The 70,736-nt window shown below is 40.1% G+C and overlaps 1 protein-coding gene and 1 pseudogene across 1 annotated transcript; one reads left to right on the plus strand and one right to left on the minus strand.

The window, feature by feature from the left end:
* Positions 1-42,620: 42,620 nt before the first annotated feature.
* Positions 42,621-43,453, minus strand: LOC113261921 (vomeronasal type-1 receptor 90-like). The gene has a single exon (XM_026508231.2). It carries the CDS (start codon positions 43,380-43,382, stop codon positions 42,621-42,623), a length of 762 nt encoding a protein of 253 aa, XP_026364016.2. The 5' UTR covers positions 43,383-43,453.
* An 18,677-nt stretch (positions 43,454-62,130) lies between these two features.
* On the plus strand, positions 62,131-62,429 carry LOC113261460 (U6 snRNA-associated Sm-like protein LSm3; annotated as a pseudogene).
* The last annotated feature ends 8,307 nt before the right edge of the window (positions 62,430-70,736 follow it).

A 70,736-nucleotide genomic window follows, 5' to 3' on the forward strand; every position in this document is an offset into this window, starting at 1 on the left:
AAGATCTTTTGTTCCAGCTCTGTGAAAAATGTCATTGGTATTTTGATAGGGATTGCACTGAATGTGTAGATTGCTTTGGGCAGCTTAGACATTTTAATAATGGTTATTCTTCTAATCCATGAGCATGGAATGTTTTTCCATCTCTGTATCTTCCTCGATTTCTTTCATAAGTGTTCTGTAGGTTCTAGAGTAAGATACTTTCCTCTTTAGTTAGGTTTCTTCCTAGTTATCTTACGGGTTTTGGTGCAATTATGAATGGGATCGATTCCTTAACTTCTCTTTCTTCCATCACGGTGTCAGTGAATAGAAATGCAATTGATTTCTGTGCATTGATTTTGTATCCTACCATGCGCTGAATTGCTTTATGAGTTCTAGTAATTTGGGGGTGGAGTCTTTTGGGTTTTCCACATAAAGAATCATATCATGTGCAAAGAGAGAGAGTTTGACTTCTTTGCCAGTTGCAATGCCATTTATTTATTTTTGCTGTCTGATTGTTAAGTCTAGGACTTCTAGTACTATGTTGAACAATAATGGTGAGTGTGGGCGTTCCTGTCATGTTCCTGAACTTACGGGGAAAGTTCTCAGTTTTTCCCCCATTGAGAATGTTATTAGCTGTGGGCTTTTCATAGATAGATTTTATGATATTGAGGTATGTTCCCTCTAGCTCTATAACTAGAAGAGTTTAAATCAAGAAAGGATGTTTTATTTTGTCAAATGCTTTCTCTGCATCAATTGAGAGGATCATACGGTTCTTGTCTTTTCCTTTATTAATGTGATCTATCATGTTGATGGATTTGCAAATGTTGAACCACACTTGCATCCCAGGAATAAGTCCCACCTGCCATGATGAATAATCCTTTTAATGTACTGTTGAATTCTTTTGGCTAGTATCTTGGTGAGAATTTTGGCATCCATGTTCATCAGGGATATCAGTCTGTAAGTCTCCTTTTCGGTCGGGTCTTTGTCTGGTTTTGGGATCAAGGTAATGCTGACCTCACAGAACAAGTTTGGAAGTTTTCCTCCCATTTCTGTTTTTTGAAACAGCTTCAGTAGAATAGTAATTGTTTGTGATCTTCTTTAAATGTTTGGTAGAATTCCCCTGGGAAGCCATCTGGCTCTGGATTCTTGTTATTTGGGAGGTTTTTAATTACTCTTTCAAATTCTTGGTATTGGTCTGTTCAAATTGTCTATTTCTTCCTGTTTCAGTCTTGGTAGTTTATAAGTGTCCAGGAAGGCATCCATTTCTTCCAGATTGCTTAATTCGTTGGCATATAGTTGCTCATAATAATTTCTAACAATTGTCTCTATTTCCTTGGTGTTGGTTGTGATCTCTCTTTTATGCATGATTTTATTAATTTGGTTCCATTCTCTTTTCTTTTGGATAAGTCTGGCCAGAGATTTATTGATCTTATTACTTCTTTCAAAGAACCAACTTCTGGTTTTGTTGATCTGTTCTACTGTTTTTCTGGTTTCTATTTCATTGATTTCTGCTCTAATCTTAATTATTTCTCTTATCCTGCTTGGTTTAGGATTTATTTGCTGTTCTTTCTCCAGGTCCTTTAGGTGTAAGGTTAGCTTGTGCATTTGGAATTTTTCTAATTTCTTGAGAGAGGCTTTGATAGCTATGTACCTCCCCCTTAGGACCGTCTTTGCAGTAACTTGTAGGTTTTGAACCAATGCGTTTTTATTCTCATTAATTTCAATGAATTGTTTTCATTCTTCTTTACTTTCTTGGTTGACCTATTCATTCTTTACAGGATGCTCTTTAACCTCCAAGTATTTGAGTTTTTCCAAATTTGTTCTTGTGATTGAGTTCCAGTTTCAATGGATTGTGGTCTGAAAGTATGCAGGGGATAATCTCAGTCTTTCAGTATCGGTTGAGACCTGATATGTGATCTATTCTGGAGAACGTTCCATGTGCACTTGAGAAGAATGTGTATTCTGTTGCTTTAGGATGGAATGTTCTGTATATGTCTGTGAAGTCCATCTGGTCCAATGTGTCATTTAAACCTCTTGTTTCTTTGTTGATCTTCTGCTTAGATGATCTGTCTATTGCTGTGAGTGGAGTGTTGACATCTCCTACTACAAATGAATTATTACCCATATGTTTCTTTACTTTGGTTTCTTTACTTGGTTTATATAATTAGCCAATTATATAATTGGGGGCATGGATATTTACAATTGTTAGGTCTTCTTGTTGATAGACCCTTTAAGTATGATATAGTGTCCCTCTACATCTCTTCCTATGGTCTTTGGTTTAAAATCTAATTTGTTTGATAAGATTACTACCCCAGCTTTCTTTTGAGGTCCATTATCATGGTAAATGGTTCTCCATCCCCTCACTTTCAATCTGGAGGTGTCTTTAGGTTCAAAATGAATTGCTTGTAGACAGCATATGGATGAGTCCTGCTTTTTTATCCAATCTGATATCCTTTGTCTTTTTATTGGAGCATTCAGCTCATTTCCATTCAGATTAACTATTGAAAGATATGAATTTAGTGTCATTGTATTGCCTGTAAAGTCCCTGTTTCTGTAGATTGTCTATGTTACTTTTCTGGTCTATGTGATTCTTGGGCTCTCTCTTTGCTTACAGGATCCCCCTTAATATTTCTTGCAGGGCTGGCTTGGTAGTCACATATTCTTTCAGTTTCTGTCTCTCCTAGAAACTCTTTATCTCTCCTTCCATTCTGAATGATAGCCTTGCTGAATATTCTTGGCTGAATGTTTTTTCTCATTTAGTACCCTGCACATATCATGCCAGATTTTTCTGGCCTGCCACGTTTCTGTGGGTAGATGTGATAGTCTGATGTTCCTCCCTCCATATATAAGAAATTTCTTCTCTCTAGCTGCTGTTAGGATAACTTCTTTGGCTCTAAGCTTTGCAAGCTTCACTATTATATTTCAGGGTGTCGATGTATTTTTACTGATTTTGAGAGGATTCCTCCCTGCCTCTTGGACACAAATGCTTTTTCCTTCCCCAGATTAGGGAAGTTCTCAGCCACGATTTATTCAAATATACCTTCTAGCTCTCCCTCTCTTTCTCCACGCCCTCCTGGATCCCAATGATCCTGATATGGTTCTTTTCAATGTATCATTAAATTCTCTAAGAATCTCTTCATGTCCTATGAGTTGTTTTTCTCTCTTTTCTTCAATTTCCTTCCTTTCCATCAGCATGTCTTCTAGATCACTTATTCTCTTTGCCTCATTTACCCACGCAGTTAGAACAGCCTATTTAGACTGGATCTCATTCATAGCATTTCTAAGTTCAGCCTGCTTAGATCTCATTTCTGCCCTTAGAGAATCTGTATTGTCATGTATACGTTTTTCAAGCCTAGCTATTAGCTTAATAATTGCTATCCTGAATTCTATCTCTTATATCTTGTTTATATCCATATCCATTCGTTCTGTGGCAGAGGACATTATCTTTGGTTCTTTTCTTTGTTGAGAGTTCCTCCTCCTAGTCTTTATGTTGAGGGATGGTTGAGCAAATGAACAAAGTCCAAAATATCAACCAGGACCCAAGCAAAATGTACACTAGAGAAAATCCAACGTGGCTGGAAGCTACCACAGATATGCAAACAAAGCCAAGATGATTCAAAACAATAAAAATAGAGGGAGGGGTTAGGGATTGCAATCTCTCAGGGTGGACAAAGCAGGGTGATCTGCCTGTTCCTGATTAATTTTTTGGTCTCTGTGTTAGAAGACACTACATCCCAAAATTGCAAAGATATCGGAACTCATGTATATATCAAGATAATATTGAATAGAGTGAATAACGGACTCAAATGGGGCATAAATCTGTAAAACATAAATGTGAAAAAAATAAAAGTTAAAAAGCAACTTAAAAACTTAGGTTGGGAAATAAGAATCTATTTGAAATGGGAACAGTGTTTAAAAAAAAAGGAAGGAAGGAAAAGAATAAAGAAAAGAAGCAAAAAAGAAATGTAAAATTTTAGCCTGAAGTATAAACGAGTCTTGAGGGAACACCTGGAGCTCAATATATTATTTTCCCTTGGCACTGCAGTTTTACCGTCCTGTGGGAAATAAGTTTGTCATTCATCTGTTCTTCCGGTCTGTCTTCTGGGGGCGGGTCCTGCTGCATGGATTCTCAGGCATCTTTGCCTGGGTAGAGTTGCCCCACCCCATGTCAGGGGGAAGGGCTTGATGTGAGCTGGTCATTTGTGTGGGTTTTTTTCCCTGGCATCTTTCGGCTTCTCTGTAGAGGGTCAGAGCAAGTATGTCCTTGTGGGTATCTCTGGCTCAGAGCTGCTAGGTCTCCATCCACCCCCCTCAACAAATCCTCCAGGTCAATCCATCTCCACCCCTGATCATACCAAACTCCACAGACTGTCGCATCTTCTGGGGGAGGGTCCTGTTGCATTGATTCTCAAATATCTTTGCTCCAGCCAGAATTGCTCCACCTTTATCAGGAGCCAGGCTACGTGATCGCTCTGGTTTGCTCTATGTGGCTTTTGTTCCCTGAAGGCTTTCAGGGTAGCTTTAGAGGATGAGAATGAAAATGGCAGCCTTCCAATCTCTGGCCCCAGAGCTGAGGGCTCAGAGCCCCACTCCTCTGTGAGCTCTCAGAGAAAAGCAATCAATCACTACTCTCCCTCGTCTCCGGCCTCACCGTGCTCACCCAACCTATGACCGAGCATTTCTATCTCAGGCACACGACCCCATTTGGAGTCTCCAAAACCAGCCTGCTCCTGTGGTGCACCCTTAGGCTGCTCTTCCGGGGGGAGAATGGGGGTTTTCCTTGATTCTGCCACTTGTTGGGCCCCTGCTCAAATGGCAGTGGCCTGACTGTGCCACAGATCACAGTTTATGGCAACCCTGAGCTGCGAGCCCACTCCTGGGCTAACTCTTTGCAGCTGGCTTCCTGCTCTGATACCTGGGAGCTCTGCCACACTCAGGCACCCCTGGTCTTCCTGGGACCTCAAGGATCCTGAGACCACACTGTCCCAGGGAGGGGCCCACCTCCTGCTTAGCCTAGTGAGCAATTTCCCTCACCAGAGCAGGCTTCTAAAATTTCCAATTTTATGCTCTGCTGTTCTATTGCTTGTTGATAGCCAGCTGACAGAGGCTGCCTCCCCCCTTGGTCTATTTTCCCATATATTGCCTTCGATTCACTTCTCCACACCTCCTAATTGTGGAAAATGGTTGTATTCTATTTTCTATTATCTATTCATAGAGTTACAGCTATTCTTTTCTTTGACCGCTGTTTAGTTCACAGGTGTTCAGTATGGTTTGATACCTATCTAGCTGAATTCCTGGGACCACACAAAATTAAGATCTCTTACTCCACCATCTTGGATTCCTATCAATTTCAATTTCTTTTATCAATGTCTTATAGTTTTCAAAGTACAGGTCATTAACATTCTTGGTTAAATGTATTCTTTTTTTAATGTTTTTTCATTATATTATGTTAGTCACCATACAGTACATACCCAGTTTCTGATGTAAAGTTCGATGATTCATTAGTTGCGTATAACACCCAGTGCACCATGCAATACGTGCCCTCCTTACTACGCATCACCGGTCTATCCCATTCCGCCACCCTCCTCCCCTCTGAGGCCCTCAGTTTGTTTCTCATAGTCCATAGTCTCTCATGTTTCATTCCCCCTTCTGATTACCCCCCCTTTCTTTATCCCTTTCTTCCCCTACCGATCTTCCTAGTTCTTATGTTCCATAGATGAGAGAAATCATATGATAGTTGTCTTTCTCTGCTTGACTTATTTCACTTAGCATTATCTCCTCCAGTGCCGTCCATGTTGCAGCAAATGTTGAGAACTCGTTCTTTCTGATAGCTGAGTAATATTCCATTGTATATATGGACCACAGCTTCTTAGTCCAGTCATCTGTTGAAGGGCATCTCGGCTCCTTCCACAATTTAGCTATTGTGGACATTGCTGCTATGAACATTGGGGTGCATATGGCCCTTCTCTTCACTACCTCTGTATCTTTGGGGTAAACACACAGTAGTGCAATGGCTGGGTCATTGGTAGCTCAATTTTTACCTTTTTAAGGGACCTCCACACTGTTTTCCAAAGTGGCTGTACCAACTTGCATTCCCACCAACAGTGTAGGAGGGATCCCCTTTCTCCACATCCTCTCCAACAATTATTGTTTCTTGCCTTGTCTATTTCTGCCATTCTAACTGGCATAAGGTGGTATCTCAGTGTGGTTTTGATTTGAATTTCCTTGATGGCTAACGATTTTGAACAATTTTTCATGTGTCTGTTTGCCATTTGCATGTCTTCATTGGAAAAGTGTCTATTCATATCTTCTGCCCATTTTATGATTTGTTTATTTGTTTCTCATGTACTGAGTTTGAGAAGTTCTTTGTAGATCTTGGATACCAGTTTTTTACCTGTAGTATCATCTGCAAATATATTCTCCCATTCCGTGGGCTGCCTCTTAGTTTTTTTGACTGTTTCCTTGGCTGTGCAGAAGATTTTTATCTTGAAGAAGTCCCATAAGTTCATTTTATCTTTTGTTTCTCTTGCCTTTGGAGATGTGTCATGAAAAAGTTTGCTTTGGCCAATGTCATAGAGGTTGCTGCTTATGTTCTCCTCTAGAATTTTGATTCCTGTCTCACATCGAGGTCTTTCATCCATTTCGAGTTTCTCTTTGTGTATGGTGTGAGAGAGTGGTCAACTTTCGTTCTTTTGCATGTAGCTGTCCAATTTTCCCAGCACCATTTATTGAAGAGACTGTTTTTTTTCCACTGGATGTTTTTTCCTGCTTTATCAAATATTAGTTGCCCAAAGAGCCAAGGGTCCATTTCTGGGTTCTCTGTTCTGTTCCATTGGTCTATGTGTCTGTTTTTCTGCCAGTACCATGCTGTCTTGGTAATCACAGCTTTGTAGTACAGCTCGAAATCCGGCATTGTGATGCCCCCAGCCTTGTTTTTCCTTTTCAACAGTTCCTTGGAGATTCGGGGCCTTTTCTGTTTCCATACAAATTTAAGGACTATTTGTTCCAGTTCTTTGAAAAATGACCTCGGTATTAAGATTGGGATAGCACTGAAAGTGTAGATTGCTCTGGGTAGCATGGACATTTTAACTATGTTAATTCTTCTGATCTATGAGCATGGAATATCTTTCCATCTTTTTATGTCTTCCTCAATGTCTTTCAAGAGTGATTTATAGTTTCTAGAATATAGGTCCTTTACGTCTCTGGTTAAGTTAATTCCAAGGTAATGTATGGTTTTTGGTGCTATTGTAAATGGGATGGGTTCCCTAATTTCTATTTCTTCAGTCTCATTATTCGTGTATAGAAATGCAACTGATTTCTGAGCATTGATTTTGTATCCCGCCACGTTACTGAATTGCTCTATAACTTCTAATAGTTTGGAAGTGGATTCTTTTGGGTTTTCCATATAGAGTACCATGTCATCTGCGAAGAGAGACAGTTTGACTTCTTCTTTGCCAATTTGGATACCTTTTATCCCTTTTTGCTGTCTGATTGCTGTTGCAAGGACTCCTAGTACTATGTTGAATAATAGTGGCGAGAGTGGGCATCCTTGTCGTGTTCCTGATCTTAAGGGAAAGGCTTCCAGCTTTTCCCCATTGAGAATAATATTTGCAGTAGGCTTTTCATAGATGGCTTTTATGAGATTGAGAAATGTACCCTCTATTCCTACTCTCTGAAGGGTTTTAATTAGGAAAGGGTGCAGTATTTTGTCAAATGCTTTTTCTGCATCAATTGAGAGGATCATATGGTTCCTGAGTCTTTTCTTGCTGATATGATGTATTATGCTGATCGATTTGCGAATGTTGAACCACGCTTGCATCCCAGGTATGGATCCCAGTTGGTCATGATGGATAATCCTTAATGTACTGTTGGATTCTGTTAGCAAGTATCTTTTGAGGATTTTGGCGTCCATATTCATTAGGGAAATCGGTCTGTAATTCTCCTTTTTGATGGGGTCTTTGCCTTTTGGGGATCAAGGTTATATTGGCCTCATAGAATGAGTTTGGTAGCTTTCCTTCTGTTTCTATTTTTTGAAATAGCTTTAGGAGAATAGGTATTATTTCTTCTTTGAATGCTTGGTAGAATTCCCCAGGAAAACTGTCCGGGCCTGGAGTTTTGTTATTTGGAAGGTTGTTTATCACTGACTCAATCTTTTCATAATTAATTGTACTGTTTAAGAAATCAATTTCTTCCTGTTTCAGTCTTGGTAGTTTATAGGTTTCCCAGAAGGCCTCCATCTCTTCCAGATTATTTAATTTACTGGCATATAGCTGTTGATAAAAGTTTCTCATAATCCTTCCAAATCTTTGGTGTTGGTTGTGACCTCTCCTTTTTCATTCATAATTTTATTAATTTGGGTCTTTTCTCTTTTCTTTTGGATAAGTGTTGCCAGTGGTCTGTCAATTTTATTGATTCTCTCAAAGAACCAGCTTCTAGGCCTGTTGAGCTGTTCTACTGTACTTCTGGTTTCTAATTCATTGATTTCTGCTCTAATCTTGGTGTACTGCTTCCACATGAGTGGATTAGGCCTATCCCTCTGTTGCTGTTCCAGCTTTGAGGTGAGAATATAAAAACTGCATTTAAAATTTTTCTATTCTTTTGAGTGAGGCTTGGATGGCTATGTATTTCCCCCTTAGGACTGCCTTTGCAGTATCCCATAGGTTTTGGACCGTTGTGTTTTCATTCTTGTTGGTCTCCATAAATTGTTTAAATTGATTTTTGATTTCTGGTTTATTGAGTCATTCTTGAGCAGGATGGTTCTTAGTCTCCAAGTGTTTGAGTTTCTTCCAAATTTTTCCTTGTGATTGAGTTCCACATTCAAAGCGTTGTGGTCTGAGAATATGCCGGGGATAATTTCAGTCTTTTGGTATCAGCTGAGACCTGTTTTAGAACATGGTCTATTCTTGAGAATGTTCCATGGGTATTAGAATAGAATGAGTATTCTTTGTTTGTGGGGTGTAGTCTTCTGTATATATCTATGAGGTCCAACTCATTGAGTATGGCATTTAAAGCCTTTGATTCTTTGCTTAGTTTTTGCCAGGGTGGTCTATTTCTGATAATGGGGTGTTGAGGTCCCCTACTATTAATGTTTTTTTATCTATATGTCTCTTTATTGTGTTTAAGAGTTGGCTTGTGTATCTTGCTGTTCCCCTGTTGGGGGCATATATATTTATAATTGACATATCCTTTTGTTGGATACATCCTTTAAGAATAATATACTGCCCTTCTGTGTCTCTAACTATAGTCTTTAGTTTAAAATCCAATCTATCTGATATGAGAATTGCTACCCCAGATTTCTTTTGAGTTCCATATTTGCGTGAAAAATGGTACTCCATCCCTTTACTGACAGTCTGGAGTATCTTTGGGTTCAAAATGAGTCTCTTGTAGCCAGCAAATGGATGGGTTATTTTTTTTTTTATCCAATCTGCAACACTGTGGAGTTTTATGGGAGCATTTAAGCCATTCACGTTGAGACTGAATACTGAGAGATATGATTTTAATGATGCCATGTTGCCAGTAAAGTCTCTGTTTATATCGGTTGTGACTTTCTGTTCTGTATCACTCTTGGCGCCTTTTACCTTTATAGAACCCCCCTTAATATCTCCCTTAGGCTGGTTTTGTGGTTATGAAATTGGTTAATGACTAGCAATTCTGGAAGGTCTTTACTTCTCCATCAATTCTGAATGACAGCCTTGCTGGATAAAGGATCCTTGGCTGCATGTTTTTCTCTGAAAGGGTTTTAAAAATCCTCCCCCCCAGCCCTTTCTCTCATTCCAGGTCTGTGTAGACAGGTCTGATGTAATTCTGATACCTTTGCCTTGGTACGTGGGAAATTTCTTTGCCCTGGCTGCTTTCAATACTGTGTCCTTGGATCTAATATTTACGAATGCACTATGACGTGACATGGCATAGGTTTGTCATCGTTGAGCTTGGGAGGGGTCCTCTCTGCTCCTGGACATGAATGTTTGTTTCCCTCGCTAGATTAGGGAAGTTTTCAGCTACAATTTGTTCAAATATCTCTTCTAGACTTCTGTTTTTCTCCATCCCCTCAGGGATGCCGATGATTCTGACATTGGATCATTTCATTGAGTCAGTAATATCCCGTAACCTACATTCGTGGGCGTGGATTTTTTTAAGTCCGGCTATATTTTCGTTTTTGCTTCTACTAATCCATTCTACAATTAGCTAGTACATCCTCTGCCTCATTCACCGTGGCCGTCAGAGCCTCTAGTTTTGACTTCATTTGGCACATAGAATTTTTAATTTCTGCCAGATTCGCTCTCATTTCCACCCTTAGAGATTCTATATTCTCATTAACATTTTCGTTAATACTTTTTTCAAGTCTACACATCATCTTGACCATTGTTATTCTGAATTCCATTTCTGATAATTTGTTTACATCCATATCCATTAGTTCTGTGGCAGAGGCCACAGATTCATTGTCTTTTCTTTGCTGGGGGGGACTTCTCCTTCTCGTCATTCTGATGAGGAGAGGTTGTGGGGTTGTCCAGAGCCCAAATTATTGACCGGGACCCAGGCCGTGCCCCTTGTTTTATAGGGATCTTAGGGATGTGGGCTTCTTCTTTAAAGATTTTATTTTTTTATGTGGGAGAGAGACAACCAGCGAGAGAGGGAACACAAGCAGGGGAGTGGGAGAAGAAGAATCAGGCTCCCAGCAGAGGAGCCCAATGAGGGACTCCTTTCCAGAATGCCGGGATCACGCCCTGAGCCGAAGACAGGCGCTTAATGACTGCACCACCCAGGTGCCCTGGGATGTGGGCTTCTTGATTTTTCAGCCTGCTTTCTGGGGGAGGGGCCTGCCGTGCCAATACTCAGGCAACCCTATTGGGGTAGAGTCTCCGTGTCCCCTGCGAGGGGAGATGGGGTTGGGCACGCTGTGAGCCAGTATTTCCAGGCTTTTGTTCTCTGGCGGCTTTCCCTGGCGGTTTGCTGTGCCTCTTCTGAGAGTCAGAGCAGCAGCGGCTGAATCTCAGCCTTTGTCTCAGAACAGAGGGATTGTGGACTGTTCTCTACTGATGTTCTGGCCACTTTAACTCTGTTACTGTTGGTGCTACACAACCCTGCAGCATCCCGGGATGTGCGCCCCACACCCGGCATCCCAGCCCTCACTTCCAGGGCCGGCGCATCTCTGTCCTTTTTGTTTCTAACACCACCAGTTGCCAGCCACCCCCGCGCACTCCCGGAGCTCCCAGTCTCAGTCTGGATCCAGTGAACACACCGGAGTTCCGTGAGAAGTCTGGTGGCACGCATTCCCCACTCATGGTCACAGTCTGTTTTCTCGCAGGTGCCTGTTCGGGAGTCCGCCCGCTCCCCCGTGCAGGTGGCTACCACTTCCCAGCGCCTGAATGCAGCAGCTCCCTCCCCCTTCTGTTTATCTTCCAATATCTGTGCACGGTTTCACGGCTCCCCGCTTTGTACCTTAATACTCAGCGCTGGAGATGTTCATTTGTAGAGATCCAGATATATCTTCCTACGTCTCAGGCTGATTCTGTGGATGTTCAGGCTGGTCTGGTACCTATCCAGCTCGACTCAGGGTACCGGCTGATAAAGGGGTCCCCTACTCCTCCTCCATCTTAACTCCCTCTTGGTTAAATGTATTCTTACATTCTCTTTCTGTTACTTCATTATTAGTCTAGAGAATTGCAAGACTTGCTGCTACAGCCATGTCTCTAAAGGCAATGAAAACAAAAGCAAATATGAACTATTTGAATTTCCTCAAGATAAAAAGCTTCTGCACAGCAAACTTAAGTCAAGAAAAGTGAAAGGCGGTCCTGAAAACCCATGAAATCAGAATGACATAGGAAGATACATCTGGATCTCTACAAATGAACATCTCCAGCACTGAGTATTGAGGTACGAAGTGGGGAGCCTTGAATCCGTGCACAGATATTGGAAGATAAACAGAAGGGGGAGGGAGCCTCCGCACTTGGGGGCCGGCAAGCGGTAGTCACCTGCACTGGGGAGCATGCCAGACTTGCAGACCCGCACCCGCGAGAGAGCAGACTGAGACCGTGAGCCTGGGAACACGCGTGAAACCAGACTGAAAACCAGTGTTCCAGAGCACCCCCTAACCATACTGAAACAGGGAGCTCAGAAGCACGCGTGTGGGCAGCTGGCAGTGTTAGAAACACAAAGGACAGAGACCTGCCGGCCCTGGAAATAGGGCTGGGACGCCAGCTGTGGGGTGCACAACCCAGGACATTGCAGGGTTTTTAGCAGCACCAACAGAAACAGTTAAAGAGGCCAAGAGAGCTCAGTGGAGAGCGGACTGCGATCTCTCTGTTCTGAGACAGAGGCTGAGATTCGGCCACTGCGGCTCTGCCTCTCAGAAGAGCCAAGAAAACTACCAGGGAAAGCCACCAGAGAACAAAAGCCGAGAAATACCAGCTCACATTGTGCCAATCCCCATCCCCCCTCACAGGGAACAGGGAGACCTACCCAAACAGGGGTGCCTGAGTATCAGCACAGCAGGCCCCTCCCCCAGAAGGCAGGCTGAAAAATCAAGAAGCCCACATCCCTAAGGTCCCTATAAAACAAGAGTGCACTTCCTGGGTCCTGGTCAATAATTTGGGCTCTGGGCAACCCCACAACCTCTCCTCATCAGAATGACGAGAAGGAGAAATCCCCCCCCCCCAGCAAAGAAAAGATAATGAGTCTGGCCTCTGCCAAAGAACTGATGGATATGGATATAACCAAATTATCAGATATGGAGTTCCGAATAACAATGGTCAAGATGATGTGTAGACTTGAAAAAAATATTAACGAACATATTAACGAGAATATAGAATCTCTAAGGGTGGAAATGAGAGTGAATCTGGCAGAAATTAAAAATGCTATGAATCAAATGCAGTCAAAACTAGATGCTCTGATGGCCAGGGTAAATGAGGCAGAAGAACGAATTAGTGAATTGGTGGATGGGATGGTAGAAGAGAAAGCTAATGTGGTCCATATATACAATGGAATATTACTCAGCTATCAGAAAGAACGAGTTCTCAACATTTGCTGCAAGATGGACAGCACTGGAGGAGATAACGCTAAGTGAAATAAGTCAAGCAGAGAAAGACAATTATCATATGATTTCTCTCATCTATGGAACATAAGAACTAGGCAGATCAGTAGGGGAAGAAAGGGATAAAGAAAGGGGGTAATCAGAAGGGGGAATGAAGCATGAGAGACTATGGACTCTGAGAAACAAACTGAGGGCTTCAGAGGGAAGGGGGGTGGGGGAATGGGATAGGCAGGTGATGGGTAGTAAGGAGGGCACATAGTGAATGGTGCACTGGGTGTTATACGCAACTAATGAGTCATTGAACTTTACATCAGAAACGAGGGATGTACTGTATGGTGACTAACATAATATAATAAAAAAAAACAATAAAAAAATAAGAGAAAGCTAAAACAGAAACTTGGCCCAAAAAAATTCAATCTCAAGAATGCAGTTTATGGGAGATTAATGACTCAATGAAATGTTCCAATGTCAGAATCATTGGCATTCCCAAGGGGGTGGAGAAAAACAGAGGTCTAGAAAAGATATTTGAACAAATTGTAGCTGAAAACTTCCCTAATCTAGCAAAGGAAACAAGCATTCGTGTCCAAGAGGCAGAGAGGACTCCTCCCAAATTCGACTACAACAAACCTACACCACGTCACGTGATAGTACAATTCACAAATATCAGATCCAAGGATACAGTATTGAAAGCGGCCAGGCCAAAGAAATTTCTCACGTACAAAGGCAAAAATATCAGGATTACGTCAGACCTGTCAACACAGACCTGGAATGAGAGAAAGGATTTGGGGGGGCATTTTTAAAGCTCTTTCAGAGAAAAACATGCAGGCAAGGATCCTTTATCCAGCAAGTCTGTCATTCAGAATTGATGGAGAGATTAATCATATCTCTCAATAATCACTCTCAATGTGAATGGCCTAAATGCTCCTATAAAGCAGGGTTGCAGATTGCATAAAAAGACATGACTCATCCATTTGCTGTCTACAAGAAACTCATTTTGAACCGAAAGATACATCCAGACTGTAAGTGAAGGGATAGAAAACCATTTTTCATGCCAATAGACCTCAAAAGAAAGCTGAGGTAGCAATTGTCATATCAGACAGATTAGATTTTAAACCAAAGACTGTAATTAGAGCTAGAGAAGGACACTATATTATTCTTAAAGGATGTATCCAACAAGTTGATATGAAAATTATAAATATCTATGCCCCCAACACGGGAGCAGCTAGATACAAAAGCCAAGTCTTAACCAGAATAAAGAGGCATATAGATAATAATACGTTAATAGTAGGGGACCTCAACACTCCACTATCAGCAATAGACAGATCACCTAAACAGAAAATCAAGAAAGAAACAAGAGCTTTGAATGCCATACTAGACCAGATGGACCTCATAGATATATATAGGACACTACACCCAAAACAACAGAATACCCATTCTTTTTGAATGCACATGGAACTTTCTCCAGAATAGACGATGTTCTGGGTCACAAAACAGGTCTCAACCAAAACCAAAAGACTGAGATTATTCCCTCCATATTCTCAGACCACAATGCTTTGAAACTGGAACTCAATCACGAGGAAAAATTTGGAAGAAACTCAAACACTTGGTAACGAAGAACCATCCTGCTCAAGAATGATTTGGGCAAAACAGGAAATTAAAAATCAGTTTAAACAAATTTGGGAGACCAATGAGAATGAAAACACATTGGTCCAAAACCTATGGGACACTGCAAAGGCGACCCTAAGGGGAAAATACATAGCCACCCAAGCCTCACTCAAAAGAATAGAAAAATCTAAAATGCAGTTTTTATATTCTCACCTCAAGAAGCTGGAACATCAACAGAGGGACAGGCCTAATCCACACACGAGGAAGCAGTTGACCAAGATTAGAGCAGAAATCAATGAATTAGAAACCAGGAGCACAGTAGAGCAGATCAACAGATCTAGAAGCTGGTTCTTTGAAAGAATAAATAAGATCAATAAGCCACTGGACAGACTTATTCAAAAGAATAGAAGAAGATACCAAATTAATAAAATAATGAATGAAAGAGGAGAGATCACAATCAAAATCAATGAAATAGGAAGGATCATTAGAAACTTTTATCAAAAGCTTTATGCCAAAAAATTAAACAACCTGGAAGAAATGGATGCCTTCCTAGAAACCTGTAAGCTACCAAGACTGAAACAGGAAGAAATTGATTATTTAAACAGAATGATAATTATGAAGAGATTGAAGCACTGATCAAAACCCCCCAAAACAAGAGTCTAGGGCCTGACAGATTCCCTGGGGAATTCTTTCAAACATTCAAAGAAGAAATAATACCTATTCTTCTGAAGCTGTTTCAAAAATAGAAATAGAAGGAAAACTAACAAACTCATTCTATGGGGCCAGTATTACCTTGATCCTCAAACCAGGCAAAGACCCCATCGAAAAGGAGAATTACAGACCGATATCCCTGATGAATATGGATGCCAAAATTCTCAACAAGATCCTAGCTAATAGGATCTGACAGTGCATTAAAAGGATTATCCATCATGACCAAGTGGAATTCATCCCTGGGATGCAGAGGTGGTTCACCATTCACAAATTGATCAGTGTGATAGATCATATCAACAAGAAAAGAGTCAATAAACATATGATCCTCTCAATTGATGCAGAAAAAGCATTTGACAAAATAGAGCATCCTTTCCTGATTAAAAGACTTCAGAGTGTAGGGATAGAGGGTACATTCCTCAATCTCATAAAAACCATCTATGAAAAGCCTGCAGCCCAATGGGGAAAAGTTGAAAGCCTTTCCTTTAAGATCAGTAACATGAAAAGGATGCCCACTGTCGCCATTATTCAACATAGTACTAGAAGTCCTTGCAACAGCAATCAGATAGCAAAAAGGGATAAAAGGTATCCAAATTGGCAAAGAAGAAGTCAAGCTGTCTCTCTTCGCAAATGACATGATACTCTATATGGAAAACCCCAAAGAATCCACCCCCAAACTACTGGAAGCTATAGAGCAATTCAGTAATGTGGCGGGATACAAAATCAATGCTCAGAAATTAGTTGCATTTCTATACACGAACAATGAGACTGAAGAGAGAGAAATGAGGGAATCCATTCCATTTACAATAGCACCAAAATCATACGTTATCTCGGAATTAACTTAACCAGAGACGTAAAGGACCTATATCTAGAAACTATAAATCACTCTTGAAAGACATTGAGGAAGACACAAAAAGATGAAAAAATATTCCATGCTCATGGATCAGAAGAATTAACATAGTTAAAATGTCTATGCTACCCAGAGCAATCTACAGTTTCAATGCCATCCCGATCAAAATACCAATGACATATTTCAAAGAACTATAACAAACAGCCCTTCAATTTGTGTGGATCCAGAAAAGGCCCTGAATTGCCAAGGAATTGTTGAAAAGGAAGAACAAAGCTGGGGTCATCACGTTGCCAGATTTTAAGCTATACGGCAAAGCTGTGATCACAAAGATAGCATGGTACTGGCACAAAAACAGACACATAGACCAATGGAACAGAATAGAGAACCCAGAAATGGACCCTCGGTTCTTTGGGCAACTAATCTTTGACAAAGCAGGAAAAAACATCCAGTGGAAAAAAGACAGTCTCTTCAATAAATGGTGCTGGGAAAATTGGACAGCTACATACAAAAGAATGAAACTTGACCACTCTCTCACACCATACGCAAAGATAAACTCCAAATGGATGAAATACCTTGATGTGAGACAGGAATCCATCAAAATCCTAGAGGAGAACATAAGCAGCAACCTCTTGACATTGGCCACAGCAACTTTTTTCATGACACATCTCCAAAGGCAAGAGAAACAAAAGAAAAAATGATCTTGTGGGACTTCATCAAGATAAAAATCTTCTGCACAGCCAAAGAAACAGTCAGAAATTTTTTTTCAGCCCACGGAATGGGAGAAGATATTTGCAAATGACACTACAGATAAAGACTAGTATCCAAGACCTACAAAGAACTTCTCAAACTCAATACATGGGAAACAAATAGTCAAATCAAAAAATGGGCAGAAGATATGAACAGACACTTTTCCAATGAAGACATACAAATGGCTAACAGACACATGAAAAAATGTTCAAAATCATTAGCCATCAAGGAAATTCAAATCAAAACCACATTAAGATACCACCTTACGCCAGTTAGAATGGCAAAAATGGACAAGGCAGGAAACAACAAATGTTGGAGAGGATGTGGAGAAAGGGGATCCTGCTTACATTGTTGGTGGGAATGCAAGTTGGTACAGCCACTCTGGGAAACAGTGTGGAGGTCCCTTAAAATTTAAAATTTGAGCTACCCTGTGATCCAGCAATTGCACTACTGGGTATTTACCCCAAAGATAAGAGGTAGCGAAGAGATGGGCCATATGTACCCCAATGTTCATAGCAGCATTGTCCACAATAGCTAAATGTGGAAGGAGCTGAGATGCCCTTCAACAGATGACTGGATTAAGAAGATGTGGTCCATATGCACAATGGAATATTAGCCATCAGAAAGAATGATTACCCAACATTTGCAGCAACATGGACGGGACTGGAGTAGATTATGCTAAGCAAAATAAGTCAAGCAGAGAAAGACAATTATCATATGGTTTCACTCATTTATGGAACATAAGAAATAGATCAGTAGGAGAAGGAAGGAAAGAATGAAGGGGGGGGGACAGAAGGGGGAATGAACCATGACAGACTGTGAACTCTGGGATAGAAACTGAGGGCCTTAGAGGGGAGGGGTGTGGGGGACTGGGCTAGGCCAGTTGTGGGATTAAGGAGGGCACATATTGCATGGTGCACTGGGTGTTGTTTGCAAATAATGAATCATGGAACATCACATCAAAAACTAAGTATATACTGTATGGTGACTAACATAACAAATAAAAATTATAAAAAATAAAATAAAAATTAAAAGCACACAGCTATTGCATTATTTAATCATGAATAAACAGGTATTTTATTATATATTTTTAAAAAAATTTTATTTGAATATAGTTGACAGATAAAGTTACATCAGTTTCAGGTGTATAATATAGTTATTCAACAACTATATGTTATTATGCTATGCTCCACCACAAGTGTAGATACCATCTGTCACCATACAACACTATTAAAATACAATTGACTATATTCCTCATGCTGTAACTTTTCTTCTTATGACCTGAATTTTGTAGCTAGGAGTTTATTTCTCCCACTCCCCTTCACCTATTTTGCCCATCTCTCAACCATCTCCCTACTGGAAACTGTCACTTTTTTCTGTGTATCTATAGGTCTGATTCTGCTTTTTGATTGTTATTCATTTGTTGCTCTATAGATTACACATGTAAGTGAAATTATATGGTATTTGTCTGACTTATTACACTTAGCATAATACCATCTTGGTCCATGCATGTTGTCACAAACGAAAAAATTTCATCTTTTTTTATGACTGAGTGATTTGTATTTGATGTGATATGAAGATACATATTACACCTTCTTTATTCATTCCTCTATTGATGGATGCTCACGTTATTTCCATTAAAAAGATCCCTCACTATTATCAATCTATTATTTCACAGATCCAAGGATAACACAACATTCACAAATCAATCATGTAATAGAGCACATTAACAAAACAAAGCATAAAAATCATATCAATAGATGCAGGAAAAGCCCTTGATGAAATTCAGCATCTATTTATGATAAAGCAGAAACTCTCAACAAAGTAGGTTTGGAGGGAACATACCTCAAAATAATAAAGGCCATATACAAAAAATCCACAGCAAACATTATCTTCAAAGAGGAAAGATTGAGACCTTTCTCTCTAAGGTTAGACATAAGACGAGGAAGTCCAAACTCACCATTTTTATTCGACATAGTATAGAAAGTTCTAGACACAGCAATAACAATTAAAAGAAATAAAAGCCACACAAATTGGAAAGGAAGTGGTCAAACTGTCACTATTTTCAGATGACATGATACGATAAAATCATTAAAAGTAATGAATGCAAGCAAAGGAAAGTCAACAAAACTAAATGGCAACCTATGGAATGAGAGAAGATGCTTGCAAATGACATATCAGATAAAGGGCTAGTATCCAAGATCTACAAAGAGCTTATCAAACTCAACACCCAAAACTCAAATAATCCAGTCAAGAAATGGGCAGAAGACATGAACACACATTTTTTCCCAAGAAGACATACAAAAGGGTCAACAGAAACATGAAAAAATGATCCACTTCAGTTAGCATCAGGGAAATACAAATCAAAAGCACAATGCAAGCAATACAATGGCACTAAATTAATATCTTTCAACAGTTCCTTTGAATGTAAATGGTCTGAATGCTCCAATCAAAAGACACAGGGTATCAGATTGGATAAAAAAGCAAGACCCATCCATATGCTGTCTAAAACAGAATCATTTTGAACCTAAAGATACATCCAGACTGAAATTGAGGGGATGGAGAACAATTTATCATGATAATGGACCTCAAAAGAAAGCTGGGGTTGTAATCCTCATATCAGAAAAATTAGATTTTAAACCAAAGACTATAGTAAGAGATGTAAACAAACACTATATCATACTTAAAGGGTCTATCCAATAAAAGATCAAATATTTGTAAATATCAATGTCCCCAACATGGGAGCAGCCACTTATATAAACAAATTAATAACCAAAGTAAAGAAACATATTGAAAATAATACATTAATTGTAGGAGATTTCAACACTCCACTCACAGCAATAAGCAGATCATCTAGGCAGAATATCAACAGAGAAACAAAAGCTTTGAATGATACACTGGACAACATGGATTTCATAGATATATACAGAGCATTCTATCCTAAAGCAACAGAAGATTGACTCTTCTCCCGTGTACACAGAACTTTCTCCAGAATAGATGACATACTGGGTCACTATCACGTCTCAATGGATACCAAGAGATTGAGATTATTCTCTGCATATTTTCAGACCACAATGCATTGAAACTGGAACTCAACCACAAGAAGAAATTTGGAAGGAACGTGAACACTTGGAGGTTAAGCAGCATTCTGCTAAGGAATGAATAAGTCAACAAGGAAATTAAAGAACTTTAACGATTCATTGAAACCAATGAGAATGAACACACATCATTTCAAAATCTACAGGATACTCCAGAGGTGGTCCTAATAGGGAAGTACATAGCCATCCAAGCCTCTCTCAAAAATTAGAAAAATCCCAAATGCACAAACTAACTTTACACCTAAAGGACCAGGAGAAAGAACAGCAAATAAAGCCTAAACCAAGCAGGAGAAGAGAATTCATAAAGATTAGAGCACAAATCAATGAAATAGAAACCAGAACAGCACAAAAGATCAACAAGTTTAGAAGCTGGTTCTTTGGAAGAATGAATAAGATCAATAAACCTCTAGCCAGACTTATCCAAAAGAAAAGGGAAAGACTCAAATTAATAAAATCATGAATGAAAGGGGAGAGATCCTGACTACTACCAAGGAAATAGAAACAATCGTTAGAAATTATTATCAGCAACTATGTGCTAACAAATTAAGCAATCTGGAAGAAATGGATGCCTTCCTGGAAACAGAAACCACCAAGACCAAGACTGAAACAGGAAGAGGTAGAAAATTTGAACAGACCAATGACAAGCAAGGAAATTGAAGCAATAATCAAAAACCTCCCAAAAAACAGGTGTTCAGGGCCAGATGGCTTCCCCGGGGGAATTCTACCATTTATATTTTATATTTATTTTTTGAAAAGTCAATATTTTTTTTCTTTTTAATGTTCAACTAGCCAACATATAATAATCCTTAGTTTTTGATGTAGTGTTCAACAATTCATTAGTTGCTATAATACTCAGTGTCCACCACAACACATGTCCTCCTTAATACCCATCACCTGGTTACCTCAGCACCACATCCACATCCCTTCTGTAAATCTCAGTTTGTTTCCCAGAGTCCAGAGTCTTCATGGTTTGTCTCCCTCTCTAATTTCTTCCCATTCAGGTTTCCCTCCCTTCTCCTGTGGTCCTCAGGACTATTCCTTATGTTCCACATTATGAGTGAAACCAGATGATAATTCTCTTTCTCTGCTTGACTTATTTCATTTAGCATAATACCCTCCAGTTCCATCCATGTCAATGAAAATGATAGGTATTCATCCTTTCTAATGGCTGAATAATATTCCACTGCATATACGAACCACATCTTCTTTATCCATTCATCTGTTGAAGAACATCTTGGTTCTTTCCACGATTTGGCTATTGTGGACATTGCTGCTTTGAACATGCATGTGTCCCTTCTTTTCACTACATCTATACCTTTCGGGGTAAATACCTAGTAATGCAGTTGTTGGGTCATAAGGTATATCTATTTTTAACGTCTTGAGAAACCTCCTTCCTGTTTTGCAGAGTGCTTGTACCAACTTCATTCCCATCAACAGTGGAAGAGGGTTCCCCTTTCTTCACACCCTTGCCAACCTTTGTTGTTCCTTGTCTTGTTAACTTTAGCCTTTCTCACTGATGTAAGGTGGTACCTCATTGTGGTTTTGATTTGTATTTCCCTGATGCCAAAGTGCTGTGGAGCATTTTTTCATATGTCTGTTGACCATTTGTATGTCTTCTTTGGAGAAGTGTCTGTTCATGTCTTCTACTCATTTATTGACTGGATTCTTTGTTTTTTGGGTGTTGAGTTTGAGAAATTCATTATATATCTTGGATACTAGCCCTTTATCTGTAATGTCATTTGCAAATATCTTCTCCCATTCCAGGGGTTGTCTCTTGGTTTTGTTGACTGTTTTATCCTGTGCAGAAGATTTTATCTTGATGAAGTCCCAATCATTCATTTTTGCTTTTGTTTCCCTTGCCTTTAGAGACATGTCTTGAAAGAAGTCACTGTGGCCAGTGTCGAAGATGTTACTGCCTATATTTTCCTCTAGGATTTTGATGGATTCTGGTCTCACACTTAGATCTTTCATACAGTTTTGAATTTATCTCTGTGTATGGTGTAAGAGAATGGTCCAGCTTCATTCTTTTGCATGTGGCTGTTCAATTTTTCTGGCACAATTTACGGAAGAGACTGTGGTTTTTCCACTGGATATTCTTTCCTGCTTTGTCAAGGATTAGGTGACCATAGAATTGAGGGTCCATTTCTGAGCTCTCTATTCTGTTCTATTGACTTGTCTGTTTTTGTGCCAATAACATGCTGTCTTGATGATCACAGCTTTTTAATATAGCTTGAAGTCAGGCATTGTAATGCCCCCAATTTTTGTTTTCTTTTTCAACATTCCCTGGCAATTAGGGGTCTCTTCTGATTCCATACAAATGTCAGGATTGTTTGTTCCAGCTCTGTGAAAAATGTCAATGGTATTTTGATAAGGATTGTATTGAAAGTATAGATTGCTCTGGGCAGCATAGATGGTTTTCTTCCGATCCATGAGCACGGAAAGATTTTTCCATTTCTTTATGTCCTCCTCAATTGCTTTCATAAGTGTTCTGTAATTTCCAGAGTAAACATCCTTTCCTGTTTCGTTAGGTTTCTTCCTAAGTAGCTTATAGTTTTTGGTGCAATTGTAAATGAGATTGATTCCTTAATTTCTGTCTTCAGTTACATTGTTAGTGAATAGAAATGCAACTGGTTACTGTGCATTGATTTTGTATCCTGCCACTTTGCTGAACTGCTATATGAGTTCTAGTGATTTGGGGGTGGAGTCTTTTGGATTTTCCACATAAAGTATCATGTCATCTGCAAAGAAAAAAAGTTTGACTTCTTTGCCAATTTGATTTCATTTTATTTCTTTTTGTTGTCTAATTGCTGAGGCTAGGACTTTTAGTACTATGTTGAACAAAAGTGGTGAGAGTGGGCATCTCTGTCGTGTTCCTGACCTTAAGGGAAAAGCTCTCAGTTTTTCCCTTTTGAGAATATTTGCTGTGGGTTTCTCATAGATGGCTTTATGATATTGAGGTATGTTCTCCATCCGTGTATTTTGAAGAGTTATAATCAAGAAAGGATGCTGTGTCTTCTCAAATGCTTTCTGTGCCTTAATTGAAAGGCTCATATTATTCTTGTCCCTTCTTTTCTTAATGTGATCTATCATGTTGATTGATTTAGGAATGTTGAACCACCTTGGATCCCAAGAATAAATCCCACTTGTACATGGTGAATAATCCTTTTAATGTACTGTTGGATCCATTTGGCTAGTATCTTGGTGAGTATTTTGCCATTCATGTTTATCAGGGATATTGGTCTGTAATTCTTCTTTTTCATGTCTTGAATATTATTTTATTTTTATTTATTTTTCTATAATAATTTTTATTATATTATGTTAGTCACCATACCGTATATCTCTAGATTTTGATGTAAAGATCCATGATTCATTACTTGCGTATAAAACCCAATGCACCATGCAATACATGCCCTCCTTAATACCCACCATAGGCCTATCCCATTCCCGCACCCCCTCCCCTCTGAAGTCCTCAGTTTGTTTCCCAGAGTCCGTAGTCTCTCATGGTTCATTCCCCCTTCTGTTTACCCCCTTTCTATCTTCCCTTTCTTCTCCTACCGATCTTCCTATTTCTAATGTTCCATAAATGAGAGAAACCATATGATAATTGTCTTTCTCTGCTTGACTTATTTCACTTAGCATTATCTCCTCCAGTCCCTTCCATGTTGCTGCAAATGTTGTGAAATCCTTCCTTTTGATGGCTGAGCAATATTCCATTGTATATATGGACCACATCTTCTTAATCCAGTCATCTGTTGAAGGCCATCTCGGCTCCTTCCACAATTTAGCTATTGTGGACAATGCTGCTATGAACATTGGGGTACATATGGCCCTTCTCTTCACTACATCTGTATCGTTGGGGGCTAATACCCAGTAGTGCAATGGCTGGATCACAGGGTAGCTCAATTTTAAAATTTTAAGGGACCTCCACACTCTTTTCCAAAGTGGCTGTACCAACTTGCATTCCCACCAACAGTGTAAGCAGGATCCCCTTTTTCCACATCTTCTCCAACATTTGTTGTTTCCTGCCTTGTCCATTTTTGCCATTCTAACTGGTGTAAGGTGGTATCTCAAGGTGGATTTGATTTGAATTTCCCTGATAGCTAATGATTTTGAACATTTTTTCATGTGTCTGTTAGCCATTTGTATGTCTTCATTGGAAAAGTGTCTGTTCATATCTTCTGCCTATTTTTTTTATTTGATTATTTGTTTCCCATGTATTGAGTTTGAGTTCTTTGTAGGTCTTGGATACTAGTCTTTATCTGTAGTGTCATTTGCAAATATCTTCTCCCATTCCGTGGGCTGCGTCTCAGGTTTTTTTTTTGACTGTTTCCTTGGCTGTGCAGAAGATTTTATCTTGATGAAGTCCCACAAGTTCATTTTTTCTTTTGTTTCTCTTGCCTTTGGAGATGTGTCATGAAAAAAGTTGCTGTGGCCGATGTCAAGAGGTTGCTGCTTATGTTCTCCTCTAGGATTTTGATGGATTCCTGTCTCACACCAAGGTCTTTCATCCATTTCAAGTTTAGCTTTGTGTATGGTGTCAGAGAGAGTGGTCAAGTTTCAACTTTGTATGTAGCTGTCCAATTTTCCCCACCATTTATTGAAGAGACTGTCTTTTTCCCACTGGATGTTTTTTCCTGCTTTATCAAATATTAGTTGCCCAAAGAGCCGAGGGTCCATTTCTGGGTTCTCTATTCTGTTCCATTGGTCTATGTGTCTGTTTTTGTGCCAGTACCATGCTGTCTTGGTAATCACAGCTTTGTAGTACAGCTCGAAATCCGGCATTCTGATGCCCCCAGCTTTGTTTTTCCTTTTCAACAGTTCCTTGGAGATTCGGGGCCTTTTCTGTTTCCATACAAATTTAAGGACTATTTGTTCCAGTTCTTTGAAAAATGACCTCGGTATTTTCATTGGGATAGCATTGAAGGTGTAGATTGCTCTGGGTAGCATGGACATTTTAACTATGTTAATTCTTCCGATCCATGAGCATGGAATATTTTTCCATCATTTGTGTCTTCCTCAATGTCTTTCAAGAGTGATGCATAGTTTCTAGAATATAGGTCCTTTACGTCTCTGGTTAAGTTAATTCCAAGGTAACGTATGGTTTTTGGTGCTATTGTAAATGGGATGGATTCCCTAATTTCTCTTTCTTCAGTCTCATTATTCGTGTATAGAAATGTAACTGATTTCTGAGCATTGATTTTGTATCCTGCCACATTACTGAATTGCTCTATAACTTCTAATAGTTTGGATGTGCATTCTTTTGGGTTTTCCATATAGAGTATCATGTCATCTGCGAAGAGAGACAGTTTGACTTCTTCTTTGCCAATTTGGATACCTTTTATCCCTTTTTGCTGTCTGATTGCTGTTGCAAGGACTCCTAGTACTATGTTGAATAATAGTGGCGAGAGTGGGCATCCTTGTCGTGTTCCTAATCTTAAGGGAAAGGCTTCCAGCTTTTCCCCATTGAGAATAATATTTGCGGTAGGCTTTTCATAGATGGCTTTTATGAGATTGAGAAATGTACCCTCTATTCTTACTCTCTGAAGGGTTTTAATTAGGAAAGGGTGCAGTATTTTGTCAAATGCTTTTTCTGCATCAATTGAGAGGATCATATGTTTCCTGAGTCTTTTCTTGTTGATATGATGTATCACACTGATCGATTTGCAAATGTTGAACCACGCTTGCCTCCCAGGGATGAATCCCACTTGGTCATGATAGATAATCCTTTTAATGTACTGTTGGATTCTATTAGCCAGGATCTTGTTGAGGATTTTGGCGTCCATATTCATTAGGGAAATATGTCTGTAATTCTCTTTTTTGATGGGGTCTTTGCCTGGTTTGGGGATCAAGGTAATATTGGCCTCATAGAATGAGTTTGGGAGCTTTCCTTCCATTTCTATTTTTTGAAATAGCTTAAGGAGACTAGGTATTATTTCTTCTTTGAATGTTTGGTAGAATTCCCCAGGAAAACCGTCTGGGCCTGGAGTTTTGTTATTTGGAAGGTTGTTTATCACTGACTCAATCTCTTCATAATTAATTGGCCTGTTCAAAAAATCAATTTCTTTCTGTTTCAGTCTTGGTAGTTTATAGGTTTCCAGGAAGGCTTCCATCTCTTCCAGATTGCTTAATTTATTGACATATAGCTGTTGATAAAAGTTTCTAATAATCCTTCCAATTTCATTGGTGTTGCTTGAGACCTCTCCTTTTTCTTTCATAATTTGATTAATTTGGGTCCTTTCTCTATTCTTTTGAATAAGTCTTGTCAACGGGTTGTCAGTTTTATTGATTATCTTAAAGAACCAGCTTCTAGTCCTGTTGATCTGCTCTACTGTACTTCTGGTTTCTAATTCATTGATTTCTGCTCTCATCTTGGTCAAGTGCTTCCTCGTGCGTGGATTAGGCCTGTCCCTCTGTTGCTGTTCCAGCTTCTTGAGGTGAGAATATAAAAACTGCATTTACAATTTTTCTATTCTTTTGAGTGAGGCTTGGATGGCTATGTATTTCCCCCTTAAGAAAGCCGTTTCAGTATCCCATAGGTTTTGGACCATTGTGTTTTCACTCTCGTTGGTCTCCATAAATTGTTTAATTTGATTTTTGATTTCCTGGTTTATCAAGTCATTCCTGATAGGATGGTTCTTAGTCTCCAAGTGTTTGAGTTTCTTCCAAATGTTTCCTTGTGGTTGAGTTCCAACATCAGAGCGTTGTGGTCTGAGAATATGCAGGGGATAATTTCAATCTTTTGGTATGGGTTGAGACCTGTTTTGTGTCCCAGAACATGATCTATTCTTGAGAATGTTCCATGGGCATTAGAATAGAATGAGTATTCTTTGGTTCTGGGGTGTAGTGTTCTATATATATCTATGAGGTCCAACTCGTCGAGTATGGCATTCAACACTCTTGTTTCTATGTTGGTTTTCTGCTCTGGTGCTCTATTGCTGATAGTGGAGTGTTGAGGTCCCCTACTATTAATGTATTTTTATCTATATGTCTCTTTATTCTGGTTAAGAGTTGGCTTGTGTATCTTGCTGCTCCCCTGTTGGGGGCTTATATATTTATAATTGTCATATCCACTTGTTGGATACATCCTTTAAGAATAGTATAGTGCCCTTCTGTATCTCTAACTGTAGTTTTTAGTTTAAAATCCAATATGTCAGATATGAGAATTGCTATCCCAGCTTTCTTTTGAGGTCCATTGGCATGAAAGATTGTATTCCATCCCTTTACTTTCAGTCTGAATGTATCTCTAGGTTCAAATGAGTCTCTCGTAGACAGCAAATGGATGGGTCTTGTCTTTTTATCCAATCTGTAACCCTGTGTGATTTATGGGAGCATTTAGGCCATTTACATTGAGACTGATTATTGAGAGATATGATTTTAATGATGCCATGTTGCCAGTAAAGTCCTTGTTTCTATAGATTGTGACTTTCTGTTCTATATCACTCTTGGGGCCTTTTTACTTTTCCAGAACCCCCCTAATGTCTCCTGTAGGGCTGGTTTCGTGGTTATGAAATTGGTCAATGACTGGCGATTCTGCAAAGTCTTTATCTCTCCATCAATTCTGAATGACAGCCTTGCTGGATAAAGGATCCTTGGCTGCATATTTTTCTCTGAAAGAGCTTTAAAAATGCCCCCCCCCCCCAAACCGTTTCTCTCATTCCAGGTCTGTGTAGACAGGTCTTACGTAATTCTGATAACTTTGCCTTGGTACGTGAGAGATTTCTTTGCCCTGGCCGCTTTCAATACTGTATCCTTGGATCTAATATTTGCAAAATGCACTATGACGTGACGTGGCATAGGTTTGTCGTGGTTGAGCTTGGGAGGGGTCCTCTCTGCCTCTCTGACACGAATGCTTGTTTCCCTCGCTAGATTAGGGAAGTTTTCAGCTACAATTTGTTCAAATATCTCTTCTAGACCTCTGTTTTTCTCCACCCCCTTGGGGATGCTGGTGATTCTGACATTGGATCGTTTCATTGAGTCAGTGATCTCCCGCAACCTACATTCGTGGGCATGGATTTTTTTTAGTCCAGATTCTATTTCCGCTTTTTCTTCCACTAACCCATCCTCCAATTTGCTAATACGTTCCTCTGCCTCATTTACCCTGGCCGTCAGAGCCTCTAGTTTTGACTGCATTTGGCTCATAGAACTTTTAATTTCTGCCAGATTCGCTCTTATTTCCACCCTTAGAGATTCTATATTCTCATTAACATTTTCGTTAATACTTTTTTCAAGTCTACACATCATCTTGACCATTGTTACTCTGAATTCCATTTCTGATAATTTGGTTATATCCATATCCATTAGTTCTTTGGCAGAGGCCACAGACTCATTGTCTTTTCTTTGCTGGGGGGGATTTCTCCTTCTCATCATTCTGATGAGGAGAGGTTGTGGGGTTGTCCAGAGCCCAAATTATTGACTGGGACCTAGGTCGTGCGCTATTTTCTTTTTAAAGATTTTATTTATTTATTTGACAGAGATAGAGACAGCCAGCAAGAGAGGGAACACAAGCAGGGGGAGTGGGAGAGGAAGAAGCAGGCTCATAGCAGAGGAGCCTGATGTGGGGCTCGATCCCATAACGCCGGGATCACGCCCTGAGCTGAAGGCAGACGCTTAACCGCTGTGCCACCCAGGCGCCCCTAGGTCGTGCACTATTGTTTTATAGGGATCTTAGAGATGTGGGCTTCTTGATTTTTCAGCCTGCCTTCTGTGGGAGGGGCCTGCCGTGTTGATACTCAGGCAACCCTGTTTGGGTAGAGTTTCTGTGTCCCCTGTGAGGGGGGATGGGTATGGCATGCTGTGAGCCGGGATTTCCAGGATTTTGTTCTCTGGTGGCTTTCCCTGGTGGTTTGCTGTGCCTCTTCTGAGAGTCAGAGCAGCAGTGGCTGAATCTCAGCCTCTGTCTCAGAACAGAGGGATTGCCGACCGTTCTCCACTGATGGTCTGGCCACTTTAACCCTGTTACTGTTGGTGCTGCTCAACCCTGCAGCGTCCTGGGATGTGCGCCCCACACCCGGCGTCCCAGCCCTCACTTCCAGGGCCATCGCGCCTCTGTCCTTTGTGTTTCTAATACCGCCAGCCACCAGCTGCCCTGGTGTGCTCCCGGAGCTCTCTGTCTCAGTCTGGTTCCAGTGAGCACACCGGAGTTCCGGAGTTCCCTGAGAAGTCTGGTGGCATGCGCTCCCGGCTCATGGTCTCAGTCTGCTGTCTCATTGGTGCCGTCCGCGAGTCCGCCCACTCCCCCGTGCAGGTGGCTACAGTTTCCCGTTGCCGGAACACGGCAGGTCCCTCCCCCTTCTGTTTATCTTCCGATATCTGTGCACGGTTTCACGGCTCCCCGCTTTGTACCTCAATACTCAGTGCTGGTGATGTTCATTTGTAGAGATCCAGATGTATCTTCCTGCGTCTCAGGCTGATTCCGTGGATGTTCAGGCTGGTCTGGTACCTATCCAGCTTGACTCAGGGGACCGGCTGAAAAGGGGTCCCCTACTCCTCCCCTGTAGATTTTTTTCTGATCTATTCTTGTCTTTGTCACTCTTGGTCTCTTTTGATCACTCAAAATGTCCCCTTAATATTTCTTGCAGGACTGGCTAACTGGTCATGAACTCCTTTAGTTTTTGTTTGCCTGGGAAACTCTTTATCTCTCCTTCTATTCTGAATGATAGCCTTGCTGGATAGAGTATTCTTTGCTGCAGATTTCTCCCATTCAGCACTTTGACTATATTAGGACACTCCCTTCTGGCTTGCCAAGTTTCTGTTGAGAAATCTCCAGCTAGCCTATGGGCCTTCCTTGGTAAGCCTATTACTTCTTTTGTATTGATTTTTTTTTTAGATGTTTTTATCACTATATTTTGTAAATTTAATTACAACATATCTTGATGTTTCTGTTTTTATTGTTTCTGTTTGGGGCTCTCTTGCCTCCTGGATCTGGATATCTACTTCCTTCTCTAGATTAGGGAAGTTTTCTACTATTATTTCTTCAAATAAATTTTCTGTCCCCCTATCTTTCTCTTCTCCTTCTGGCACTCCTGTAATATACTTGTTATTACATTTGATGGAGTCACTGAGCCCCCTAAGTCTATTGTCATTTTGCATAATTCTTTTCTTTCTTCTTTCTTTCTTTCTTTCTTTCTTTCTTCTTTCTTCTTCTCTTTCTTTCTTTTTTTCTCTTTTGTTTGTTTTTGTTGATGTTTTTCAGCTTGATTACTTTCCATTAACCTGTCTTCTAAGTCACTAATTTGTTCCTCTGCTTCTTGCATCCTGCTTTTCATTCCATCAAGCATGTTTTTCATTTCATTTATTGTGCTCTTTATCTCTACTATGCTATTCCTTACCTCTGTGTTAAGGGTCTCACTCATGTTTTCCATTCTTTTCTTAAGTCCAGTGAGTATCCTTATGATCATTGCTTTAAATTCCTTATCAGGCATGTTACTCATATGTTTCACCTAGAGCTCTGGCTGTGGCTTTGTCCTGTTTTTTTTTTTTTTCAATTTGGGGTAAATTTCTGTCTCCTCATTTCATCTGCCTCTCTGTATCTGTTTCTCTGTGTTAAAAAAATAAAAGTCAGCTGTGTCTTCTGCTCTTGAAAGTAGTGACTTTATGACAAAGAGTTCCTGTAGTGCCCAGCAGTGTTTTGTCCCCTGTTTACCAGAACCTGACATTTCAAGAGAGTATCTTATGTGTTGCTTACACCCTAAAATTATGCCTGATTCATTTTTCCTTTCAGTGTAGCCATCTGCACTGTCTCTGCCTGTTGAGGGCTGCCCTTGCTTTCTGTGGTGTTACCAGGACCCACACAGGCCAGCTTTGTGGTGACATTTCCATTGGGGAACTTGGGAGTGGGACAGCAGTGTTATTAAAATTTGCCCTAGTCCTATGCTGGATCCCCTAAAGTACTGTAGTGACTGGAGGCTGTGCACTAGAACAGCCAAGATTGTGAGGCTGAAGTGGGGGACTAAGGTGGCCAGGGGCCATGCAGCTGGGCATGCTGAAGTGGGTAGGTGAGATGTGTGGCTGCAGCTGTGCACTTGGTGGCTGGGTGTGGGCAAGAGGGTGGCCAGGGGTCCATGCAGGATTTGGTGAGGAAAGGCAGATGGGGCATGCAGCTGGGCATGGCATGTATTGGTGGCTGAGTGCACATGGTTGGGCTCAGCCAGAACTTTCTTTTTTAATCCCAACCAATGCTATAAAATACTTGGTTATTGACCATTAATTGTGACACTGGCTGTACACCTTTCATAGATTCCCTTTGGCAGGTCTAAGAATTTTCCTTCTATTCTTAGCTTCCTAAGAGTTTTATATGATTAGGTCTTTGTTTTTTAGAGTGCTTTGCATATTTATTGTAATAATTATTTTTAATTCTTTTTTAGCAATATTTAAAAAATTTTTTTATTATTATGTTATGTTAGTCACTATACAATACATCATTAGTTTTTGATGTACCATTCCATGATTCATTGTTTTTGTATAACACCAGTGTTCCATGCAATGCATCCCCTCCTTAATACCTGTAACTGGGCTAATTCATCCCCCCACCCCCCTCCCCTCTAAAACCCTGTTTGTTTCCCAGAGCCCATAGTCTCTCATGGTTTGTCTCCTTCTCTGTTCCCCCCTTCATTTTTCCCTTCCTTCTCCTAATGTCCTCCCTCTATTCCTTATGTTCCACAAATAAGTGAAACCATACTTCGTTCTCTGCTTGACTAATTTCACTCAGCATAAACTATTGGTATGTTACGTTACATTGATTGATTTGGGAATATTAAACAAAATTTGTGTTTGAGATATAATCCTACTGATTCATTGTGTATAATTATTTTAAATGTTGTTGGATTCAATTTGCACACTTTTAAATTATTTATGTGTCTATATTCATGAGAGATAATGGTCTATAGTTGTGATGGTTTTGTCTGGTTCTGTTTCCTGGGTAATAACTGGCTTCATAAAATGTATTGGTAAATGAATTGGTCGATTTTCCAGTTCTCTTCTTTTTTTTTAATAATAATATTTTATTATGTTGTTAGTCACCATACAGTACATCCCTAGTTTTTGACGTAAAGTTCCATGATTCATTACTTGTGTATAACACCCAGTGCACCATGCAATACATGCCCTCCTTAATACCTATCACTGGCCTATCCCAATCCCCCACCCCCCTCCCCTCTAAAGCCCTCAGTTTGTTTCCCAGTTCTCTTCTTTTGAAAGTATTTATAAAGGATTGTTATTTTCAAAAATTTTTATTAAATGTTTCATAGCAACACCTGGATGTCTCAGTCGGTTAAGAAACTGACTCTTGATTTTGGCTCAAATCATGATCTCAGGGTCCTGGGATCCAGCCCCATGTCAGGCTCTGTGCTCAGTATGGCGTCTGCTTGTCCTTCTCCCTCTTCTTCTCTCCCCCCCACTCTCTCTCTTTCTCTCTCAAATAAATAAACAAACAAACAAATAAATGTTTCATATATTTAAGAGGAAATCTACATGAGAAAGACAATTATCATATGATTTCTCTCATCTATGGAACATAAGAACTAGGAAGATCGGTAGGGGAAGAAAGGGATAAAGAAGGGGGTAATCAGAAGGGAGAATGAAGCATAAGAGACTATGGACTCTGAGAAACAAACAGGGCTTCAGAGGGGAGGGGGGTGGGGGAATGGGATAGACTGGTGATGGGTAGTAAGGAGGGCATGTATTGCATGGTGCACTGGGTGTTATACGCAACTAATGAATCATCGAACTTTACATCAGAAACCAGAGATGTACTGTATGGTGACTAACATAATATAATAAAAAAAACATTAAAATAAAAAAAATGAAAAAAATCTAAAAAATAGAGAGGAAATCTACATGAGTCTGAGTATTTTTCATGTATGGGAAAATATTTCTTTACTCTCTTTACTTGTTATAGGTCTATTCATATATTTCTTCTTGAGTTTACTTAGATAATATATAGTTATATAGGAATTTAATTCTAGTTAGTAGTATTTCATGTTTTTATATTTCCATCAGCTGAGGTGGAAAAATAAGGATTAATAATATAGAAGAATGAGATTTTTGAGGCAACTATGAATATCACACTCACAGTTTCTTCTGTTTTAAGAAGAAGAGTATCACTACCACTGCTATACTTACTACTCATATTTTTTATGTGGGACCAATACAATACAGAATCAAAACAAATAGAGAACTGCCATTTGATTTTGGATTTTGCTCTGTTAGACCACACACTAACCCTACCTTCACTTCTGCATCAATAATTAGAGAACAAAAATAAATTTGAGTAAAAACATATAAAATGACATAAAGAATGGCATTGAGATGTGAATTTAATGAAACAGAGTGGCTAACAATTATACATACAAATTAGACAATGTCCAAACCATAACCACATATAGATATAATACCAAAGAATTTATGTATAAAACAAATATTCACATAAGACAGACACTAAGACACTTACAATTTTATTAGGTGACCATAAAACCATCATAGTAATAAAGTGTTTTGTATATATAGCAAACAAATAAACTCTTTATAAGTACTAAATAACTTTATTAAATAACTTTATTTGGAAGTTTGAGTAGTCCAGAAGACAGACAAATTGGAAGTATTGTTAATGAGTAAAGAGAGGATGAACATTTTATATTCGCCAGAGAAAATTATTTTAAATGGCACAATTCAAGGCCTAAAAAATTATAAGATGTATGAAAGCAGAAATCTCGCATGTCATATTCTCTGGGCTCTGTGAAATAACAATAGAAGCTATCAGTTTAAATGTAATCAACAAGTAGCATCTCACTAAATGCATATTTCAAGTAAGATCTTTTGTATAACTACTAGATAGTAGGTCCAAACAGAGATACTTCTACAAAGACTTGGATGTGCTAAAGAAACATGGCAAGTGGAACACAAGGACTTGAATTCACAAAACTAGTTCTACCAAGAGTAACTTAATATTACAAAAAAATAAATAAATAACACAACTGTGATGCACAGACACACTCCATTAATAGTGGAGGACTATCCCATCAGAAATTTGTGCAAAACCTGAAAATACTTTCAAACATTATCAAAACAATCACGTTCTACAAATAATGTGATATGGTACCTTAGAAGACGGAAGAATCGGTCCAAATACATAAAATAGAAATTTTTATAAAATGCTGTTGTCTCTGGGGTGCCTGGGTGGTGCAGTTGATTAAGTGTCTGACTCTTGATTTCAGCTCAGGTCGTGATCTCAGGGTCAGGATATCGAGCCCCATGTCAGGCTCCATGCTCATCATGGAGTCTGCTCAAGACTGTCTCTCCCTCTCCTTCTTCCTCTGCCCCTCCTCACCACTCTCTCTCTCTCTAAAATAAATAAATCTTTCTTTAATGCTGTTGTCTGCAACAGAAATATCTATGCAAAGTATTTCCTAATGTGTGTATGTGCATATCTGTGGCTTTAGTATAAAATACATAAATTCCAAAACTTCCTTTACTGCAGATCCCTAAAATTACTCAAAAGTTAAAAGAATCCTTAAAATGGCCAACAAAACTAATAAGAAAATTTATAAGACCATCCCAGGACCTGAAGTAAGTTAAGAATCTAGAGAAGTAATCAAACTAAGAAGCCATCTCTCCATCCAGACACAAGCTGACCACAAGGAGCTCAAAACCTGTGTGGAACAAAGAAAGAAAGAAAGAAAGAAAGAAAGAAAGAAAGAAAGAACCTGAAAAACTCCAAAATGCAGTGTCCCAAATTTTACAACTGAATTAGAAAGTGTGAAAGACACAAATCAATAAGCTAATGAGTGAAGGGTCAGAAGAAATTACATGTCACATAATAAAGATATCAGCAATGTGTTTAAAATATTAAAGACAATGGGAAAATATGACATGAAAATGTGGGAAGAGCAATAAAGTGTACATTTGTCAAGAATATTTGGAAAGGAGCCTAATATACTAAACCATTGAAAAATAAAATAACTCAATTTAGTACACAATTTTTTGTGAAATATTAAATTAGTCTGAGTTGATGAGAGAAATTATAAACCTGAATATGGAACAGAAATATTGCAACCAAGGACATTAAAGAGAAGACGTTTATGGAAAAATTCTGTAATCACTTTACATAAATGAGGATTTGAATGAGAAGAAATAAAAATCATTTAATTGTTTCACTAGAGTATACAAAAGAAATAAAACAAAATTAAAGAAATGATGACGAGGGGTGCCTGGATGGCTCAGTCGGTTAAGCGTCTGCCTTCAGCTCAGGTCATGATCTCGGGGTCCTAGGATTGAGCCCTGTGTCAGGCACCCTGTTCAGTGGAGTGTCGTCTTCTCCCTCTGCCCTCTACCCCTCCTGGTCGGTTGTGCTCCTGCACTCTCTCTCAAATAAATAAATAAAATCTTTTTTTAAAAAAGAAATGATGATGAAAATTTTCTATTTTCAAAACTAAAGGAGGATATTACAAATCAGAAATGCATTGTAACAAAAATGGGCAAATAAAAATACCAGAAATATTAATCAACTGTGTAACACAAAAGAAAAGGAAAAAAATAAAAGCACTGAGAAAAAGGGAAAATGTTTAAAGGCAATGAAAGATAAGATGGAAAAAAACCTACAAAGGTGAGAGCAAAATGTCTGCAGCTTTCCTAGAAGCCAGAATACAAAGAAATAAGTATAAAGAGTGCAGAGAGAGACTATTGTTCAACTAAAATTGAGTACTTATGATTAGGAGTTAAGATGGCGGAGAAGTAGGGGACCCCTTTTTCAGCCGGTCCCCTGAGTAGAGCTGGATAGGTACCAGACCAGCTTAAACAACCACGGAAGCAGCCTGAGACACAGGAAGATACATCTGGATCTCTACAAATGAACATGTCCAGCGCTGAGTATTGAGGTACGAAGTGGGGAGCGTGAAACCATGCACAGATATCGGAAGATAAACGGAAGGGGGAGGGAGCCGCCACGTTCGGGCTTGGGAAGCAGTGGCCACCTGCATGGGGGAGCGGGTGGACTCGCGGACGGCACCCGCCAGAGAACAGACTGAGACCCGTGAGCCGGGAGCACGCGCCACCAGGCATCTCGCAGAACTCCGGAATCCCGGTGCGCTCACTGGATCCAGACTGAGATCCGGAGCTCCCAGAGCGCACGCGGGGCGGCTGGCAGCTGGCGGGCCACCTGCACGGGGGGGGGGGGGGGGGGGGGGAGCAGGCGGACTCACGGACGGCACCCGCGAAACAGCAGACTGAGACGCTAAGCCGGGAGCGCGCGCCACTAGGCTTCGCGCGGAACTCTGGAATCCTGGCGTGCTCACCAGAAATAGACTGAGACCCGGAGATCCGGGAGCGCACAGGGGCAGCTGGCGGCTGGCGGCATTAGAAACACAAAGGACAGAGACGCGCCAGCCCTGGAAGTGAGGGCTGGGATGCCGGGTGTGGGGCACACATACCGGGACGCTGCAAGGTTGAGCAGCACCAACACTAACAGAGTTAAAGTGGCCAGAACATCAGTGGAGAACGGGCCGCAATCCCTCCTTTCTGAGAAAGAGGCTGAAATTCGGCCGCTGCTGCTCTGTCTCTCAGAAGAGGCACAGCAGACCGACAGGGAAAGCCGCCAGAGAACAAAAGCCTGGAAGTACCGGCTCACAGCGTGCCCATCCCCATCCCCCCTCACAGAGGACACGGAGACTTTACCCAAAAAGGATTGCCTGAGTATCAGCGCGGCAGGCCCCTCACCCAGAACACAGAAGGCAGGCTGAAAAATCAAGAAGCCCACTAACCCGGGGCACCTGGGTGACGCAGTCATTGAGCGCCTGTCTTCAGCTTAGGGCATGATCCCGGCTATCCGGAAAGGAGTCCCGCATCAGGCTCCTCTGCTGGGAGCCTGCTTCTTCCTCTCCCACTCCCCTGCTTGTGTTCCCTCTTTCGCTGGTTGGCTCTCTGCCACATATAAATAAATAAAATCTTTAAAGAAGAAGCCACATCCCCAATATCCCTATAAAACAAGGGGCACGGCCTGGGACCCAGTCAATAATTTGGGCTCTGGACAACACCGCAACCTCTCCTCATCAGAATGACAAGAAGGAGAAGCCCCCCCCAGCAAAGAAAAGACAGTGAGTCTGTGGCCTCTGCCACAGAAATAATGGATATGGATGTAACCAAATTATCAGAAATGGAATTCAGAGTAACGATGGTCAAAATGATGAGTAGAATTGAAAAAACTATTAACGAAAAGGTTACTGAGAATATAGAATCCCTAAATTCAGAAATGAGAGCAAATCTGACAGAAATTAAAAATTCTATGAGCCAAATGCAGGCAAAACTAGAGGCTCTGACGGCCAGGGTCACCAAAACAGAGGAGCGTATTAGTGAATTGGAGAATGGGTTAATAGAGGAAAAAACCAAAATAGAAGCTGCTCTTAAAAAAATCCAAGCCCACGAATGTAGGTTACGGGAGATTACTGACTCAATGAAACGATCCAATGTCAGAACCCTCGGCATCCCCAAGGGGGTGGAGAAAAACACAGGTCTAGAAGTGATATTTGAACAAATTGTAGCTGAAAACTTCCCTAATCTAGCGAGGGAAACAAACATTCATGTCCAAGAGGCAGAGAGGACCCCTCCCAGGCTCAACCACGACAAACCTACGCCACGTCACGTCATAGTGCATTTTGCAAATATTAGATCCAAGGATACAGTATTGAAAGCGGCCAGGGCAAAGAAATTTCTCACGTACCAAGGCAAAGGCATCAGAATTACGTCAGACCTGTCTACACAGACCTGGAATGAGAGAAAGGGTTGGGGGAGCATTTTTAAAGCTCTTTCAGAGAAAAACATGCAGCCAAGGATCCTTTATCCAGCAAGGCTGTCATTCAGAATTGATGGAGAAATAAAGACATTTCAGAATCGCCAGTCATTAACCAATTTCATAACCATGAAACCAGCCCTACAGGAGATATTAAGGGGGGTTTATAAAGGTAAAAAGGCCCCAAGAGTGATACAGACCAGAAAGTCACAGCCAATACAAACAAACACTTTATTGCCAACATGCCATCATTAAAATTCTATCTCTCAGTTTTTAGTGCCAATGTAAATGGTTTGAATGCTCCCATAAAATTCCACAGGGTTGCAGATTGGATAAAAAGAAATGACCCATCCATTTTCTGTCTACAAGAGACTCATTTCGAACCCAAAGATGCATTCAGACTGAGAGTAAGGGGATGGAGTACCATCTTTCACGCACATGGACCTCAGAAGAAAGCTGGGGTAGCAATTCTCATATCAGATAGATTGGATTTTAAACTAGAGACTATAGTTAGAGACGCAGAAGGGCACTATATTATTCTTAAAGGAAGTATTCAACAAGTGGATATGACAATTATAAATATATATGCTCCCAACAGGGGAGCAGCAAGATACACAAGCCAACTCTTAACCAGAATAAAGAGACATATAGATAAAAATACATTAATAGTAGGGGACCTCAACACTCCACTATCAGAAATAGACAGAACATCCCAGCAAGAACTAAGCAAAGAATCAAAGGCTTTGAATGCCATACTTGATGAGTTGGACCTCATAGATATATATAGAACACTACACCCCAGAACCAAAGAATGCTCATCCTATTCTAATGCCCATGGAACATTCTCAAGAATAGACCATGTTCTGGGACACAAAACAGGTCTCAACCCATACCAAAAGATTGAAATTATCGCCTGCATATTCTCAGACCAAAACGCTCTGAAATTGGAACTCAACCACAAGGAAAAATTTGGAAGAAACTCAAACACTTGGAGACTAAGAACCATCCTGTTCAGGAATGACTCGATAAACCAGGAAATCAAAAATCAATTTAAACAATTTATGGAGACCAATGAGAATGAAAATACAACAGTCCAAAACCTATGGGATACTGCAAAGGCAGTCCTAAGGGGGAAATACATAGCCATCCAAGCCTCACTCAAAAGAATAGAAAAATTTTAAATGCAGTTTTTATATTCTCACCTCAAGAAGCTGGAACAGCAACAGAGGGACAGGCCTAATCCACGCACGAGGAAGCAGTTGACCAAAATTAGAGCTGAAATCAATCAAGCAGAAACCAGAAGTACAGTAGAGCAGATCAACAGGACTAGAAGCTGGTTCTTTCAGAGAATCAATAAAATTGACAGACCACTGGCAAGACTTATCCAAAAGAAAAGAGAAAGGACCCAGATTATTAAAATTATGAATGAAAAAGGAGAGGTCACGACGAGCACCATTGAAATTGGAAGGATTATTAGAAATTTTTATCAACAGCTATATGCCAATAAACTAAGCAATCTGGAAGAGATGGAATCCTTCCTGGAAACCTATAAACCACCAAGATTGAAACCAGAAGAAATTGATTTCTTAAACAGGCCAATTAATTATGAAGAAATTGAGTCAGTGATAAACAACCTTCCAAATAACAAAACTCCAGGCCCAGACGGTTTTCCTGGGGAATTCTACCAAACATTCAAAGAAGAAATAATACCTGTTCTCCTAAAGCTATTTCAAAAAATAGAAACAGAAGGAAAGCTACCAAACTCATTCTATGAGGCCAATATTACCTTGATCCCCAAACCAGGCAAAGACCCCCTCAAAAAGGAGAATTACAGACCTATTTCCGTAATGAATATGGACGCCAAAATCCTCAACAAGATACTTGCTAATAGAATCCAACAGTACATTAAGAGGATTATCCATCATGATCAAGTGGGATTCATACCTGGGATGAAAGCGTGGTTCAATATTCGCAAATCAATCAGCGTGATACATCATATCAAAAAGAAAAGACTCAGGAACCATATGATCCTCTCAATTGATGCCGAAAAAGCATTTGACAAAATACAGCATCCTTTCCTGATTAAAACCCTTCAGAGTGTAGGAATAGAGGGTACATTTCTCAATCTCATAAAAGCCATCTATGAAAAGCATACTGCAAATATTATTCTCAATGGGGAAAAGCTGGAAGCCTTTCCCTTAAGATCAGGAACACGACAAGGATGCCCACTCTCACCACTATTATTCAACATCGTACTAGAAGTCCTTGCAACAGCAATCAGACGACAAAAAGGGATCAAAGGTATTCAAATTGGCAAAGAAGAAGTCAAAATGTCTCTCTTCGCAGATGACATGATACTCTATGGAAAACCCAAGAGAAGCCACTCCCAAACTATTAGACGTTATAGAGCAATTCAGTAACGTGGCGGGATACAAAATCAATGCTCAGAAATCAGTTGCATTTCTATACACGAATAACGAGACCGAAGAAAGAGAAATTAGGGAATCCATCCCATTTACAATAGCACCAAAAACCATACATTACCTTGCAATTAACTTAACCAGAGACGTAAAGGACCTATATTCTAGAAACTATAAATCACTCTTGAAAGACATTGAGGAAGACATAAAAAGATGGAAAGATATTCCATGCTCATGGATCGGAAGAATTAACATAGTTAAAATGTCCATGCTACCCAGAGCAATCTACACTTTCAATGCTATCCCGATCAAAATACCTAGGACATTTTTCAAAGAACTGGAACAAATAGTCCTTAAATTTGTATGGAACCAGAAAAGGCCCCGAATCTCCAAGGAACTGTTGAAAAGGAAAAACAAAGCTGGGGGCATCACAATGCCAGATTTTGAGCTGTACTACAAAGCTGTGATCACAAAGACAGCATGGTACTGGCACAAAAACAGACACATAGACCAATGGAACAGAATAGAGAACGCAGAAAGGACCCTCAGCTCTTTGGGCAACTAATCTTTGACAAAGCAGGAAAAAACATCCAGTGGAAAAAAGACAGTCTCTTCAATAAATGGTGCTGGGAAAATTGGACAGCTACATGCAAAAGAATGAAACTTGACCACTCTCTCACACCATACACAAAAATAAGCTCCAAATGGATGAAAGACCTCGATGTGAGACAGGAATCCATCAAAATTCTAGAGGAGAACATAAGCAGCAACCTCTACGACATTGGCCAAAGCAACCTTTTTCATGATACATTCCCATAGGCAAGAGAAGCAAAAGATAAAATGAACTTATGGGACTTCATCAAGATAGAAGGCTTCTGCACAGCCAAGGAAACAGTCAAAAAAACTAAGAGGCAGCCCACAGAATGGGAGAAGATATTTGCAAATGATACTACAGATAAAGGACTGGTATCCAAGATCTACAAAGAACTTCTCAAACTCAATACACGAGAAACAAATAAACAAATCAAAAAATGGGCAGAAGATATGAACAGACACTTTTCCAATGAAGACATACAAATGGCTAACAGACACATGAAAAAATGTTCAAGATCATTAGCCATCAAGGAAATTCAAATCAAAACCACACTGAGATACCACCTATGCCAATTAGAATGGCAAAAATAGACAAGGCAAGAGACAACAATTGTTGGAGCGGATGTGGAGAAAGGGGATCCCTCCTACATTGTTTGTGGGAATGCAAGTTGTACAGCCACTCTGGAAAACAGTGTGGAGGTCCCTTAAAAAGTTAAAAATTGAGCTACCCTATGATCCAGCCATTGCACTACTGGGTGTTTACCCCAACGATACAGACGTAGTGAAGAGAAGGGCCATATGAACCCCAATGTTCATAGCAGCAATGGCCACAATAGCTAAATTGTGGAAGGAGCTGAGATGCCCTTCAACAGATGACTGGATTAAGAAGTTGTGGTCCATATATACAATGGAATATTACTCAGCTATCAGAAAGAACGAATTCTCAACATTTGCTGCAACATGGACAGCACTGGAGGAGATAATGCGAAGTGAAATAAGTCAAGCAGAGAAAGACAACTATCATATGATTTCTCTCATCTATGGAACATAAGAACTAGGATGATCAGTAGGGGAAGAAAGGGATAAAGAAAGGGGGTAATCAGAAGGGGGAATGAAGCATGAAAGACTATGGACTATGAGAAACAAACTGAGGGCCTCAGAGGGGAGGGGTTGGGGGAATGGGATAGACCGGTGCTGGGTAGTAAGGAGGGCACATATTGCATGGTGCACTGGGTGTTATACACAACTAATGAATCATCGAGCCTTACATCGGAAACCGGGGATGTACTGTATGGTGACTAACATAATATAATAAAAAATCATTTAAAAAAATAAATAAATAAAAATAAAGTAAAATAAAATTGAGTACATAGCTAAATATCTTGAAATAAAAAGAATAAGTTTAGTTTTCAAGAAAATACTGCATTCCCAATAGGTAATAGCAATATTGAACCAAAGTACAAGAATAGTACTTCAGAAATTTTTTCTTTGTATGGAGAGAAAATTTTCCTTAAGGGAGTTTTAGAAAGGAACTTGCAAACATATGGGAATATTAAATCTCTTTTATAGTAAACTAAAGAAACTGGAGGATTGATGGTATCACAGGTTTCAAAAATATTTAGATAAATTAAAATATAATTTTAAATTACATTTAAATTAAAATTAAATTTTAAATGTTATTTAAGTATATTCTGTGTCATTTGAATAAAGGCCAAATAAACATCTTTTTGGATATCTATCTTATGAATAAGTAGTTATAAATTGTTTGTAATTTTCCCACACTTTTGAAAGACATTTCATCCTTTTATCAGAACTAATTATTACCAAAACTGACAGTGGCATAGACATTGGACAGAAGCTTCTGGAAATCCAGGATGACTGGGTCATAATTCCATAACACAGTTGAGGACAATGAGATGATGATGTCTATCCAGTACACGACCACAAAGAAACTCACCAACAACAGGACAGTCTGGGTGGCCCTGTTCTCTGGGGAGGCTCTTGGGAAGCTAGTGCTGTGAAGGTGCTGGCAACGCCTCTGATGCCTGGTGAGGAGAATCACCATGTATGCACTTGAGAGCAGCATGACTCCGACAAAGTAGACATCCCTGGCTATTGTCAACGTTAAAATCAGTCCCCTGATGATGGGGTCCATGGGAGAAAGTGAGCAGTATTTACTGACATTCAGTAGATTGGTCTGGGTCACATTAAAAGATGCCACAGAATAGATGATGCAGTTACTACTGAGAGACAAACTGAGAAACCATAAGATGAGAAAAGAATGGAAGATGTACTTTGTGCATTTATATTTAAACCTGGCCAACCAGGAGGTGCTGGGGCTGATGGTGATGACCTGGAGCACACTCAGGAGGCAGGTGGTGCAGATGGAGAGACTCCTTGTTACTCTGCTCATGTAGAATAAAGCCTTACATTCAAAATCATTTATAAAGTTCAGTGATCCCAACACTTCTGCAGACAATAAAAACAGCCCAGTAAAGAGTTTCATTATGTGAACAAAGGACAAGTGACAGATGATCAGGTCAGTGGGCTTAGGCCTGTGATCCAGAAGGAGCATGAAGATGTGGAAGAGAAGGAGGAAGATGTTGGCTGAGACTCCAATACCAGCTTGTAAAAATTGGCATATTTTAACAGTAACATAAATGGAAGATGCGATCATCATAATGGCAGAAAAACATATTTTGTATATCTGAAAAAAAAGACCTCACATCATCAGTGTCATTATTTTTGTTGTCGAAATCACCACAATCACAATTTTTATTTCACCTAATTTTTATTTTGCCCAGTTAATCAGTAAACCTATGTTGTATAAAGTCTGAGAAATACAATCTCAACATTACTTGTGCACCAATTTGGGTGTGTGAATATTATATACACATATCTATTTGCTGTCTATCTATCTACTTATTTATTTATCTCTCATCCATCTACAGAGAGAGAGAGAGAAAAGGAAAGAGGGGTTAGGAGAGAGACATCTCAAACAACATATCCATAATCATGCCAGGATAATGTACCCATTCTCCATACTCCTATGGTACATGCATTTCTTTTCTTCTCCTTCTCCTTCTCCTTCTCCTTCTCCTTCTCCTTCTCCTTCTCCTTCTCCTTCTCCTTCTCCTTCTCCTTCTCCTTCTCCTTCTCCTTCTCCTTCTCCTTCTCCTTCTCCTTCTCCTTCTCCTTCTCCTTCTCCTTCTTCTTCTTCTTCTTCTTCTTCTTCTTCTTCTTCTTCTTCTTCTTCATCTAGCTTTATTGAGCTATAATTGACACACATCACTGTATACCCTGAAGCTGTGTAGCATCATGGTTTGACTTACACATTCTGGGAAATGATTACCACAATAAGTTTAGTTAACATCTATTACCTCATATAGGCACAATTTAAAAAAAAAGAAAAAGAAAAAAATTTTTTCCCTTGTGATGAGAACTCTTAGGATGTATACCCTTAACAGCTTTCCTATACATGCATTTCTTTTGTAGAAAGTTTGCTTTCCTGTTCTGCATTATTGTGTCTCATACTCAGTACCAAGAATGCTAAATAGCTGTATAAAGAACTCATAGGTGTTTGTATAATTGAACTGTTGTAAATTTTATGGTAACGTCAAAAGAATCACCAAACAATTGGGACAAAGTTATGTCCAGGTGAGTGTTGCATCACACTGTGACACTTTCTCTTCTTCCTCCTTCCACATTTAGGGACCACCATGATTACATTTGGCTTATCCTGATAATTCAGCATAATCTCCCCATCTAAAAATCAGATAATTATTAATTTTCCTTCTATCTGCAATCTTAATTCTCATTGTCATATAACCTAATGTATTCACATTAAGGGTATGAAGATTTGGAAGTGGACTATTTATTTATTTATTTTTAAAGATTTTATTTATTTATTTGACAGAGATAGAGACAGCCAGCGAGAGAGGGAACACAAGCAGGGGGAGTGGGAGAGGAAGAAGCAGGCTCATAGCAGAGGAGCCTGATGTGGGGCTCGATCCCATAACATTGGGATCACGCCCTGAGCTGAAGGCAGACGCTCAACTGCTGTGCCACCCAGGCGCCCTGTGGACTATATTTTTATTACAAATCCTATTAACAAAATTTATCCGACATGACCTGGCTCACTCCCCTTTATTCTCAATCACAGTTGCCTTCTATAATCTCTTTTCATATCAGTAGGGAATTGCTGAAGACCAACTCGCAATTTTCAAGAGGACAAACACACAATTCTCCACTATGATGTCCACAGAGTTGTATCAAAATGTGGTACAGCCACTTTGGAAAACAGTGTGGAGGTCCCTTAAAATTTAAAAATTGAGCTACCCTATGATCCAGCAATTGCACTACTGGCTATTTACCCCAAAGATACAGATGTAGTGAAGAGAAGGGCCATATGCACCCCAATGTTCATAGCAGCTTTGTCCACAATAGCTAAATTGTGGAAGGAGCTGAGATGTCCTTGAACAGATGACTGGATTAAGAAGATGTGGTCCATATATACAATGGATTATTACTCTGCCATCACAAAGAACGATTTCTCAACATTTGCTGCAACATGGACGGGACTGGAGGAGATAATGCTAAGCAAAATAAGTCAAGTAGAGAAAGACAATTATCATATGGTTTCACTCATTTATGGAACATAAGAAGTAGGAAGATTGGTAGGAGAAGAGAGGGAAGAAGAAAGGGGGGTAACAGAAGGGGAAATGAACCATGAGAGACTATGGACACTGGGAAACAAACTGAGGGCCTCAGAGGGGAGGGGGGTGGGGGAATGGGATAGGCCGGTGATGGGTAGTAAGGAGGGCACGTATTGCATGGTGCACTGGGTGTTATACGCAACTAATGAATCATGGAACTTTACATCAAAAACTAGAGATGTACTGTATGGTGACTAACATAATATAATAAAAATATTATTATAAAAATGTTTATATGAAGATCTTTTTCATGGGACTTCATTTAATAAAAGGATATCCTCCCATGCCTTTAAAAATCCTCATGTCTCATCAGAATACTTTCAATATTAGAACACTTTGTAAAATGTCACTGAACAATTTTGCAATTATTTTATCATGTTGTTTGCCCTGTATGAAAGCATAATTATTTTACCCAATTAATGTGATCCAGGGATTTAAAAAATTAGCTGTATTACTTATTCTTTTTTTTTTTGAGGCTTAGCCTACAGTCCTTTAATGAAAAAAAAAATCAGTGAATGAACAAAGCAATTGATTAAGATACAGATATGTGAGATGTACGTGAAAAGAGGTTATAAGATTTACAAAAAATTACAAAAAGAGTACAAAGAATTCCTATATACTCTACCTAACTTCCCGTAATGTTAACATGTTGTATAACCACAATACAATGATAAAACCAGGAAATTGCCATTGCTACTCTACCGTGTCCCACTAATATCCTGTTCATGGTCCAGGGTCCGATATGGGATTACACATTGCATTTATCTGTCATGTCTCCTTAGTCTTTAAAACTGAGACTGTGTCTTCATTTTTCTTCATCTTTCATGACCTTGACACTTTTGAAGAGCACCAATCAGCTGGATTACAGATTATCCCTCAATTTTGGGTTTGCCTGAGTTTTATTACTTATTCTTTTATTTATTCTTCTCTTGAAAGGAAAGAGTACTCACTTTTGTTTTCAGTAAAGAAATTCTGAGAGTTAATATTCTTGGCTGAAACTCAGAATGTCATTGCTGAGGTAAACATTGCTCTATAATCCCCTGATATATGTGATTTTATAAAGAAATAATTATATATTTGATTAAATGGCTGTAACCATTTTTCCAAATGTTTAATCTATTATGTGATAAATTTATTTTCAATGCCAGAGCCAAAAAAACTAGTAGTTCCCACAAGCATATATCTGTACTCACAGAACACTTGGGTTCTGCTGTCATGTTGATTCCTTAGAGATTAGGGCAAAATTTGCTTAAAGGGACAATGATATCCAAATTTTAGGGATCGCAGTCCAGTACCAGTAAAACAGCATTTGGGTGTTGACCACTAACATATGTGTAATTATTTAACTGTACAAGTGAATCATTTCAAAAAGAGATAATATTAAATAAAATGACATAGATAAAAATTTTAATATTTTATTTTATTAGTTCATGAGCTATATGGCTGGCCACCTCTAATTCATGCCTACTTTCTGTAAATGGCTATCACATACTGAAAAAGTGTATTCCTGCTGGATATATAAAAAAAATTTTCCAGTGACAGTCTTGAGGGTGCTGAGCCTGGACAGGAAAGCACCATGTTTCTCATAGATTCAAGTTGAGCAATAAAATGTAAAACACTCAGTTAAATTTGAATATCAGGCAAATAATGAAAAATTATTTTAGCATATGTATGTCCTAAAAATTGCATACACATATTACACGGAAGTAAGCAAATATTGCACAGTGGTACAAAAAAGTCATTGTTGTCTTTCTGAATTTCAAACTGCTGTGCATCTTGTGTTTATCTGGCAACCTTACCATGGAAAAATCATAGGACTTGGAAAACATAGGGCATATCTGTAGAAATAAAATATTTTTAAAAATCTATAGAATTGATAGGCTGATGAGAATGTAAAGGTGAACTTGGTACCAGCTCAAATCTTGAAAACCTAAAAATCTAAGTGCACATCTCAGTACTCACTCTGGGAAGAGACACCTAGTTTTTCCTGGGGCTGAGGATGAAGCCCATGAGCAGTCCCAGAAGGCAAATAATGCAGTTGAAGTTCTTTCTCATTATTATACCCTCACTTGAAGCTACTATATATATAATCATAGATATGTATATTATATTATATACATAATAATGGATAAAGGTGGGTAAATATCACCAATAAGTAAACCTGGGATAAAATACTCATCATAAATTCTTTGGACTGACATTAAATGTCCAAAATAATGAGGTGTAATGTAAGGAAGAAGTCGTTCACAAGAACTCAAGTAATATTTCTCATTAGACTATATTTTATTGGAGAAAATATAGTTTGATAAAATTTATTTCCTCATCTTCAGAAAAAATCTTGCATTTAGAATTGTATTTTTAATAAGTTATGTAATAGTTATACAGATGTTTGCAGACTGCCACACACACATATATAATACATAATATATATAACTATATATTATATATAATAACATATATAATGCTATATATATATATAGCATAATCTATATGACAAAATCACATCTTTTCTGTTTTATTATTGTGTTACTTGATAACATTATATTCCTCATTAATTTCACCATAGTCTGTAAAAACATTGTAAAACCTATGATTAGTCGTTGAGAGCATAAAGTCATTATGAAAATTGCAAGTGAAAAGGTTCAGGTAAGTTGGTTGATTCAGTGGCAATAGTGATATCATGAGAAATAGAGCTGGCAATTTCAAGAAGGAAAAAAAAAACTTTTTACATAGATCAGTTGCACAAAATATTTTTGTAAAAGGTACAAATGCCTAAAGAATAAGTAAGTTAAGTATTAGATACCACTGAAAAACTGAAAAGCATCTATTATTCTGTGACTACTGAAATTAGTTCAGACTGCAGTTTATTTTTTTCCCCTTGTTCTATATGGTTTTTTAAAAAATTTTTAACTTAAATTTTAGGTAGTTAACATAGAGTGCAATATTGTTCCTGGAGTAGTATTCAGTGATTCATCACTTACATACAATACCCAGTGCTTGTTACAAGTGCCCTCTTTAATACCCATCACCCATCTAGCCCATTCCCCACCCAGCTCCCTCCATCTCTATTGTTAAGAGTCTGTTATGGTTTGTTTCCCTCTCTCCTTTTTTCCCCCCTTCCCATATGTTCATCTATTTTCTTCCTTAAATTCCACACATGAGTGAGATCACATGGAATTTGTCTTTCTCTGACTGACTTAAAACACAATGCTTATCGACAAAGATATCATTCTTTTAAGGCACTTTATTCTCAGCAATTCTGGGGAAAAGCATAGGCAGGGAAAGCGAGAAATAGTAAAAAGCATTCAAATGCAAATAGAACATCACAAATATTCCATAAATCTACAAATTTATATCCTAATAACATTAAATAAATTTACCTTTAATATGGTAATGTCAACTAATGGTAGTTATAATTCAATAAGATAGAAGACTGAAAGTATGAGAAGCGAATTCTAATACTTTAACAAAAACTCCCATCTAACACTTGAGCACTCACTGTTAATAAAACTGAGAAATGGTCACTTACCCAAGTGAGACTTGACAGTGAGTTTGTTTGTGTGAAATGAGGCTATAAGTAGTTATAGGGAAGAGATGTCCTGAGCTCATCTCCCCAATGCCCATTAGTGTCATGTCACCTGCCGAAGCAGGACAGCCCTAGCTTTGGGATTTGTAGGAAGGAGACAACCACAGGGAAAACTGAAATTACCTGATTCCTAGATAACAACAGATGAGGGACACCTGGATGCCAAACTTTTCTATGTGAATGATCATTTTCCTAGATAACGTTTCTGGTGAGTTGTATGGTCTCAGTACCCATCAATAAACCAAAAACTACCAAAAACCTTACCTTCAAATGAATAGTACACCATGTCAGATTGCCCAATGTATCTCCAAGGGTTCAGGAACTCATTGGCAGAGGGAGGCAAAGATGGCAGAGGAGTAGAGGACCCCATTTCAACTCGCCCCCTGAATTTAGTTGGATATCTATCGAATCATTTTCAACACCCACTAAGTCAGCCTGAGATGTAAGAATATATATCTGGATCTCTACAAGCAGAAAAGCAACTGCTTTTTGCAAAGTAGGACATGTGGAGTCATGAATCTGAGGGGAGATATCAGAAGATAAACAGAAAGGGGAGGGAGCCTCCATAAGCTTGTTCCTGGAAAGTGATATAACACTGGAGCACAAATTTGGAACCCTTAGTAATCTGCTCTAGTGAGGGATATCCCTCTGAAAGGGGCTCCTGCAATGAAAAGGCAGAATTCTAGGTGGGGCATTGTGGAATCAGGATCCAAGGAGTCACAGAGCGAATGAGGGTGCCTGAACCTGTAGAGTGCCCAAGCAGTGGAGCCAGGAAGCAGGTTATGGTCACTGAGCCCAGGAAGGGACTCTCAGCTCAGGTCGCCATAAACTTCGAGCAGGGCCAGTTGTTAATCACTCTTTTCCTGAGCATCCTGAAAAAGACTGGAATGTGGGGGCCATTTACCATCCCCTGGGAGGGGTGAAACAGCTGTGCCCATGATTGGGCAAAAGCTCCCAGGGCAGTGACGGTCTGGAAAGGACATTAGGGAAACACCCAAACACTATCCAGGAGCTTTGGGTGTGCCTGCAAGCCCTCAGCCACTTACAGTTTTAGAGTCACAAAGGGCAGTGGCACTCCTGGGTCCCTGGGACTACCTCTGAGAGAGTTGCAGTGGGCATGCACCATGGGAGGCTATGCTTTTGGCAAATACAGAAGTGGAGACTTTTTGTCCCAGAGGGTTTATTAAGGAGGGAAGACTGTGATCTTTCTGCTCTGGGCCAGAGGTTTAGGGATGGCCATTTTTGTTCTGATCTTCTAAAGAGGCATGGAAAGCTTCCAGGGAACAAAAGCCACACAGAGGACAGTTTGCACTGAGCCCATCTCTCTGATCAGTTTGCACTGAGCCCATCCCCCTGGGACAACTCCGCCCAGGCAGGGATACCTGAGAAACAGTGCAACAGGCCCCTCCCCCAGAAGACAGACTGGAAGAACAGGTGGATGAGAAGCCTATGGATCCCACAAGACTGTAAAATTCCAACGCCAGGGGAAAATAGTATATTGAGTTCCAGGTGTTGCCTCATGACTCATTTCAGATAAAATTCCTTTTTTCTTTTTTCTTTTTCTTATGCTTTTTCTCTTTTTCTTTCTTTTACCTTTTTCCCATTCCAACTAGATGCTTATTATACCAACTTATATTTCATAGTCGCTTTTTAACTTATATTTTTTCACATCTACATTTTATAGATATATGCTTCATTTTACTCCTTTTTACACTCTATTCAATTATATATATGTTTTGCTTTCCTTGCAATTTTGGGATGTAGTGTCTTCTAACACACAGACCAAAATTCACTCAGGAACAAGTAGATCACTGTGCTTTGTCCACACTGCAAGATTACAGTCTCTCTTCCCCTCTCCTTCTTCTTTTCAGTTTTTTCCTGTGTATCTTTTTGGCTTTGTTTGTTTTTCTGTGGTGGCTTCCAACCACTCCAGATTTTTCTAGGGTGCATCTTGTTTGCGTCCTATTGATATTTTGGACTCTGTTCATTCATCCACCCATTGTCCTCTGGGCAGAAACACTAGGAGGAGGAACTCACACAAAAAAAGAACCAGAGGCAGTGTTCTCTGCCACAGAGTTAATCGATATGAATAGAAGATGTCAGAGAGAAAATTCAGGATAGCAATCATAAAGTTAATAGCTAGGCATGAAAAAAATGTAAGAGACAATATAGAATCTCTAAGGGCAGAAATAAGATCTAGTCAGGCCACTCTTAAAAATGCTATGAATGAGATGCAGTCTAAACTGAATACTCTAACATATAGGGTCAACAAGGCAGAAGAGAGAATAGTGATCTATAGGATAGGCTGATGGAAAGGAAGGACTTTGTGGAAAACAGAATTAGTCAACTAATAGCTCACTAAAAAGGCTTGGAGTGATTAACAATGCCATGAAAGTTTCCAGTGTCAGAATTATTGGAATCCCTGAGGAGGTGGAGAGAGAGAGAGGACTAGAAGGTATATTTGAGCAAATCATGGCTGACAACTTCCCTAATCTGGGGAAGGAAATAAGCATTCATGTCCAAGAGGCAGAGAGGACCCCTCCCAAAATCAATAAAAATAGGCTGACACCCCAGCATATAATAGTGACGCTTGCAAATCTTAGAGCCAAGGAAGCTATCCTGAGAGTGGCTGGGGAAGAGATTTCTTACGTACAGAGGGAGGAACATCAGAATAATATCAGACCTGTCCACAGAGATCTACAGGAAAACGCTGGCAAGACATATTCAGGGTACTAAATGAGAAGAACATGCAGACAAGAATACTTTATCCAGCAAGGCTGTCATTCTGAATTGATGGAGAGATAAAGAGCTTCCAGGACAGGCAGAAACTGAAAGAATATGTGACCACTAACCCAGCCATGCAAGGAATATTAAGGGGGATTCTGTAAGTGAAGAAAGACCTCAAGAGTAATATAGACCAGAAAGCAACAGAGACAATCTACAGAAACAGGGACTTTACAGGCAATAGAATGGTACTAAATTCATATCTTTCAATAGTTACTCTAAATGTAAATGGGCTGATGCTCCCAGGACCCATCCATATGCTGTCTAAAAGAGACTCATTTTGAGCCAGTTTTCCGAAAGAATTAATAAGATCAATAAACCTCTGGCAAGACGTATCCCAAAGAACAGAGAAAAGACCCAAATTAATATGCAAATGACACTACAGATAAAAGACTGGCATCCAAAATCTACAAAGAACTTCTCAAACTCATACACGAAAAACAAATAATCAAATCAAAAAATAGGCAGAAGATATGAACAGACACTTTTCCAATGAAGACATACAAATGGCTAACAGACACATGAAAAAATGTTCAAAATCGTTAGCCATCAGGGAAATTCAAATCGAAAACACATTGAGATACCACCTTATGCCAGTTAGAATGGCAAAAATGGACAAGGCAGGAAACAACAAATGTTGGAGAGGATGTGGAGAAAGGGGATCCCTCTTACTCTGTTGGTGGGAATGAAAGTTGGTACAGCCACTCTGGAAAACAGTGTGGAGGTCCCTTAGAAAGTTAAAAATTGGGAGGAGTTAAGATGGCGGAGGAGTAGGAGACACCTTTTTCAGGCAGTCCCCCGAGTCGAGCTGAAAAGGTACTAGACCAGCCTAAACAACCACGGAACCAGCCTGAGACGCAGGAAGATGCATCTGGATCTCTACAAATGAACATCTCCAGCGCTGAGTATTGAGGTACGAAGCGGGGAGCCATGAAACCGTGCACAGATATCGGAAGATAAACGGAAGGGGGAGGGAGCCGCCGCGTTTGGGCGCCGGGATGCGGTAGCCACTTACACGGGAGGGCGGGCGGGGCTCGCGGACGGCACCCGCAAAACAGCAGACTGAGACCATGAGCCGGGTGCGCGTGCCACCAGGCATCTCGCGGAACACCGGAATCCCGGTGCGCTCACTGGATCCAGACTGAGACCGGGAGCTTCCGGAGCTCATGCGGGGCGGCTGGTGGCTGGCGGCATTAGAAACACAAAGGACAGAGATGCACCGGCCCTGGAAGTGAGGGCTGGGACGCTGGGTGTGGGGCACACACCCCCCGGACACTGCAGGGTTGAGCAGCACCAACAGAAACAGAGTTAAAGTGCCCAGAACATTAGTAGAGAACGGGCCGCAATTCCTCTGTTCCGTGACAGAGGCTGAAATTCGGCCGCTGCTGCTCTAACTCTCAGAAGAGGCACAGCAGACCGCCAGGGAAAGCCACCAGAACAAAAGCCTGGAAATACCGGCTCAGAGAGTGCCCATCCCCATCCCCCCTCGCAGGGGACGCGGAGACTCTACCCAAACAGGGTTGCCTGAGTATTGGCGCGGCAGGCCCCGACCCCAGAACACAGAAGGCAGGCTGAAAAATCAAGAAGCCCACACCCGGGCGCATGGGTGGCGCAGTCATTGAGCGCCTGACTTCCGCTTAGGGTGTGATCCCGGTGTTCCAGAAGGGAGTCCCTCATCGGGCTCCTCCCTGGGAGCCTGCTTCTTCCTCTCCCACTCCTCTGCTTCTGTTCCCTCTCTCGCTGGTTGGCTGCCACATAAATTATTAAATAAAATCTTTAAAGAAGAAGCCCACATCCCTAAGATCCCTATAAAACAAGGGGCACGGCCTGGGACCCAGTCAATAATTTGGGCTCTGGACAACACCGCAACCTCTCCTCATCAGAATGACAAGAAGGAGAAGCCCCCTTCCCCCCCAGCAAAGAAAAGACAGTGAGTCTGTGGCCTCTGCCACAGAAATAATGGATATGGATGTAACCAAAGTATCAGAAATGGAATTCAGAGTAACGATGGTCAAAATGATGAGTAGAATTGAAAAAAATATTAACGAAAAGGTTACTGAGAATATAGAATCCCTAAGGACAGAAATGAGAGCAAATCTGACAGACATTAAAAATTCTAAGAGCCAAATGCAGGCAAAACTAGAGGCTCTGACGACCAGGGTCACAGAAGCAGAGGAAAGGGTTAGTGAATTGGAGGATGGGTTAATAGAGGAAAAAACCAAAATAGAAGCGGCTCTTAAAAAAATCCAAGCCCACGAATGTAGGTTAAGGGAGATTAATGACTCAACGAAACGATCCAATGTTAGAATCATCGGCATCCCCGAGGGGGTGGAGAAAAACACAGGTCTAGAAGAGATATTTGAACAAATTGTAGCTGAAAACTTCCCTAATCTAGCGAGGGAAACAAACATTCATGTCCAAGAAGCAGAGAGGACCCCTCCCAAGCTCAACCACGACAAACCTACGCCACGTCACGTCATAGTGCATTCGCAAATATTAGATCCAAGGATACAGTATTGAAAGCGGCCAGGGCAAAGAAATTTCTCACGTACCAAGGCAAAAGCATCAGAATTACGTCAGACCTGTCTACACAGACCTGGAATGAGAGAAAGGGTTGGGGAAGCATATTTAAAGCTCTTTCAGAGAAAAACATGCAGCCAAGGATCCTTTATCCAGCAAGGCTGTCATTCAGAATTGATGGAGAAATGAAGACATTTCAAAATCACCAGTCACTAACCAATTTTGTAACCACGAAACCAGCCCTACAGGAGATATTACGGGGGGTTCTATACAAGTAAAAAGGCCCCAAGAGTGATACAGAACAGAAAGTCACAGCCAATACAAACAAAGACTTTACTGGCAACATGGCATCATTAAAATCATATCTCTCAGTACTCAGTCTTAATGTGAATGGCTTAAATGCTCCCATAAAATTCCACAGGGTTGCAGATTGGATAAAAAGAAATGACCCATCCATTTTCTGTCTACAAGAGACTCATTTCGAACCCAAAGATGCATTCAGACTGAGAGTAAGGGGATGGAGTACCATCTTTCACGCAAATGGACCTCAAAAGAAAGCTGGGGTAGCAATTCTCATATCAGATAAATTGGATTTTAAACTACAGATTATAGTTAGAGACGCAGAAGGGCACTATATTATTCTTAAAGGAAGTATTCAACAAGTGGATATGACAATTATAAATATATATGCCCCCAACAGGGGAGCAGCAAGATACACAAGCCAACTCTTAACCAGAATAAAGAGACATATAAATAAAAATACATTAATAGTAGGGGACCTCAACACTCCACTATCAGAAATAGACAGAACATCCCGGCAAAAACTAAGCAAAGAATCAAAGGCTTTGAATGCCATACTCGACGAGTTGGACCTCATAGATATATATAGAACACTACACCCCAGAACCAAAGAATACTCATTCTATTCTAATGCCCATGGAACATTCTCAAGAATAGACCATGTTCTGGGAAACAAAACAGGTCTCAGCCGATACCAAAAGATTGAAATTATCCCCTGCATATTCTCAGACCAAAACGCTCTGAAATTGGAACTCAACCACAAGGAAAAATTTGGAAGAAACTCAAACACTTGGAGACTAAGAACCATCCTGCTCAGGAATGACTCAATAAACCAGGAAATCAAAAATCAAATTAAACAATTTATGGACACCAATGAGAATGAAAATACAACAGTCCAAAACCTATGGGATACTGCAAAGGCAGTCCTAAGGGGGAAATACATAGCCATCCAAGCCTCACTCAAAACAATAGAAAAATCTAAAATGCAGTTTTTATATTCTCACCTCAAGAAGCTGGAACAGCAACAGAGGGACAGGCCTAATTCACTCACGAGGAAGCAGTTAACCAAAATTAGAGCTGAAATCAATCAAACAGAAACCAGAAGTACAGTAGAGCAGATCAACAGGACTAGAAGCTGGTTCTTTGAGAGAATCAATAAAATTGACAGACCACTGGCAACACTTATCCAAAAGAAAAGAGAAAGGACCCAGATTATTAAAATTATGAATGAAAAAGGAGAGGTCACGACGAACACCATTGAAATTGGAAGGATTATTAGAAATTTTTATCAACAGCTATATGCCAATAAACTAAGCAATCTGGAAGAGATGGAATCCTTCCTGGAAACCTATAAACCACCAAGATTGAAACCGGAAGTAATTGATTTCTTAAACAGGCGAATTAATTATGAAGAAATTGAGTCAGTGATAAACAACCTTCCAAATAACAAAACTCCAGGCCCGGACGGTTTTCCTGGGGAATTCTACCAAACATTCAAAGAAGAAATAATACCTATTCTCCTAAAGCTATTTCAAAAAATAGAAACAGAAGGAAAGCTACCAAACTCATTCTATGAGGCCAATATTACCTTGATCCCCAAACCAGGCAAAGACCCCCTCAAAAAGGAGAATTACAGACCGATTTCCCTAATGAATATGGACGCCAAAATCCTCAAAAGATACTTGCTAATAGAATCTAACAGTACATTAAAAGGATTATCCATCACAATCAAGTGGGATTCATACCTGGGATGCAAGCGTGGTTCAATATTCGCAAATCAATCAGCGTGATACATCATATCAACAAGAAAAGACTCAGGAACCATATGATCCTCTCAATTGATGCCAAAAAATGTTTGACAAAATACAGCATCCTTTCCTGATTAAAACCCTTCAGAGTGTAGGAATAGAGGGTACATTTCTCAATCTCATAAAAGCCATCTATGAAAAGCATACTGCAAATATTATTCTCAATGGGGAAAAGCTGGAAGCCTTTCCCTTAAGATCAGGAACACGACAAGGATGCCCACTCTCACCACTATTATTCAACATCGTACTAGAAGTCCTTGCAACAGCAATCAGACGACAAGAAGGGATCAAAGGTATTCAAATTGGCAAAGAAGAAGTCAAAATGTCTCTCTTCACAGATGACATGATACTCTATATGGAAAACCCAAAAGAATCCACTTCCAAACTATTAGAAGTTATAGAGCAATTCAGTAACGTGGCGGGATACAAAATCAATGCTCAGAAATCAGTTGCATTTCTATACACGAATAACGAGACCAAAGAAAGAGAAATTAGGGAATCCATCCCATTTACAATAGCACCAAAAACCATACGTTACCTTGGAATTAACTTAACCAGAGACATAAAGGGTCTATATTCTAGAAGCTATAAATCACTCTTGAAAGACATTGAGGAAGACATAAAAAGATGGAAAGATATTCCATGCTCATGGATCGGAAGAATTAACATAGTTAAAATGTCCATGCTACCCAGAGCAATCTACACTTTCAATGCTATCCCGATCAAAATACCGAGGACACTTTTCAAAGAACTGGAACAAATAGTCCTTAAATTTGTATGGAACCAGAAAAGGCCCCGAATCTCCAAGGAACTGTTGAAAAGGAAAAACAAAGCTGGGGGCATCACAATGCCGGATTTCGAGCTGTACTACAAAGCTGCGATCACAAAGACAGCATGGTACTGGCACAAAAACAGACACATAGACCAATAGAACAGAATAGAGAGCCCAGAAATGGACCCTCGGCTCTTTGGGCAACTAATATTTGATAAAGCAGGAAAAAACATCCAGTGGAAAAAAGACAGTCTCTTCAATAAATGGTGCTGGGAAAATTGGACAGCTACATGCCAAAGAATGAAACTTGACCACTCTCTCACACCATACACAAAAATAAACTCCAAATGGATGAAAGACCTCGATGTGAGGCAGGAATCCATCAAAATTCTAGAGGAGAACATAGGCAGCAACCTCTACGACATCGGCCAAAGCAGTCTTTTTCACGACATATCCCCAAAGGCAAGAGAAACAAAAGATAAAATGAATTTATGGGACTTCATCAAGATTAAAAGTTTCTGCACAGCCAAGGAAACAGTCAAAAAAACTAAGAGGCAGCCCATGGAATGGGAGAAGATATTTGCAAATGACACTACAGATAAAGGACTGGTATCCAAGATCTACAAAGAACTTCTCAAACTCAATACACGAGAAACAAATAAACAAATCAAAAAATGGGCAGAAGATATGAACAGACACTTTTCCAATGAAGACATACAAATGGCTAACAGACACATGAAAAAATGTTCAAAATTATTAACCATCAAGGAAATTCAAATCAAAACCACACTGAGATACCACCTTACGCCAGTTAGAATGGCAAAAATAGACAAGGCAAGAAACAACAATTGTTGGAGAGGATGTGGAGAAAGGGGATCCCTCCTCCACTGTTGGTGGGAATGCAAGTTGGTACAGCCACTCTGGAAAACAGTGTGGAGGTCCCTTTAAAAGTTAAAAATTGAGCTCCCCTATGATCCAGCCATTGCACTACTGGGTGTTTACCCCAAAGATACAGACGTAGTGAAGAGAAGGGCCATATGCACCCCAATGTTCATAGCAGCAATGTCCACAATAGCTAAATTGTGGAAGGAACCGAGATGCCCTTCAACAGATGACTGGATTAAGAAGTTGTGGTCCATATATACAATGGAATATTACTCAGCTATCAGAAAGAACGAGTTCTCAACACTTGCTGCAACATGGACGGCACCGGAGGAGATAATGCTAAGTGAAATAAGTCAAGCAGAGAAAGACAACTATCATATGATTTCTCTCATCTATGGAACATAAGAAATAGCAGGAAGATCGGTAGGAGAAGGAAGGGAAGAATGAAAGGGGGGTAAACAGAAGGGAGAATGAACCATGAGAGACTGTGGACTATGAGAAACAAACTGAGGGCCTCAGAGGGGAGAGGGGTGGGGAAATGGGATAGGCTGGTGATGGGTAGTAAGGAGGGCACGTATTGCGTGGTGCTCTGGGTGTTATACACAACTAATGAATCATCGAACCTTACATCCGAAACCGGGGATGTACTGTATGGTGACTAACATAATAAAAAATCATTAAAAAAAAAGTTAAAAATTGAGCTACCCTATGATCCAGCCATTGTACTACTGGGTATTTACTCCAAAGATACAGACATAGTGAAGAGAAGGGCCATATGCACCCCAATGTTCATAGCAGCATTGTCCACAATAGCTAAATCATGGAAGGAGCCGAGATGCCCTTCAACAGATGACTGGATTAAGAAGATGTGGTCCATATATACAATGGAATATTACTCAGCCATCAGAAAGAACGATTACACAACATTTGCAGCAACATGGATGGGACTGGAGGAGATTATGCTAAACGAAATAAGTCAAGCAGAGAAAGACATTTATCATATGGTTTCACTCATTTATGGAACATAAGAAATAGCAGGAAGATCGGTAGGAGAAGGAAGGGAAGAATGAAAGGGGGGTAAACAGAAGGGAGAATGAACCATGAGAGACTGTGGACTCTGGGAACAAACTGAGGGCTTCAGAGGGAGGGGGGGATTGGGATAGGCCGGTGATGGGTATTAAGGAGGGCATATATTCGCAGTGCACTGGGTGGTACATGCAAATAATGACACATGGAACACTACATCAGAAACAAAGATATACTGTATGGTGACTAACATAACATAATAAAAAATTATTATTAAAAAATAAAAATAAAATCATGAATGAAAGGGGACAGATCATGACCAACACCAAGGAAATAGAGACAATTGTTAGAAATTATTACCAGCAGCTCTATGCCAACAAACTAAGAATTCTGGAAGACATGGATTCATTTCTGGAAACTTATAAACTACCATGACCAAAACAGGAAGAATAGACAATCTGAACAGATCAATAACCAGCAAGGAAATTGAAGCAGTCATCAAAAACCTTCCAAAAAACAAGAAGAGTCTGGGCCCAGATGGCTTCCCAGGGGAATTCTACCAAAGATTTAAAGAAGAAATCATACCTACTGAATCTGTTTCAAAAAATAGAAATGGAAAAAAAACTTCCAAACTCATTCTATGAGGCCAGAATTACCCTGATCCCAAAACCAGACAACGATCTCATCAAAAAGGAGAATTACAGACCAATATCTGATGAACATGGATGCCAAATATTCACCATGATACTAACCAATAGGATTCAACAGTACATTAAAAGAATTATTCACCATGACCTGGTGGGATTTATTCCTGGGAGGCAAGGGTAGTTCAACATTCACAAATCAATCAACACGATAGAGCACATTAATGAAAGAAGAGACAAGAACCATATGATCCTCTCAATAGATGCAGAAAAAGCATTTGAGAAAATATAACATTCTTTCCTGATTATAACTCTTCAAAACATACAGATAGAGGGAAAATACATCAAGATCATAAAAGTCATCTACAAAAAGCCCACAGCGAATAGCATTCTCAATGGAGAAAAGCTGAGATCTTTTCTCTTAAAGTCAGGAACACAACAGGGATGCCCACTCTCACCATTATTGTTCAACAAAGTACTAGATGTCCTAGCCTCAGCAATTGGACAATAAAAAGAAATAAAAGGCATTCAAATTGGCAAAGAAGAAGTCAAACTCTTTCTCTTTACGATGACATGATACTTTATGTGAAAAATCCAAAAGACTCCACCCCCAAATTACTGGAACTCAAATAGCAATCCAGCAACACGGCAGGATAAAAAAATCAATGCACAGGTATCAGTTGCATTTCTATACACTAGCAATGTGATGGAAGAAAGAGCAACTAAGGGATCGATTCCATTTACAATAGCACCAAAAATCATAAAATACCTAGGAAGAAACCAAACCAAAGAGGAAAGTATCTGTATTCTCGAAACTACAGAACACTTATGAAAGAAATTGAGGAAGACAGAAAGAGATGGAAAAACATTCCATGCTCATGGACTGGAAGAACAAACATTGTTAAAATATCTATGCTGCCCAGGGCAATCTACACATTCAATGCAATCCATATCAAAATACCATCAACATTTTTCAAAGAGCTGGAACAAACAATCCTAATATTAGTATGGAACCATAAAAGACCCCAAATAGTCAAAGTAATGTGGAAAAAGAAAACCAAAGCTGGTGGCATCACAATGTCAGACTTCAAGCTCTATTACAAAGCTGTAATCATCAGGACAGTAGGATACTGGTACAAAAACAGACACATAGGTCAATGGAACAGAATAGAGAACCCAGAAATGGACCGTCAACTCTATGGTCAACTAATCTTCGACAATCAGGAAAGAATATTCAATGGAAAAAAGACAGCCCTTTCAATAAATGATGTTGGGAAAGTCGGACAGCCACATGCAGAAGAGTCAAACTGGACCATTCTCTTACACCATACACAAAGATAAACTCAAAATGGATGAAAGACCTCAATGTGAGACAGGAATCATCAAAATCCTAGAGGAGAACACAGACAGTAACATCTTTGATCTTGGCTACAGCAACTTCTTGCAAGACACAACTTTAAAGGCAAGAAAAACAAAAGCAAAAATGAATTATTGGGACTTCATAAAGATAAAAAGCTTCTGCACAGGAAAGCAGTCAACAAAACTAAAAGGCAACCCACGGAATGGGAAAAGATATTTGCAAATGACATTACAGATAAAGGGCTGGTATCAAAGATCTATAAGGAACTTCTCAAACTCAACACCCAAAAAAACAAAGAATCCAGTCAAGAAATGGGCAGAAGACATGAACGGACACTTCTCCAAAGATGACATACAAATGGCCAACAGACACATGAAAAAATATTCCACATCGCTTGGCATCAGGGAAATACAAATCAAAACTACAATGAGATACCACCTTACACCAGTTTGAATGGTTAAACTAACAAGACAGGAAATACCCAGTGTTGGTGAGGATGTGGAGAAAGGGGAACCCTCTTCTACTGTTGGCGGGAATGCAAGCTGGTATAGCCACTCTGCAAAACATGACGGAGTTTCCTCAAGACATTAAACAAAGAGCTACACTACAACTCAGCAATTGCACTACTAGGTATTTACCCCCAAAGATACAGGTGGGTAACAACTTCTTTGACTTTCACTGGAGCAACTTCTTACTAGACACATCTCCAGAGGCAAGGGGAAGAAAAGCAAAAATATACTATTGGGACTTCATCAAGATAAAAAGCTTCTGCACAGTGAAGGAAACTATCAACAAAACTTAAAGGCAGATAATGGATTGGAGAAAATATTTGCAAATGACATATCTGATAAAGGGTTAACAACCAAAATCTGTAAAGAACTTATCAAATTCAATACCAGGGGAAAGGACGCAGGGTTTGAAACATGGTGGATGACATGGACCAGCAACAAACTACTAACACTGCAGAAGAGTCCCTGGATCTCATCAGGCTCAGCATGGATGAGCGAATTTATGTGAAAATGAGAAATGACAGAGAGCTTCAAAGCAGATTACGTGTTTATGATCAGCATTTAAATATGATGTGGAGGAAACGGTGACCACTATAGAAATTGATGAGAAAACATGCGAAGCAATATATAAATCAACAAAATGCAATATTCTGATGCTTTTTGTCTGGGGAGATGGTGTTGTACTAGTTGTCCCAACATTAAGAGTTGACTGAAACAAGGAATTTATCATGTATGGAATATAGAAGACTTTGTATGACCGCCTCTTTAAAAGTAGAAGACATTCAAAATAGAAACCTGTGTAAATTTTGATATAAGAAATGACCAAGGATTCTTCCACTACTGAAATGCCTTAATTTGCAGATAACTCAAAAATTCTTAATCTGAAGGGCATTTCAATTTTTTTCCAACTGTTTAAATAAATGTGATCACCAAGACACAGAACTCTTTTTTCAGGAATTAATTGGCTCTGCTGTTTTCTCAGACAATTTCTTATTTTTTTCCTTTAAATTTGATGTTTCCTTTTTTGAAACAAAACAAAACAAAACTCAACACTCAAAAAACAAAGAATCCAGTTAAGAAATGGGCAGAAGACATGAATAGACATTTTTCAAAGAAGACATCCAGATGGCTAACAGACACAGGAAACGATGCTCAACAACACTCATCATCAGGGAAATACAAATTAAAAACCATGATGAGATACCATCTCACGCCTGTCAGAATGACTAAAATCAACAACATGGGAAGCAACAGGTGTTGGCGAGGATGCTGAGAAAGGGGAACCCTCTCGTACTGTTGGTGGGAATGTAAGCTGGTGTAGCTACTCCGGAAAACAGTATGGAGGTTCCTCAAAAAGTTAAAAATAGAGCTACCTACAACCCAGCAATTGCACTACTAAGTATTTATCTGAAGGATGCAAACAGTGATTTTAAGGGGCACATGCACCCCGATGTTTATAGCAGCATTATCAATAATAGCCAAATTATGGAAAGAGTTCAGATGTCCATCGATGGATGAATGGATAAAGAAAATGTGGTAGATGTATGCAATGGAATATTACTCAGCCGTTAGAAGAAATGAAATCTTTCCATTTTCAATGACATGGATGGAGCTAGAGAGTTTTATGCTAAGTAAAATAAGTCAGTCAGAGAAAGACAAATACCACATGATTTCACTCATATGTGGAATTTAAGAAAGAAAACAGATGAATATATGGGAAAGGGGAAAAATAAAAAAAAGAAAAAAGAGAGGAAAACAAACCATAAGTGACTCTCAACAATAGAGAACAATCTGAGGGTTGATGGACAAGGTGGGTGAGGGTTGGGCTAGATGGGCTAGGGGGGCACTTGTGATGAGCAATGGGTGTTGTATGTAAGTGAAGAATCACTGAATTCTACTCCTGAAACCAATATTATACTATATGTTACCTTCCTAGAATTTAAATAAAAACTCAAAGAGAAAAAAAAAAGAACATTTGTTTATCAAAAAACACCACTGAGAGAATAAAAAGGAAGGCACAGATTGAGAAAATATATGTGCAGTAGATATAAACAAAAAGATGTTATAACCAGAATTATGTTTTTTAAAGATTTACAAATCAAAAGACAAACACCCCATTTTTTAAAATGGGCAAATACTTGAGAACAATTTCCAAAAGAGGATATCCAAATGGCCAATCATTGTATGAGGAAGCTTGCCTTCATCCATGTCTGAGTTCCAAACGTTGCAACCACAACCCACCTCTCCTGGTTTTGACCTATAAATTTATTTTTCCATCCTAGACCTGTCCTCTGAGATCTTGACCCACAGATTAGACTGCTCACTGGATGTCATGCGGGCAACTCAGAATAAAATGCTCAAAGGTGAATTCATTATCCTCACACTCACAATTCATTTCTCAAATTTTTTCTGTAACTCTAAATGGCACCTCCTTCTGTTTAGTTACACCTGCAAGAAATCCAAGAGTCACCTGCTGGTTCACCTTCTATATCCATTCTCCTCTTCATCTTTAATAATAGAATCCCAAAACTGAGGGTTTTAGAGGGGTGGGGGGTGGGGGATGGGTTAGCCCATTGATGGGTATTAAGGAGGGCACGTGTTGCATGGAGCACTGGGTGTTATACGCAAATAATGAATCATGGAACACTACATCAAAAACTAAGGATGTACTGTATGGTGACTAACATAATAAAAAATTAAATAAAAAATTAAATTATCAAAAAACACAATAGAATCCCACATCATGTTTTATTTATGTGTGAATTAGTTTATGTATTTATAATATAATGAACACTCTAACACAAGAACTACATATATCTAATAATTTATATCTCTCGACTGCACCCTGACCCTCTTTTCTGCATCATCCTGTCCCCACACGTCCCCACTGGTGGTAAGTGCTATTCTGCATTTTTATTTTTAATCCCCTTGCATCATGGATAAGTAGGGAGGGAGGTTCACAGAGATTATGCCTAACCAACATTGTTCAGTTTTGTTTGTATATAGTCCTTCTACAAATGGTATTATACTGTACATTTTTTTCTAGGACTTGTTTTTTTCACTCACCATTGTTACAAAGACTTAGCAAGGTTGCCACCATTAATTGTGGGGCACTTCCTTTCCCTGGCACTACCATTTCATGGTGTGGCTACACCATAATTTATGTTATCTGCTCCCACAAATGGGCATCTTAATGTTTTCAATTTTTTGCTACAATGAACAATGTTGATATGGACATCCTTGCACATGTCTCCTGAGGCTCGTGTGCAAGAATTTTCCAGGCTCTGTTCATAGGGGTTAAAGTGTGCAAATATTCAACCAACCAAAGTCATCTCAAGTTGTTTTCCCAGTAGTTGCTCTAAATTACACTCGCTTAACCCCCAACAATGGATCCACTTCTATGTTTGGTAATGTCAAATATCTTAATTTTGATCAATGAAGTGGCTATAAAATTCTCATAATGTGGTTTTCATTTTCCCGATTAATAGAAATTAGGGATTGCTTCATATATTTATTTATAGGCTAAAAGCTTTTCCTCTTTTCAGAATTGCATATCATGTCTTTTGTCCTTTTTCTACTGAATAAAAATGTTTATATTTTCTGGGTCTGTAAAAGTTCTTTATCCTTTGTTCTAATCCCTTGTCAATTATATATATATTACAATGATTATTTCACAGCTCGTGACTTTTTTCACTTTCTTAAAGGCATATTTGAATGACAACATTTAATTTTAATGACGGATCTGAGACCTGTCTAGATGGAGCTCATTTTCATTTCCACGTGTTTGGCCTGGGTCAGGGCAGTTGTCTGAGACCCACTGAAAATTGGTCTGACATCATGGGCAGTGGCAAAGGTCAGGTATTTAAGAAGGCTCGCCACCTGCTAGTGGGGGGAAGGTGAGAGCAGATCCCGGTTAGCTAAAGTGAAGAGCACTGTATGAGACATCTCTTCTAGATATTACATCAGTTCTCTGGATGGCTGATAGAGCAAATGGTTTGGGACAGTTTCACATTCCATAGCATGGCTCTGGAGCCCCTTGGGAAGGAGCTGTCTGAAGAAGAAACAATGAGGCAAAGGGGGGAGTATGGGCCAAAATGTCTGAGAGTGATGTAGTCCTACCCCTCTGTTGGACTTCTGCCCACTCTATATTGACGCTTTCAGTTTTTGAGATCTTCAAATGCCTCTCCCTCCCTCCTTCACTCTACTCACCACACTCTTATCACAAAGCCAAACTAGCCCTTGAATTCCCCCTGGTGGAAAGAGTATGACAGTAAACCTTGAAATTTTTTAATTACTTTATTCGTTTACCTTAACTGTAAAATCACTTCAGTTCCTAACATGGGATGAAGGCAGACGAAAAGGTGATTAAATGTGAGCTCAATGTGATGGCTATTTGGAACAATGTTTATAGCAGTAAAGTCCACAATAGCCAAACTATGCAAAGAGCCCAGATGTTCATCGAGAGCTGAATGAATAAAAAATATGTGGTTTGCGTCCACAGTGGAATATTACTTAGCCATCAAAAAGAACGAAATCTTGCCATTTGCAACAACATGGATGGAGCTAGAGGGTATGATGCTAAGTGAAATATGTCAGTCAGAGAGAGACAAATACCATATGATTTCACTCATACGTGGAATTTAAGAACAAAACAGAGGAACATAGGGGAAGGGAAGGAAAAATACAGTAATATAATAACAGAGAAGGAGGCAAACCATAAGAGACTCTTAACTATAGGGAACAAACTGAGGGTAGCTGGAGGGGAGAGGGGTGAAGGGATGGGGCAACTGGGGGATGGGCATTAAGGAGGGCATTTGATGGAATGAGCACTGGGTGTTATATGCAACTGAGGAATCACTAAATTCTACCTCTGAAACCAACAACACACTAAATGTTAACTAAATTGAATTTAAATAATTTTTTTTAAAGAAGCAGGCAGAACACTAAGGGGCAGGGGTTAGATATGGAGAGGTGATATTCTTTTTATAAATCTTATAGAAACCTTGTTATATAAATGTGAATACTTGAATATGCTAATTGTCAATGAGGCATAAGTTGGTGGAAAAAAGAAGAAAAGTGAAATGAATTGACGCCAGTGGCCCCAGAAGGTGGGAAATGTAAACAAGACGTGTTTGGAGAAAAAGGGATGAGGAGGATAAACCAAAGGAAGAAACAGAAAAAGAATCTAAGAAAAATCAGGGTCATTAGTTCCGTGGGGGAAGATAGGTGTTCGGAGCCACACATACGGGTCCTCCTGGGGTGGAGAACTGCCAGGCCCGGATTGGAGCCGGTGTCCACCATTCACAGGGGCAACATAGCCAGATCAGGAAGGTCAGACCAGCTGTTTGAGGTCAGGCCTCGCCCAAGACCCTGGGAAAATCCCCAGGCTGGGGTCCATAAGGATCTGCTCTGTGGTTTCAAAAACTCAACTTTTTTTTAAATCAAAATTAACAATTTATTGCCTATTACTAATTTTTAAAAATATTTTTTATTATATTATGTTAGTCACCATACAGTACATCCCTGGTTTTTGATGTAAAGTTCGATGATTCATTAGTTGCGTATAACACCCAGTGCTCCATGCAATACGTGCCCTCCTTACTACCCATCACCGGTCTATCCCATTCCCCCACCCCCTTCCCTCTGAAGCCCTCAGTTTGTTTTCCAGAGTCCATAGTCTCTCATGCTTCACTCCCCCTTCTGATTACTCCCCCCTTCTTTATCAAAAATCACTTTCTTGATTCATCCCTGAATAAGGAATCTGGGGATTCAATTCAAGCAAAAACCCACACGAGACTAGGTAAATGAAAATCCCACTATTTGACAATTCACCCCGCTGTCAGTAGAGGGCACCCCGCCCAAGGAAGACGGAATTCAGATGCGCAACTTGTTCCCCAAACCAAGGAATCAAGTCAGTTGGGTTATGGGGTAAACTGTTTTCTTTCCTTTTTTCTTTCTCTTTTTCAGATCTAGAAGAGTTTATTTTGGAGAAGGACTGTTTTATTTTCTATTTATCTTTGTACATTTTACAAGAGCTGTACTATGAACATATATTACTTTGATCAGGAAAAAAAGGTTATTTGAAAATAAAATTCGTTCAACTTTCTAGTCAAATAGTACAGAAAATTATAGGTATTTGCCATATGGAAAATATTAATTGTTGTATCATCTCAGTAGAAGAAATATGAGTCTTCTTGGCACTAGTCTTTCAGCTTCTCTGTGCATTTGACACTGTGTAATAAAACTTGGGGGAATATCTTGAATATAAAATTGAGAAAAGTTCTGGGAGGAAAAAAAGAAAAAATCTATAAATTCAAGGACCACGTCTACCTAAATATTAGAACCAGTCTCTCAGATACCCTTACTCTTAGGTGTTGATGAGTAAATGTTGAAAAATTCTTATTCTTGAAGTATTTGTTCAAACATTCCCTTCTGATTACATAAAATCTTCTAACATTTCCATGACAGAACACAGAATACCAGGTACTATTGTCACTTATCAAATTACCCCAAAACGTAGCATCATACAACAACCGTTTCAGTTTGCTCACGGTTTGGGGGTCATAAATTCAGGAAGGGCTCACCTGGGCAGTTGTCACTTGGGATGTCCCATGCAGTTGCACTCAGATGTCGGCCCGCTCGATATGCAAGATGGCTCACTCACATGGCTGCAGCCTCTCCAGCAAGACGGTCTCAGGGTCGTTAGACTTCTCACATGGCAGCTCTGCACAGCTCCAGGCTCCCAGCTTGAGCAGCCCAGCAAACCAGGCAGAAGCTGTGTCCCTTTTCATGATCTAACCCCAGTCCCGCTGCATGGCTTCATGCAGGCTGAGCTGGCTGGTCCCACAGTGTGTTGCTCCAGTTGTCTTCGTCCAGGGGGGGCATTGAGGACTCTGCTGAGGCCTGATCTCCACTCACCTACCCCATGTGGGGCTGAGGGGCTTCTCCCTTTCCCTAAACAGAAACTTTAAAAATAATAAGCAGACGCTATCTTCAAGGAGAGGTTTCTGACAGGTTCTGCCATATTGCCTGTACCCCGAGAAGGCTGACCCACAGGGTGGGAGAAGTTTTAGCTGAACACAGAGCTGCTGCTCCATTTCCTCAGTCTCCCCTGAAAGCTGGGGAGCAAGAACAAATTCTTGTGAGTGGAGGTGAGGGAAGGTCTTCTGTACAAATTCTGGGTTTCGTTCTAAAACAGAAGAGGCTTGTCCTCTCCTCTTTTCCTCCTTCCTGACTGGAGCCAGGGCACCATCTTTGACTGGGGGCTGGGATCCGTGTGTTGAAGATATCAGGATGACACGTGAAAGACTGGGTCCCTGGTGGGTGTGGATGTGCTGGCCCAGAAACACCACCCACTTGGATCTTTGAGCAAGTGAGAAACAGACCATCTTATTTAGGCCAGGATCATGTTGGGTCTCTATTCCAGCTGCCAGACTGACACCCCGTCAGATAAAGGTCCTCTGCTTTTTAATACAGGTGTGCGGGGCATTTCCTGGGAAAAGGCAAACATATCCTTGGGTATGTGCCTTAGGCAATGGTCACAAGAATGAGTCCCTTCTCCTTCCCTTAGAAAGAAAGAACACTAGGAATAACATCAAAAAAAAAAGAAGAAGAAGAAGGAAAAATAACATCAAATGGGTATCAGTCAGAAGGTGCCAGGCCCTGACTTTTCCTGGAGGGTCTCCCACAACAATGCACCAGCAGGCAGAAATTCTAGGAAGGACGTGGGGTAATCACTGTCAAAAACAGTGGGTGCCTGGGTGGCTCAGTTGGTCAGGCAGCTGACTCTTGGTTTCAGCTCAGGTCATGATCTCAGGGTCCTGGGATGGAGCCCTAACTAGGTCTCCGTGCTCAGTGGGGGGATATGCTTGTGGATTCTCTCACTCTGTCCCTCCCCGCCCCCCGCTGTTTGTGCTCTCCCTCTCTGTCTCTCTCTCAAATAAATAAATCTTTTCTTAAAAAAAACACTTACGGAAAAATAATCTGCTCCCTTGTCAATAAGCATTTCTGGGGTTAAGTGGCCTTTAAGAATTTCAGTTGTTACGTGTGACTCTGGGAAAGCCTCGCCCCCGTAAGCACATTGGCCATGCTTCTCACAGGGTCCACTAGGATTAGGGCCAGAGGAGGCTTAAACTCTGCCCCTCTCCAGGTCAGGGTTCCTAATGCACTCCTCAAAATCTCCCCACCATCCTGCCCTCTCAAATCCTCTCCGTCACTGTCACAAGTTCAGTCTCCCCGGCCCAGAGTGGGCCAGAGGTCCTGGAACCTCCCACACAATCACTGCCTTCTTCCTTAGCCAGAGGAATCATGATCTGCTTCTGCGGAACGGTTACTTTTTCAGCAGACTGGTATGTCTGTGTGACCCGGTTCTGGCCAGGGAGCTATAATCAGGCTGTTTGCCGGCTTCCAGGAAGGGAGCAGTGGCAGCAGGAATTCACCTTTTGCCCTTCTTCCTTTCTCTTTGTTCCTGCCTCAAATGTAAGCAGTATGGCCAGAGCTCCCACAGCCAAACAGTAACATCTAGGACAGAAGCTTCCTGCTAAGGAGTTAGACAGAGAGACAGAAGACGCAGGAGTTGTCCTGGAGCCCTGTACCACCTAGCTCTCACTTACATAAGACACTGTGACGAGAGCTTTCTGCTGTATGCAGCTGAATCTAATTCAACATCCTGTCTTACCATTTTGGTATAAAGAGCCAGATTTCAAGTAAGCTGAAGGGACAGTGGGACAGAGAGTAACAGCCTCAGGACCACCCACCCAGGCCCCTTTCTCTCAACGGCTATGCTTGTACCCACTCTGCTTCCTCCCACCGTAAGGTGGGATCAAAAATGAAACCGGGACAAAGAGAGCACCAAAAACAGGGATTTCTCGAGGACTTGGATGGTTGCCTTCACAACCACCCCAAAGGGAGGCACTATTGTCCCTGCCTCACATGAAGAGGCTCTGGCAGGACAAATGGCAGGTCCAGTGTCCGACATAAAGGCAGTGAGAGAGCTGGGTCCAGAGTAGGTCCTTCACATG

This window comes from Ursus arctos, unplaced genomic scaffold (assembly GCF_023065955.2).
Source record: "Ursus arctos isolate Adak ecotype North America unplaced genomic scaffold, UrsArc2.0 scaffold_5, whole genome shotgun sequence".
In the NCBI taxonomy this organism is placed as follows: Eukaryota; Metazoa; Chordata; class Mammalia; order Carnivora; family Ursidae; genus Ursus; species Ursus arctos.

Coding starts and splice junctions, on each gene's coding strand:
- LOC113261921 (XM_026508231.2), bottom strand. CDS start 43,382: ATGCTCCTTCTGGATCACAGGCCTAAGCCCACTGACCTGATCATCTGT.